Source organism: Salarias fasciatus, chromosome 16 (genome assembly GCF_902148845.1).
Source record: "Salarias fasciatus chromosome 16, fSalaFa1.1, whole genome shotgun sequence".
NCBI classification, from domain to species: Eukaryota; Metazoa; Chordata; class Actinopteri; order Blenniiformes; family Blenniidae; genus Salarias; species Salarias fasciatus.
Genome location: NC_043760.1, coordinates 3,484,244 through 3,556,072, shown reverse-complemented (window position 1 = coordinate 3,556,072; position 71,829 = coordinate 3,484,244). Strand labels below are relative to the sequence as shown.

General features: G+C 45.9%; 1 protein-coding gene across 1 annotated transcript; it reads right to left on the bottom strand.

Annotated features, from left to right (window-relative positions):
- Window positions 1-12,741: 12,741 nt before the first annotated feature.
- On the bottom strand, window positions 12,742-55,942 carry htr2aa (5-hydroxytryptamine (serotonin) receptor 2A, genome duplicate a). The gene is made up of 3 exons (XM_030112664.1): window positions 54,434-55,942; window positions 34,221-34,421; window positions 12,742-17,336 (listed from the first exon to the last, which is right to left on the bottom strand). The coding sequence occupies exons 1-3, from the start codon at window positions 54,834-54,836 to the stop codon at window positions 16,453-16,455; spliced, it is 1,488 nt and encodes a 495-aa protein (XP_029968524.1). The 5' UTR covers window positions 54,837-55,942; the 3' UTR covers window positions 12,742-16,452.
- Between the last annotated feature and the right edge of the window lie 15,887 nt (window positions 55,943-71,829).

The window sequence follows — 71,829 nt, the reverse complement described above, 5'->3', positions numbered from 1 at the left end:
CTTCATTTCCCTCCATCGATCCACCTCAGGTCTGCTTCCTGCTGAACTCTCCTCTCTGACTGAGGAATTAACACTCCGAGCTGCAGGAAGAGGAAACGACGAGCCGCTCAGGGAGTTCAACTTCCTGTGCAGCTTCTGTTCTGGACTCTGCGACTCCTCTTTGCTTTTGAGAAGCGGTTAACACGATGGACGGGTGGAGACGATGAGCGAACGCCTCTGGAGCGATGTGTGGAGAACAGGCCGCCGCCAACAATTAACCCTCACAAACAACATGGCGCTCTGAGAGACGCAGGTCACGAGCGTGTCGGCACAGACCTGGAACAAGAAAGGCTTCTCCTACATGTAATTAAAAAAGCTTTCAATTAAAAGCGAAACCTGACCGACCGTGGCCGGCAGCTGCAGAGACACTGAGCAGGCTGAACACTGTCCCTCTCTACATTGGTCTAATTCCCTTTCCCCACATCCAGCAAGTTATAACAAATCTACGAAGAAAAATGTTATACAGATAAAATGTATAATTCTCTTTATTACTGTTGGTAGATTCACGACAGGTGTGGGAGTCTCGGGCCTGTTCTGGAGACGTGACGCTGCTTCACGGAGCCTCGGCTCATGTTCCTGATGGTTTGTGTGTCTGTTTGGCTGAGAAGAAGATCCAGGATGTGAACCACGAGTTGAGCTGTTGTCACGTGTCTCTCACGCTGGTGTGGAAGTTCATCAACACGTCCAGCAGAGGGCAGAACATTTACAGTGGAGCAGAGAAGAGCAGCAGATGGAGGCAGGATTTCTCTCTCTCAGTCTCAGGGATCTCAGAATATCAGGGAACAATATCAAAGTCCAGCAGGCTCGGAGAGGTAGAGGAACATGACCTCAATCTTCCTGAATATTGATCATATTGTTTGTGCTGTCAACAGTTTTAGACCAGGTCCTGAAGGCTCTGAGTGAAGAAAAGGAAAATGTGAGCTTTAGTGATGAAATTTGGCAGAATTCTACATATTTAAAAATAATTCAGACAGTTTCAGATGATTTCACAGATGATTTTCACCTCTGCTGTTTGAGAAGTTGACCTTCAGCGTCTGCTGCCGACATCTCAGTTGCAGATCCTGCAGATCGCCCTCCGGTCTGATTTAATGTCAGCTGAGTGTGTTTAGTATTATTCTGGCTTCATGAAGGAAGCTTCACGCTTTCTGTCCTTGTTGCAGACATTTTGATTGAACCACAAATCTGTTTACCTCAAAATCAATGACTAAGACTGTCGGTCTGAACTGTTTATCTACTGAATATGACAGAGAGGTGAAAAGAAATGGGAGTTATTTTTACCTGATACATGCTTTTTGCAGTTGGATGAGGTAGGGTGAGGATAGATGAGGGTTGATTAGGTTGGATGAGGATGGATGAGATTGAATAAGGATGGATGGGGTTAGATTGGAATGGGTGAGGGTTGATGAGGTTAAATGAGGATGAATGAGGATGTACGAGGTTGGATGAGGTTCGATGAGGAGAGATGAGGTTGGATTAGGATGGATGAGGATTGTTGAGGTTGGATGAGGTTTAATGAGGATGGTGAGGATGGATGAGGTTAGATTAGGATGGATGAGGTTGGATTAGGATGGATGAGGATTGTTGAGGTTGGATGAGGTTTAATGAGGATGGGTGAGGATGGATGAGGTTAGATTAGGATGGATGAGGTTGGATTAGGATGGATGAGGATTGTTGAGGTTGGATGAGGTTTAATGAGGATGGGTGAGGATGGATGAGGTTAGATTAGGATGGATGAGGTTGGATTAGGATGGATGAGGATTGTTGAGGTTGGATGAGGTTTAATGAGGATGGGTGAGGATGGATGAGGTTAGATTAGGTCATCTTACGATGGATGAGGGTTGATGAGGTTGGATGAGGATGGATGAGGGTTGATGAGGTTGGATGAGGATGGATGAGGTTGGATTTGGATGGATGAGGATTTATTAGGTTGGATGAGGTTTAATGAGGATGGGTGAGGATGGATGAGGTTAGATTAGGATGGATGAGGTTGGATTAGGATGGATGAGGATTTATTAGGTAGGATGAGGTTTAATGAGGATGGGTGAGGATGGATGAGGTTAGATTAGGATGGATGAGGTTGGATTTGGATGGATGAGGATTTATTAGGTAGGATGAGGGTTGATGAGGTTGGATGCGGATGGATGAGGTTAGATTAGGATGGATGAGGTTGGATGAGGATGAGAATCAGCTCCAGCTGCTCTTTACTTGCTTCCCTTTGGCTTCATTCTGGCTCCTCTGCTCACTGTAGTTTTCTCCTTTCTGGCTCCAAACTCTAAACAAAAACCGTTAAATCCATTAAAACACTGCAGCTCCTTCAGATTTCACCATTTCTGGAGACGAGCGACTAAAACTCACATTTCCACCCGTGGATGAGCTGTAATGCAGTCCATCGCTTCGAAACGACGGCCCAGAGAGTCAATATTTCAGGAGCGGAGACCCGACGGGTCGGCGGTAATGGGTCCAGCTGGGGCCGGGCCGGGAGGGACCGCGGGGTGGAAACACGGCGGCGGGAGGTGATTGATCATGATGATCTCATTGATCACTCCCCGCAGCGCCTCGTGGAGCTCCGTCCATTCATCTCTGACACAGTCCCAGTCAAAGGGTTTGTCCCCCGAGGACGTTTCAGGAAACAGAAGCTAAAGTCTTTATGTCCTCATCACTGGCCGACTCTGGCAGCGCCGGGTTAATATTTAAAGAGATACGCACACTTTGACAATGACTCCATGTCACATTAGCACGTTTAAAATAGAAACCAACATCCTGGTTCTAAAGAGATTATTGAGCACAGAAGTGGCTCTGCGGCTCGAACATTCCAGAAAAAGGTCGGAGTTGTCGTCTCCTGCCGTGCAGAAGCTTCTATCTGCTGTTCCCATCACACGCTGTGCTGTCCTGAATGGATACATTTCTAGGGTTTATTTTCATTGTTTGGCTGTAAAGTGGTCGAGAACGTGCAGTTGTGAGTGGTTCTGTCACTTTTTCTTAAAAGCATCTTTCATTTTCTGATGGTTGATTGATTCCTGATGGAGCTGAGGAAGTGACAGCTCGTCTCTGATTGGACGGCTGCGACCACAGTGTAATGTATGTATGTGACGGTTTGAAATTCTCTGTGCTAAAATTATCAGTGGAATTAAAAAAACATTTCCAACATCGCTGGAGCTTCAGATTATTATTTTAAAAACATTTTTCCTGTTATAGAAAGCATAAATACAGATAGATGGTGCTGATAACGAGAACAGAATAAATCATTCAATTCCTCCGAGTCGTCAGAGATGGAAAATCAACGAGACGCGAGAAATACAACATAAACCCAAGTCATTTATGGCTTAACAGCATTGGATGTATTGAGATCGATCAAATCAAGAGTTACCCGTTATTTGTTACTTTTGAAAAAAGTAGTGCCTTACACTACTTGATTACTCCATGGAAATAGTAACGAAGTTACAGTACTCGTTACTGCATAGTGCTCCGCGGAGCTGTGCTCCGGTATATCCTTCCGCGGAGCACTGCGCATGCGCAGGTCTGTGTGTATCAAAACGTTTTTTTAACGGATTGAAAAGAAAACAAGTCTTTTAAAACGTTTTATAACCATTGGGATTTACTTCACGTGCTGATACGCCGTCCCCTGGACCTCTGGGAGGAGGATTTTGTCCACTTTCGTAGTCCGGCTCTGATTGACTTCCAGCTAAGCTTTGAGCTAAGCTACTACAATGCTAACAGCTGGGAACCAGCCACTGGACCAGAGACACAAAAAAGGTATTTATGAGCTTGTCTAACTTTGTCAATGATAGGGAAATGATAAGGAAAGGTCCCTAATCTCCGGAGTATTCATTTAAAAGGGGCATTTACAGTAGGAGGGAGTGCAGTGTTGTCAGTGGGGCACAATTTATATAAGGCAACCAGTTTTACTGTGACGGTTCCATCAGCCCTGACCCGGAGGAGAGAGCCAGCAGCTGCTCGTATGGCCAACGTTCCATCTACTGGTGGTAATAAAAAAACGCCGCTTAAATAATAATATTTTGGTTGCTCTATTTGCAGTCATTGTAAAAGTAACGATCATAGCGTTTCATTTGTAACGCTAGTTTAACTACCAATCTAGGAGGAGTAGTGCCGTTACACTACTCGTTCCCATCAAAAGTAATTGAACTACTTGTAACGTTTATTACTTGTCATTACATACCCAGCTCTGGAAATCAATAAGGCTCAGCCATAATGTCATCACACTGTTGGATCAAACTGGATTACTTTTTGTTGCATCAAAACTGATTAAATCAACAGACGATTCAAAAGTTTGACCTGACAGAACCGGAGAACAGAAATCCTTTTTCATCTTATGAACGGGGCCTTTTTCTTGGCTTATTTGAAGAAAGGAGTGGATAAGAGGGTTTTTCCCACACGGTCGTTTGTTTGCTGAATTCATCAAATGTTTAGAAGCAGCAAAAATCCACAGACTGGAGTCTCATTCCGTTTCACGATGCACAGCTCCATTAAACCCACAATTCACATTAAAATACCACAGCCCTCTGTGTGTGTGTGTGTGTGTGTGTGTGTGTGTGTGTGTGTGTGTGTGTGTGTGTGTGTGTGTGTTTTCCCTGCAGCGGAGTGAGGATCTGATCAGGAAACACTCCTCTGCTCCTCTCTCTGGGCGCAGCTACTTCAACACTTTCCACAAACAAACTTTTTCCTTATTATTCTTAATTAAATGAATCTGTGGCTTTTCATTTAAACTCTGGGTGAACTCCTGAGTTTTCGGCTCTTGGCTCTTTCACTTTCACACAGTGATTTATTCTCGGCGGACGTCGACTGTTTTACAGTATTCCTCTGAGAAGAAGACTCAAAACATGGTCGTCACTGTTAAATTCAGGAGGATGCTCTTTGATATTTAATCTCCCTCTCATCAGCTCCTCTGGCTGTGTTTCCCTCCTGTATCCAGGTGATTCTGTCTTATTTCAGTGCTGTGTTACGGTCCGACAGCGTGTGGCGTGCTGGATTCAACAGGATGTTATTGATCTGGATGGACCTGCAGCGGAGCCGCGGATTGCAGGTAACAGACAGTAAATCTGGGTGGAGTCATGTAATGTGACAATAAATCACCACTGAGAGGAAGAAGAAGCTCGGACTCTGACCATCAGACTAAACCTGAGCAGGACTCTGGAGCTGATCCTCCACCCAGTGAGGCCAGGCTGTGTTTCAGCCTCATGGCGGCTGCTGTGCAGCGCTGAGGACACACAGCAGGTCTATTTCCTTCGCTCTGACGACACACAAGAACGTCAGGAAGACGCTAAAAACACTTTTACAACTGAAACACAGCCTCAGGTTCCACATCATTAACACACTAACTGCAGTCCAGAAACTGTTCTGCACGTCATCAATACACACATCATGATATTCATTTAGTTCTGATGGAGTCAGAACCGCATGAGGCTGGTTATGGCGCTACACCGCGCTGGAGGACGTGACTCATTGGATGTGACTCGACAGATAATGGAACTCGGACGAGGATTCAGTGCGATTGGGGGGAGAGCATCCTATTTATGCTGCAATAACTTCATGGGTCCGTTTATACAGGACCACTAAGATGAAAACCTTTTGAAAAGGGCTCCCCAGGTGGAACTGCTCTAACTTCATCTCCATGTGAACGGGGGAAACCAGAACTTTTCTGAAGCGCTGACCCTGGTCCTTCACACCCCGACCGTCGAAGAAAGTTCTTCTGTGGACGATAAGAACACTGAAAATCATTCACTGTGTTTTAGGTTTCTACACTAGAAGGAGCGCTGAGAGTCACTGAGGAAGCAGCTTTTTGAAAACAGCTCCTGAGGTGGAACTTTTTAAAACTGAACTCTCTGGAAACTCTGAAACTCTGAAACTGCTTCCTCCGAAGTGTCATGATGCCCAGCTCAGATTCTCCTGGTCCTGGTCCTGGTCCCAGACCAGATTCTCCTGACCCTGGTCCTGGTCCCAGACCAGATTCTCCTGGTCCTGGTCCTGGTCCTGGTCCTGGTTCGGGTCCCAGCCCAGATTCTCCTGGTCCTGGTAGTTTTAGAGTTGACAGTCTCCGTAATAACAATCCAAGTTGTGGTGTTCTGTCCATATGGATGTCTGTGTTCTCCATTGTTAATATTCAGAGTGTATTGTTCTCTTCTGTGTGTGTGTGTGTGTGTGTGTGTGTGTGTGTGTGTGTGTGTGTGTGTGTGTGTGTGTGTGGTTTCATGAGAGAAACATTAAACAGCATCAACTAGTGGCCCAACATGAAAACTACATGGTTTAATGCACTGCTGCATTTCCATGGCGACAGACATCTTTTTAAAAATGTCGCTATGTGAAAATAAATGAAAGTGATCTGAAATAAAAAATGTCACCCAGAGCAAAAAAAAAAGACATCACAGACATATCGCATGAGAAAAAAAAAATTATAGAAAGAAATAAAAGTAAAAGTTCTCATAAAGAAAAGGCGCAGCTGTGTTTATGAGTGTATCCAGTGTTTTTGCAGAATAAATGTTCTCAGTCTTCAGCTGCTGATGAGACGTGTTTGATAATGAAGATGCTTCGGTTTGTTGGAGGGCGAGGCTGAAATGAATCTTTCATGTTTGCTTGTGGGTGTGAGTTTAGTGAGGCGAGCGCTTTCTTTTCTCTTTTTCTGTTTGTGTGCAGTTTTTGTAAAAGCACATGTCAGTCTGTCCTCCTCCTCCTCCTCCTCCTCCTCCTCCTACTCCGACTGTGCACTATTAATTCTCTTAGATAATAAAATTCGGGCAGCCTGAAGAGGCGATCTCTCCGGGGAAGATGTGGAGACGTCCACACTTTTCTTTGTGCATAATTTCTCAGTTTTAGTATCAGAAAAGTTGAAATATTGTGTCTAATGTACAGTTCCTTCAGTGGTTTATTAGAACCAACTCACGTCTCTCGACAGAAATGTGAGATTTCCTCACGGGCGCCACGGCTCGTCGTAGATCCCTGGAACTTCCAATGGATACGAAAAGTTTGTGCAACTTTCTTTATCAAAGTCTCACAGTTGCTCATTTAAGTCATTTTAGATGAAAAAGTGATGAAACGACGTCCAGGGACACTCGCACCACGGACAGGCAGCTGTCCTGGCGTCCTGCTGTGTCTTCTTCTGTGGTCGTCCTGACACTCCCAACAGCCAGAACAGTCCCAGCTTCTGAAGCAGGTCTAGAAACATCTCTGTTCTTCGCTCACCGAGATAAAACGTGCAGTCAGCTTGTCCGAGTCAGCGACAGTAACCAAGGGGGCGGGGCTTAGCCAAAGGTCAGGTCAGCTTGAGCATTGGCTGGCGGCTGGTCTGATGCACCGGGGCTTGAAACCCGGTCCTGGATTGTGGGGGTTCATCAACCACTGGACCAACAGGAACACTACATTGTTTTCAGTGTTTCTGCCGTTTCCGTGGAAACGGGCATTGTTTTCAGAATGTTGCCGTATAAACGTGAATCTTTTCTGAAACGAAAACACAAAAACAATGTTTTCCCTTGAAACGTTGTGTGAACGGGGTCTGAACGGCTGCTGCTATCCACTGTTACTTCTCTTTATCACCACGACACCAAGTCCTCAGGCCTGACTGTGACTTCTGGCATTTTAACTCATACTCATTCTTGTAAAGTAAAATTGAACCCAAATTCCTAAACATTGTTCTGAGTTCAACAAATGTATCTGTCTCTTTCATGTAAATAAATATTCATCCATTCAGTAATTCCTGGATCAGGGATCAATCTGCCTCGTTCTGTGATGAACAGCTGCTCAGCAAGAATAACGAGGAAACCGCAGAAGACTGAAGCAGCTGTGTGTGAAGAACGGATGCAGATGATTATCATGAACCTGCAGGGCCTGAAGGCTGAGACAGAGATAAAGAGTAATCCCGCGTCCAGCTCCTCGGGGAGGAGGCAGAGCAGATACGGTCTGGAGACGGCAAATGAGTCAAATGTTAAGGATCAATTCTGCTGCATTTTCTCAAATCTGCCCTTTTCTCACAGCGTTTACTGAAATAAGCCTGAACTCTGGGGACTCAGTCGGTATTCAACCCCAAAAAGCTCCTGATAAAGTCCTAATCCGGGGTGGAATCCGCATTTATCTCCCCCCGCCGTGTTCAGTCAGGTTGGATTCATCAGAGCTTCAGCGCCGCCGCCGGGCGATCGACAGAAACAAAAGCTTTGAGAGGTTCAGGCGCCCCTCATCGACGGGTAAACTGTTTGTTTTGTCTGGAAAACATCAGAGCGAAGAAGCTGCAGGGCCGAGACGTCTGGCTCCGGGCCAGAAACAGAAAATGGAAAAATAAAGAGAACCGCTGTCCAGACGCAGGTGGAGGAGAGTGATGGAGGGTGGTGATGGAGGAGAGGGGTGGAGGATGGTGATGGAGGAGAGGGGTGGAGGATGGTGATGGAGGAGAGGGGTGGAGGAGAGAGATGGAGGAGAGGGGTGGAGGAGAGTGGTGGAGAGTGATGGAGGAGAGTGATGGAGGATGGTGATGGAGGAGAGGGGTGGAGGAGAGTGGTGGAGAGTGATGGAGGAGAGGGGTGGAGGAGAGAGATGGAGGAGAGGGGTGGATGCTCCATGATGCAGACGGCTGAGATTTTGACAGCACTGTGCAAATGAAGGAAAAGTCCTAAATGATTAGTTCACTGTAGAAGTTACTAGAAGTGATGTACCAACATCTTATTGCTGTTTTATAGAAAGCCTTTTAACTTTTTCGTATGTTTGTTGGTTCAATGGCTTGTCTGTGAAAGAGAAAAACAAACTCCAGAACTTTGTCAAAACTTGCTCTGAAATCATTGGAGGTAAACAAAGGGACTTGTATTCTCTGTGGGAGGAGCAGGTGCTAAAGAAGGCTAAATGTATCCTGGGTCAGCCTCTCCATGCTCTGTCCTCAGAGTTCTCGCTGATGCCTTCTGGACGTCATTTTTATGTTCCTTCTCGGAAAACAAATCGCTTCTCCAACTCCTTTGTTCCCTCTGCTCCTAAACTGTTAAACTCTGAAGAGACTGTATTCCTTCGGTAGGGAGGACTATGTGATATATTGATCTCTTTAATATTGTGTAGAACTATTGTTGGTCTTGAGCCTTACATTTTCTGAATTGTTAGTACTGACACACAACAAATGACTTTGGTCTGTTTGTGAAATGCTTCGAGGTTTGCTGCAAATGAATTGCCCTGTGGGATCAATAAAGTTTTCTGAATCTGAATCTGAACATTTGGACGAGAACGAGTTCGACGACTCGCCTTTGGCTCCTTGTTAATACCGAGTACCGGTACCAGGACTGACTGACCCCAGGACTGATTAGATTAGATAACGAAGCCTCATCTATACTGACAGGGAAACGATATGTGAAGGCGATGTGTTGCCAACATGCAGCTCCACTCAGCCTCCACAGCACCAACATGAAAACTACATCCACATTTCAGAAAAGCTTTACATTTGGCATTTTTACTTGAAAGGTTGTGTAAACAGGACCTGAAATGAGCGTATAACCTTCATCCCGTGTCTTCATCAGTTGTTTGTTGAAAAACCCTGCAGGGTGATGAGTCTGTGAACTTCAGAAGAGTCGTTTATTCTGGACCTCGGGGAGATTCGTCCTCTCACCACGCCCATGGTCCCGATGCTTCTGAAAATATCCAGACTTGAATAAATTGGACGGTGACTGATGCAGTTTTTGTGGACTGGAGAGATTAAACTTTTGTTTTTGTGTCCTTGTGCGACGGCGATGGATTTACATTTCTGTAAAAAGCTCCTCTGTCTGTGTGGGACTGCAGCGAACGACACGACGCTCGTTTTCCTCTGATTTCTCTCACCGTGGCGTCATCCTGTGAGAGCGATGGAGGGACGAGCAGAGGCGGAGGGAGGCTCCGTTCAAACCCTCGTTATCGTCCGTCTCCTCACTTCTCCTTCTACATCAGCACCTCATCTTATCCTGTTAACGTCTGCGTCCATCTCCGACTTCGGTCTCCCGTTTGCTCGATTTTTCAGCCCCTGAACGTCTCACATGTTCTCCCCACCTTCCCTCCCCGGTTTGGGACTAATCCCCTCTCCTGCCTCCACCTATCTGGGAGAGGGATTTGGGAGGAATCCGTTAATTAGCTGCAGCTCAGTAAAACGACGGCAGCTCAGCCGTGGCTCCGCGATAACCACGTCTCACATGACGGCTTCCTGCATCCTCTTACGCTCCTCTGTTAGGACCAGATGATGCCTTGCTTCTGGAGTATCCCACGATGTGAAAAAAATAGGCTTTACCCTTGAAAGTGTTTTTTTTTTTGGTCTCTCTCGCTTTCTGCATCGGTTTCATGTTTCAGTGTCGAAGCCTGAAAGAGGAGAGAATAATTTATAACCTCATGAAGAACAAACTGACAAAAGGATATGAGAGCATATTTAGAGAGGATAGTCTTATTTCTCTCTTTCTGTGTATGTGTGTGTGTGTGTGTGTGTGTGTGTGTGTGTGTGTGTGAACTCAGCCCGGTTTGGGACTTGATGTCTTTTTTGGGAGCAAAAATCAAGTTTTCATGAGGAGGGTCATTAGATATTTTCAATAAATCAGGTTTTACCGGATTAGGGAAGTTGTTGTCGTTATTGCCGAGTTTACAGTAGATCTGAGCGACGATGAAAACCTGAAGCCTTCAGTAGAACTCACCTCACGGGATCTGTCCCTCCAAACAGAACAGGTGAAGTGGAGGAGCTGCAGTGTCGAAACCGGGCAGTGACGAGTGTGAGGCTCAGAGTTTATGAACCCGGCAGAGGAGTCGTTCTCCATCAGAACCCAGCTGAGGAGTCGTTGTCCAGAGGAATCGTTTTCCGGAGAAAGATTCCTTTGATCGTTCCCTCCTGGTTTGATTGAGAGTGTAGTTCAGAAAATGGATCCTGGATTGATCATCCTCCACTGTGAAAGCCGGCGGGGTGACGGTGAAAACAGAGTCTCTGACTGAACCTCTGGACTCGTCTCCACATTTGAACGAGAAACTCACAAATTTATCTTTCTTTTTTTTGTCTTTAATCAAAATTTACTGAGTTAAATGGAAATTAATTGTATGGTTCATATGGCCTGGTAAAGGTCCCGACAATAAGCTCCCTGCAATATTTGATTATTTTCTCTGCTGTAGGAGCAGAATGATCCTTACAAAATCAGGACTTCCAGCGATCAGCTCGTCGATGAGTTATCCTGGTGAAGGCGTCACGCTGGCCTCTGGTGTCCAGAGAGCAAACTTTAACCCTCATGTCAGGGCAGACAGGAGCCAATCAGCACAGCTGATGAATTTAAACCTCTACTGGAACACATGAAGACCCAGTCACATTTATTACCTATGACAATATAATAAAAACAAAACCATGAAGGACTTCATTCACTCTGGAAGCTGGTTTTAGCAATTAATTGCTGATCTCTAGGAAAAAAAAAAACTGGCATTGTGTGTACGTGAGTGTGTTTGTAATGTCTGTCCAATTAAACAAACAAACAAAAAAAAAACCTGGTTTCACCTAAAACTGGAAGTTAATGGAAATGTACCCCGAAGACAAACAGGAATGCAGTAAACACACACAAACACACGTTTTATTTTTTCAATATATAATTAAACCAAAATAGAACGTGTGTGTGTGTGTGTGTGTGTGTGTGTGTGATTGTGCTAATTGATGTGTGCTGGTTGTGATGCTAATGTGAGTCCACATCGACTCCCGAGGACTCTCGTCTCGATGGGGACAAAACTTTGACTTCCCATCAAGTAAATGATCACATTTATTCTTAGAGACAAGTTTTATGACGAGGCGAGTGAGAGTCATGGTCGAGTTCAGTCTGAAGGAAATCTGTGTAACGCAGTACAAGGCACCCGCAATCAGTGAAGACGCATGTGTGTGTTTGCGTTCTTGTTTATGGGCATTAATGGGGACAGGATGGAGATGGGACACTAATGAACGAGGACTGGTGTGACCGTCAGCACAGAAATGAAAATCCATGGAAATTAAATCACATTCTTGTATGAAGACATGTGTGGGAAATAAAGTCAATGCAATATCCGCTGAAGGCAGATAACCAGTGAATGTGTGTGTGTGTGTGTGTGTGTGTGTGTGTGTGTGTGTGTGTGTGTGTGAGATGACTCGTGCTATTTTAAACAGCAGAAGACAGATGGGGCAAAGATAAATTCTTTGCAGCAGTGTTTGCCGTGGGTGAATAATCAGATTAGTACAATGAATTTCCCTCAAATAACCTCTTTTCTGCTTCAATTCAGTGGTTTCATTTTCGTGTGTGTGTGTGTGTGTGTGTGTGTGTGTGTGTGTGTGTGTGTTTGTGTGTGTGATGCTTGAAAATGTTGGGAAGACTCGGCTGCAGAGGAAGTGGGTTTCCTCGTCAGGAGGAGCTGTAGATAATGTGAAAAGAGATTCGACACTTCAGTCTGAATGAACTCCACAAATTCAACTTTCACTGCGATTAATGTCAAAACCAAAGAACACAGATCACTGAAATATTTCAGACCCAGAGTCCAGGTCCAGGACTGTGGGTCTGGGTCCAGGTCCAGGTCCAGGACTGTGGGTCTGGGTCCAGGTCCAGGTCTAGGACTGTGGGTCCAGGTCCAGGACTGTGGGTCCAGGTCCAGGACTGTGGAGGATCCATGTATTGATGCGGGGACTCACTGCTCACTCGACTCACCAGCCGTCTCAAACAAATGAAACTGTCACACTTCATCTTCTTTTCTTTTTTCTTTACTTCCAAAAAAACAAAAAAAAAAGAAGGCAAAAAAATGTTTTCATACAACTGACATCCAAAAAAACATCACCATCAAACACCACATTTCAAAATGGATACTGCCCCCTCCCCTCCCCCACGGTGGGTCCAGAGCAGCCCCGGGTTTCCATGGTTTTCACGTCACTGCAACATTACGACACTGAGACCAGCTTCATTAAATCTCAGACGATCCAGATCCTGGAAGAAGCCTCTTAACCAGCCGGACGATTAACAATATCAAACCAAATGAGACCTTCGAACACACGACTCTCTACAGGCACACAGAACACAGAGAAGAAACCCCTGACATCAAGATTCAGCTTTTCCACCGCTTTAGTTTAAGTCTGGGTCAGACTTCTGGAAGGTGCAACATGACAAAATGGTGAAACACGACAGGAGGTGGTGCAGTGTCTCACTGGGAAATGAACTGCCGAGGAATTCAGACATGATGAGGCATAAAAACAAATGTTGAAAACAGGATTCAAACCATCGCATCAAAAAGAATAATCGGGCTGGAGCTTGGCTCAACTGTTTCCATTTTGTTACTGGGTGAAAAAAAACAATGTCAGAACACATTTAGCCCCTTTGACACGTTTCAACTGAATTTTGCATTTTCATTTAAATGGGAATTCTGAAAACATTGTCCGTTTCCCAGAAATGGCAGGAAAACAGGGTCAGATTGGCCAATTTCATTCCCACAAACTCCACCATGGGAGCAAAAAGTCACATTTTCAATGGTTTAAAGCATTATTGTCACGTAAATGGACCCAAAATGCCATGAGAGTCGTCCATGGTGACTTGATAAAGCGCTCGTTTTAATCAGAGACATAACTTTTCTCAGTGCGCCTGTAACAGTACACCTTTTAGTTTCTCACAAACTGATGATGATGATGCAGCAGGCCGCCCAGTGCTGACCCGGAGTCTTTAACAGAAAAGCATGGATAAGCAGGGGAGGTGAAATCACCTGATCAATGATCGTAAAACCCTGTGATGTGAAGTTTTCACCTGGTTTGCTTTGGGCCAAATAGCTTGGGGGAATATCACTGCCGAAATCAAAAATGAAATCCACTGGTGTTGATCATCCACGGTGATGGCTGAGTTTTACACATGATTAATTCTGACGATTGTACTGAGGAGTCTAAACCACACCGTTAGCTACCGACCCCTGCTGCTCCGAACTCACCTGCCGACGAGAAGCTTTGTCTCTCAGGACCCACTTTCTAGACACTTCTAGACCAGGGAAGAGGACAGAAACATTTGCTCTGTTTTGAATTGTGCTGTTTTGTTGTTGCTGTTGTTGTCATTTGTGAAAGTGGGCGTGTCCACAAGCGCTTGGCTTCCCTGTAAAGAAAACCAGGACCTGCAAGAAAGGTGACCAACCCCTTCGCCTGATTGACCCTGTTTAGGAGCGACTTTGCAGTTTGAATCCTGTTTATGAGCCGTAGTTGTTTGTTATATCGTCACCTGTTGACAGTAACAAAAAGTAAAACCCACCTGCTTCATGTACAATATAAAACTTCAGATTCAATGTAACACCACACAATATTATCACACAACTCCTAAACCTTGAGGATACCCTGAGCAATGTTTGGCTTTCTCGTGACACTTCCTCAAAATACAACACTGATGATTTATTGTACAAAAATGTCTCATTGTGTAAAAACAGTACTGGCTTTACAAACTGGACCCTGTGGATGGATATGGAGCTAGCTTAAAGCTAACTTTCCTTTTGATATTGCATTGGCCAAAACCAAGCCGATGTTATTCTTCTACACTCACTTCATCTAACAGAGGTCCCGTTCACACGACAACGTTTCAAGTGAAAAGCATCGTTATTGCGCTTTTGTTTCCGAAAAGTTCCACGTTTCCACCGCAGTGTTTTGAAAATGATGTGGGAAAAAAGCGTCTTTGCCTTCTACAGAAACATTTTATAGAAAATGTTTTTTTTCACCCATTTTCATGCTGAACGAGTTGTTTTCAGTGGCTCCGAGCGCCGTTGTCATGTAAACAGACTCAAAATGCAACCGAAGTTTTGCATTTTCACTTGAAATTGTTGCCGTGTGAGCGTGCTCCTCTGAGCGAACTGAAGGGATCAGTACAGGATCCACACTCACAATTCAAAGTGAAAAGAGGATTTCTCCTCGAGTGCTACAAGCGTGGTCTGTCCCGCATTAGAATCTCTGTTACGCACCAGCTTCGCATATTTTCAAGTGAAATTTAAATCTGGGGCCTCCTGCTGTCTGACAAATCGGCACGTTGTGCAGAGACTCCAGAGGCGGCTTCGTCTTTTTGTCTAAACCGCTCAAAATGTGAAGAGAAAGTTTTGCTTGAACACAAAAAAAACTTCCACGACGAGTGCATCTTCACTTTCTGCTTCCAACTCATGTAATCTCATTTTACACTGCATCATATCAGCCACAATCTCATTCTCTCTTCTAAGTATATAGATATAGTCTCAATGATCAAATACATATATTCACATATCTTTGCACAAAAATACAAATATATATTTATTTGAAGTGTCTCTCCCAGCCTGATTCGGACCAGCTCTGAGACAGAAATCCTCACTTTCCCTTTAGCTGTTGAAAACACAGCAGCGTGAGGTTTTCCTTCTGTTTGGGGCAGGTTTATCGGACCTCTGCCAGTGTCGGGCTCATCCTGGATCTTCTGACGCCATCATCTGATAAGGTGGCAGGAAATCCACTTTAATCCGCGCTCATCCACCCAGAGGTGTGTTGGGAGGTAGAAGCCACCCGACTGCGCCAAGGAGTCGCACAAACACGGGTGGAGGTGAGGTCAAAGCAGCTGAAAAGGAAATTATATGAACAGCCTATTCGTCATTTAGCCTTTTCGTCCAGCCACAGAGGTGAGTCATGTCACTTCAGTTTCACTCCTCCGATCGTAAGGTACAGATGCCCTCCAGATCTGTAAAAACCGATAAGTGAAAAATACAATTTTGTTTTCTGGCAGTGTGCAGAAGGCTTTAAAAAAAAATCAATGAGACCAAAAGCTGCTGCTCTGATCCATGAAAGAAGTTTCTGAGGACATTTAGTGGGTTAAAAACTGGTACGTCAGGCGTCTGTCAAACTTTATCCACTGCACAGATCAGCCTTAACATTATGACCACAGACAGCTGCCAAGGTAAAGAGATCATCAACCTTTCTTCATCTCTCTGAGTAATAAATCTCCCACCTGTAGGAATTAATCTGGATTTGATGGATGAGGATTTCAGCGAATTAGGAAAGGGTGTAATTGACCTATTAGACGTTTGATTCATGTTACTACTCCTCTTGTGACGTGTTACTGCCATCATCAGTATCTGTCAAATAGAAGGAAGAGAAGTTCACAGATGGCTGAATCCTAGCTGATGCCCAGTTGTCGGCTCTATCCGGCAGCTTCCAGGACTGGACGGATCTGCTCCTGTCTGAGTGTCAGGTACCATGACTCGACAGGCCGGGGTTCGTTTGGTCACTATCAGGCAGGTGGTCTTAATGTTATGGCTGCTCAGTGTGTACTGGTACATCGTGTTTTTTCAACAGGTTGGAGGACTCGTATCTGGATAATCCTGACAGGGAGGCACTTTTGTTTTTGGCACTTTAATTTGAAGTCTCCAGCTTGTTGCTGCCCTCAGGTGACCCCTGACCCCAGGTGAGACGTGAAGCCTCATCAGATCCGCTGTGCTGAAGTCCAGCCATGTTTTGTTGACTTACACACAGCTCTCATCTTTGTCTCTGTTCCTTTTTTCTTGGCTACACGTCTCTGTTTTGACCTCTGGGAGACACAGTTTCCTCCCTTCACCACTGGGGTGCGCTGCTCCATTTCGTAGCTGACCCACGTGGCCCAGGGGCAGCTGGGTGGAGCTGTACGCCAGCGGCGGGATGGTGTTCACCAGTATGAGCTGGAGCGGCTTCTTTTCGGGCTGGTACTGGCAGCGAACGTAGCGCAGGAACGCCGCGCGGTACGTTTTGTTAAACAGCGTGTAGACCAGCGGGTTGACGGCGGAGGATAAGTATCCCACCCAGACGAAGACGTTGAGCAGGCCTCCCATGACTCCGGCGTCGCACACCGCCGGGTCGCACGCCACCACCAGCACATTGGTGATGAAGAACGGGCACCACATGACCACGAAGAGGAAGAACACCACCCCGAGGACCTTGGACGCCTTCTGCTCGTTGCTGATCGACTGCATGGTGCGACGCCCGAAGAGCGAGCTGGAGATGCTTCCCCGGGAGCCGCTCAGGCCGCCGGCGCCGGCGCCGCCTCCCGCGCCGCCTCCCGCGCCTCCCGCCTCGCGGCTGATCGAGCGCCTGAAGAGTTTCTCAGAGGACAGAGATGCTTGCGGCAGGAAGCTCAGGCTGAACGTGGTGCTCCATTTGGGCCGAGGGACCAGCTGGTCCAGGCAGAGGGTGGCTTCGTTCTGCAGGGCGCTGATGGTCAGGAAGTAGGTGACGACCATGATGGTGAGGGGAACGAAGAAAGCCACGAAGGAGCCCACCAGCACAAAGTTGTTGTCTGTCAGCAGGCAGCTGCCGTCTTTGAACACCTTGGAGTGGTCTCTGAGTCCCAGAACAGGGATGGGCATGGAGATCCCTGCAGAGAGGAAAGGAAGCAGAGAGACGGGGAGAAATTCACACAGCCTCAGTGATTCATGTAAATATTACTGTTTGTTTGTGTCTGTTTGAAGGGAGATCAGGACCGGCTGCCGAGAGGGAAGCTGTTTGATTCAGCGTGGTGCTGGAGGAAAGATGGGAATTCTGAAAATGAGCAGCCGCATTGATGCCAAAGCAAGAACAATACGAAGGAAGGGAGAACATGGATTGATTAGCAGCCTGTGATGGTGTAAACACACCGGCCTCCAGCAGAACACAGATTACAGAGAGGATAACAATGACTTTACAGCTACCGGCATCAATTACTGAGGAATTCCTCCTAGTGATCCACTTCGAGTTAAAACATGCTGACATTTAATTAATACATTCTTGTTAATTTCCAAGCAGTGTCTCTCAGCAGAGAAATGTCTCCGGTAATGGTCAGCATTTCTCTTCATTATGCAAAGAACAAAAAATAATGTCAAAAAGAAAATATCTCTGAAGAATATATTTGCTGGTTACACCATTAAATGAACTATACACATACTGTTATGTATTCAAATCCATTGATGCTACACAAACCCTATGAATAAATCAAATCCACAACTCTATTGAGCCAATCACAAAGTTTTTTTTAATTTTGATTCTACTATTTTAATGGTATTTGCTTGGAAAAAGTTTCTGAAGTGGCTGACACAGTCTCAACTTTGAAGGTTGAACTGAAGACTTTTCCATTTATTAAAGTTCACAGTTTGAACTGCTCCAGGGCACTGTGGACCATTTTCTAGTGAAACTGCCGTAGGTTTAGATCTTTACTGAACTGGGCTTGTTTCTTTTCTCACTCACCATATTTTACTATTGCATGCAACCAACTGCTTTTCCTGCTGAATCTGTGGCAATTTAACAGGAAATTCATGTTCCGAGCCTCCGTCATGTCTGTATCAAGTGGATTTATGTGTGTCTGCTTCTTCCTCTGTTTCTGTCTGATACCATTGCCTTCCCTACCCATTAACCCCGACTGGAACAGCAGAAAGTCTACTCTGAATTTGTTTCTGCAGATTTGTTTCTGTTAAGGGGAGATTTTCCTTTTTACCATCTCCTCTATTTGCCCTTTGTTTGTTTTTTTCTCTGTAAAAGTGTCATGGGATGACTGTGTGGAATTTGGTGTTCTAGAAATGAAAATGAATTCAGGTCAAACTTTCTGTACAAAATAACAACGCAAAACATCCCAGTCTGAATAGGTTACCAATGACAGCTTGGGCAGATAAAAATAGATACTGTAAATGAAATCTGAAGAAACTATTTTCCTCAAGGAAACTATCCTAAAATCATTGGATTGCATGTTCTCACTTTGTCTGCGCAGGCGTTCCCTTCAGCCACGCTGAAAGATCTTACACCACACTGATTGCTGAAGGCAGAGATTTGACTTTTTTCAATCTAAAATATATGCAGCCTTTGAAAAACAGTAGTTGACAGAACTTCTGATGCTCCCACCGTTCCACGACTGTCTTTCCAGTCCTGGTCAGGTTAAACCAGATGGAGCCAGGCCACTGAGAACTGGACAAATGAAACCTTTTCCAGGTCAACCATATCCAAACAGAACAGAAGATCACAAAATCCTCTACAGTTGTGTAATTGTGTGGAAGCTCTTTCATTATGGCCAATAGGCAGAGACATTACATTTAAATCACCACTGTCAGACTAAAAGGCGGAAAACCAGAAGCTTCAGACTCGGGCAAATGCTTCCTGGAGGCAGCATGAATGGATGAAGGGACTTTTACCTCCATCCAGCAGTGGATGAGGTTCATTATCCAGGCAGAATGAACATGGAACCGGACTTAAACCCATTATTTTTTCTAAATGCTTGAGCTTCGCATTTTCCCAGATAAAAACAAATAATATTTCTTCCTGGAGCTATTCTCCTTTTGTTTTAATAAAAGTTTATTATGAATCTGAAATCTACTCAATATCGCTGGTCTACATAATTCATGCTGCTGGCTTCCAGCGAGAAACTCAGACATGGTCTGTCAAATATTTTTGCAATGCAATTTGACACTATCCCTTCACCATTAAATGTGTCACATTTTCCATTAAGTCTGAGGCTAAAGCTCTATTTTCTCCATTTGTCTGTCTGTCACGCTGTGGGAGGGAAGAGCCTCCACCTCTCCTCTGTGGCCTGAGTCTGAGCCCCGGCGCCGGCGCCATCTCTCTGAAGCCGAGCCTCCGGTCACTGCAGCAGCCCGGCCTCTATCTCTGTCCTCTGTCCTCCAATTTATTACCTACACCTCCATATCTCGCTTTCTTTTTTCTTCCCCAGAAAGAAGCGGGATACCTTGGGTTGTTTGTCATAGCAATGATGGAATACAGACACACATTCCAGTGTCTTCTGCCTCTGCAGTCTCAAATTCAGAAACAAAATTAACAGCCAGACTGCTGGAGAGTTCCCGGATGAGGCTGAGGGGTCTGACTGTGACACCCTCAGGATCACGGCAGCATGAGATAAACCAAGCAATCTTCCTCACCCTGTATTCTCATTACCAGAATGTAATAAATAGAACGGTAGAAGGAGAAAACAGCCGTGATCGACAGCCGTGGTCAGGACAAACTGAAATGGCTGCTCCACCTTGGGAGCATGAGGGGTCAGGAGACGGATAATTCTCATTAAGTGTGGATGGTTTGACAGAAAACCAGCTGGACGGATTCGGCCTGTGGCTGTGCGGGCCTCATGCGCAGATATTCACTTTCCAAAACGGTCTTTCTGACCTGTTTTATCTAACAACTGAAACAACTCAAATCACCAAAAATGAACAAGTTACCTGAAGGTTACTCAAAATGTAAATACTTTATTAAAGATTTTTAAACCAATGGACGAGGCTGCCACATGTGAGCACTCAGTCCATCACTGGGAGAGTCTGGGTTCAGAGTCTTGCTAAAGGAGACTTCAACATGTGGACCAGAGGAGATGGGGAATAAAACCTGCAAGACCACCACTGAGCCATGGGCACCCATATCTATCTATCCATCATCCATCCATCCAACTGTTCATCCATCCATCCACAAATCCATCTGTTCAACCATCCATCTGTCCATCCATCTGTCCATCCATCCTGTGCAGGGTGGCGGGGTACTGCCAATACCAGCTACTTATGACCTTAGTTACTGCATTTTTTTTCTCTTTGTTAGTTTCCATTCCTATTTTTGCTCTTTAATGTGATGTGCCTTACCACAGAGGTTCTCAACCTGAGGTCCAGGACCCTCATTTAAGGGACCCGGCTCCAAATTCCTTGGAAAGGTTCAAGAGTTTATCAAATGTAGTCAAATTAGATTTGCACATCTCAAAAAATGACCTCAATAAACAAACTTTGCAGAATATAAAACAAAGTCCACCACTACTTCACTTCAGAGCAAGTTTTGTCAATTTGAGGATTGAAGAGACCTTTTAAGAAGCAGTCTGTGGAACTGACAGAGAAGAAGGTTGGTTTCCACTCAATATGCACTGATGCCACTTTTTTAAAGCATGAGTTGAAGTGCGAGTATGATCCTTCAGCTGCTTGCCAATGCCAAGTACCAATACGTGTACTTATTAAATGCATAAAGCTTCATTCATACTCAATGCAGAGTGTGTGAAGGCTATGTGTTGCCATGAACCGCTTCTGCACAGTATCAATGCTACATCAACTCGAACAGCCTCAGTCATACTTTAATCATTAGCATGTAGCATCGCTGGAGAGCGAGTGGAACTCTTTCGCATGTAGCATTAGCATGTAGCCTGGCTTGGACCTACAGCTGAGCAGTTGAACTGCGGAGCCTCAGTGTTCTAACTCTGCTGCTGGTTGCTGGCGTTGTATCGATATCGGTGCATCCTGAGTAACCGCTGCTTGAGTGACCTTACCATTTTACGATCTGTGATAAGTGAAACTTTTAATTTGATTCAACTTCAACCTTATGTAACATCTAATGTTCTGACTGTGTCTCAGAGTATTTCGCAGCCTTCTAAAATTAGCAGATGAATTTTGTCAAATTGTCCCCGGTCGAGACACTGAAAGCCAATTTGCTTCCAGTGGTGGTAACATTGCAGGAGGAATGATAAATGGACTTACATAACATATTTTCACTGCTTCAGTAATCTCAAAGTGTTTGTCAGAAACCTGTGAGTCATATCCATCCGTACAAGCTCACACCGGCAACAGGAATGTTGAATTAGGGTCTACGTGAGGGGAGGTCCAACCGCCGGCGAAGAACTGGACCAACTGAGCCACCTTGAGCCCCTCTGAGTGGGAGTGCTGAGATGGGGTGAATATAGCCGAGGATTCAAAGTGTGCTGAAATCACAGAAATAAACTGAAATCTATTCAAAGAGTGAGCAAACCAAAGCTGCACTTAGTCTCAAGAGAAACGACGACTCTGACAGTGTACAGTTCAGGCTTCAGGTGCTGGCTTCAGACAGCCTTTCTAAAATCAATTTTTGTTTACTCCTATGATTATTTTGTCTTTGTGTGTGTGTGTCTGTATGAATCAGCAATAAATTGAACGAAGATGACAGGCGATCAATCAGGCAGGCTCAGATCATTAGTTGAACTGCTGTGGGTTCAGACTGCTGTGGGTCTGAACTGCTCTCTTGACTGAGCTTCTCTCATCTCACGTCCTCTACATACATGCGTAGTTATTTTCAGGGCTGGAGGATCTGTGCCTCTTGCAGGCTGAATTCTGTTTCTTTTTTAGTTTTGCTCCAGGGCATTTGAGGATGCTGGAGTTTGAGGGTGGGTTGGGAAGCTTGATGGACTGTTGGCATGAAATCCTGCAGACTGAATGTTCACATCCAAAATAAAGATGAGGAAAAAAATATGGTCGGAGTGATTGGACAGCGGCATGATTGTTGGTGGCAGATGGGCTGGATTTAGCTTTATTGAGATGCGGCTTTCTTGGATTTTGAAGACAACTGTCTCGACTCAGAACAGGAAAGGAAATGAGTGTGACACCTGTGAGGGGAGACTGTGGTTGATTGGAGAGGTCGGAGGGGAAAATGACCAGATGGGGTCTGAGCTGAGAAACAGGAAATGGTGACGTATGACAGGATAAGATGATGTTCCTCTTCCTCCGGTCCATCATGCTTTGAGTGTCACAGCTTGTATGCTGTCAGCCTGTCCTTAATGAAGAGGGTTGAGGAGGAGTTTTTCACTGCACTGTTTTCTTATTCCAGACTGGAAACCTCCTGCAGTTTGTGTTAGTTCGTCAGAAGCTTTTAATCCCTCGTCCTGTAGCTTCTTGGTTAAACAATTCGACAGTGTGAACTTTTCATTCAGAACTGGATTAACTTATAGAGCACTTTTCCACCCATTCAAGCACTTCACTCATTCATAAACACATTCTAACGCACACTCACATTACATTGGAGGCAGCGGCCATGCAAGATACTCAAGAGGAATCGAACCACTACCTTTCCAGCTGAAAGACGACCACTCTGCTAACTGAGTTAGTTTAAAATCTTCTAATGTGTTTCAGAGCAGCAGTGACTTCTGAATCCACCACTTGTAATTTGAAATCTACAGTTTTTGCTTCGCTCTGGAAAAGACAAAAAGCTCCAACAGCTGGAAATAACCTGATGTGCCATTTACATGGACTTGGATCCAATCAAGACCTTCAGGTCTGCCATCATTTCATTGGATATTGGCAGTTCACACAAAATCCTTCGCTGCATTTTGGAGGTTCACTCACATGACAACCGTGATCATGAACACTGAAAACACAACTTTTTCAAACCAGCTCCCGAGGTGGAACTTTTTGAAGACACTCTGATTCCATCTCCATTTACATCGGGAAGAAAAAACTTTTTGTCTCCGTGGAAAGGGGAAAATGCAGCTTTTCAAATTGCCACAACTCCGTCTCCATGGTAACGTGGTGTAAACAAATCCTGATCAGACAGAAGTGTTTTATCGATGTGATGTTGATCAGATCCTGTTGAGCAGTATTGAAGCCAGGCAACAGTTGCACACTGTCGATTAGCTTCCAGCTGCACAGTTTTCACTCACAGTTCATGTCATTGTCTTCAAGCTGTTTCTGTTTTCAGCTGCTGCAGATTTCATGTGCGGCGGTGAAGTGATTCAGACGAAGGAAATCCAACCTTCTGCTGCCAAAGCTGCAGCAACTGTGGATGAAGTGATTAAAAGTGAAAGCTTCGAGTCATCTGGGAGGCAGTTCAAGCTAAAGCTACAGTACAAGCTTACGACCTGTCATGGGTGAGTCACACACGGCTTCTGGGATTACCGCCGCTGCAGGGACCTTTTCACAAACCGCATTCATCTGATTGTTCAATGGAGACGTCTTCACTTCTTTCAGTCTTTTTCAACTTCACTTTGTCTCAGGTTGATTTTGAAATAGCGTCTTTGACAGCTGGAATGTGTTTCTGCAGGTCACTAGTTAAACAAGACATTACTCCTTTCTTCCTGACTAATCAAGATACCCTTTAGCAAGAATGGCCCGTGAGTCACATCATTTCCGGGTATTTAACTGAATAAAAGGTCATGGATTATTCACAGAATGACAGTTACATATATGTTCTTACAGAAAAATTAACACGGTACAGCAAGGGAATATGCCCGTTGCTATGCTAAAGAATTTTGGTCACAATGTGACACAACTGTCAACTCTGAAACTACTAAGTCCAGGAGAATCTGGACTGGGACTAGACTGGGAGAAAAACCTTGTTCTTACAGTCCTGTCCATCAACTGAGCATGAGCAGAACAGCTGTTTATTACGGACATGGTGTTCATGCCCTCAACAAGGAAACGGAGCCCGAGCGTTTTCAAAAAGTTGCGTTGTCATTTAAAGGGACCTGAAAGTGACGGCGACACTGACCCTGCTGGTTCAAGCCTGCTTCCAAAACTCAGCCGGGTCGACTTTAAAATGGCAGGTGTGAATCAGTCCTGAAGGTCTTCATAAGCTCAGAAATAAATACAAAGACAGACGGAGCCTTCAGTCTGTCTTCTGCGTTCATTCCAGGAACTTTGCAGCAGTTGGCGTTATACCACTGATGACCTGTGGGGCCTTTGTTGGTCAGTGTTGTAGAACCAATAAAAGAAACACAAAGACAATGTAGGATGTCTCTAAGGAAAGATCAGCTACAACATGGTTCTTTTGTAGCGCACCACAGTAAACTGGACTGCCCTCTACTGGAGGTATTGCTGAACAACCACACCAATGGAATAGCCTTGAGACCAGGGGCTTGTTTAGGGCGGCTCAAGGGGGAACGTATCGTTTTTGTGTTTCAGAAAGCTTTCCCATTTATAGCGGGACATTTTGAAAATGATGTCTGTTTATGTGGAAACGGCAGAAACTCTGGAAAGTCGTCCTTCTGTAAGGTCACGACTTGTGCTGCTTCCTGCTTCGTGCTCAGTCGCAGTGCTTCAGAGAATTTTTGTTTTCTCACATTTCCATAGAGACTATGCTATTTTGAAAAGTTGCGTTTTCAGTTGCTCCGAGCATCGTCATGTAAACAGGACCTCGGAGAGGTTTCAAGGTAAAGGTCCTGACAAAACCAGAGATTTCAAAGCCCTGACTCAAAACTTTACCCTCAGCTGACATCCAGATGCCTGTCGAAGCCTCTCTGATGAATTTCACTCATCGTTTTATCTTCACGAGGGAAAGATTGGTTTCTGGGTCATAAAAAGGAGGAGATGAAGAAGAGGAGCAGAGGAGGCGGCATTTAACACCCACATAAACATAAAAACTGCGACGACAAAAGCATAAAAATAAATATCTGAAGACATAAAACGCCCACAACGGGCCTCTCTCCACTAAACGCCAGCCCGAAGCTGTGTGTATCTGCCAGACAGCGTGAGTAATCCCAGGGTTTGTTCTCCTCTGCTCGGATTACAGTCTTAATTCCTGCTGTTCACTCTCACTGCAGAAAGACTCTCGGATCTGGAGACAGATTTATCATTCTGGCACCATCTGAGTTTATTTACTTATTATTAATTCATTTCCTTTACAGTGAAATCCATTTGAGCGCAGCCCTGTGACGCGTTTTCGGTCCCATGTGGAGGATTGTCCTGCCTGGTGAGACAGTCGATATCAGATTATCCCTCAAAGCCCCAGATTAGGTTTCCAGTTTTCAGTTGGGTGTTTAAAAGGATTACGTCTGACATTGTTTCAGCGTGGCAGACAGTGTGTCTGAGGATGAAAGAAGACCACAGCAAAGACACCGGAGAGAGATGGAAAAAACATACATCATATAATCCCACTCGACTGGCTCAGGACTCACCGCACTTTCTGGCTGGTCGTGAAATGTCAAATTGAAAAACAAAAATGTTCAGTTTATACCATCTGTGGCCACTAGATGTCACTGTGTGACAGAAGAAAGTTGCTAAAGCACCACAGAAAAAGACTCCACAACTGCTGGATGTGACTGACGGCAACCAAAACGTCTCCAACAAGAAAGAGTGTCCACGTCAGGATTTAAAGGGAAATCAGAAACCAGAGTTCAGAGTCCAAAAAGAAACTGTTATCGTGATGACGAAAACAAAGAATCCTGGACTAAAAGCTGACCAACAAATGGACAGAAGGTTCCGGATCAGCAGCTGCTGGAGCTGGATTATCAACGCTGACATCTGAACATGGACAAAATAAATGTTCTTTAATTCCAGAATGATTTTTCAATCTGCATCTCAAGAGAAACGATCCTCCAGATCAGAGTCGGATGAGGATTAAAATCAAATTTACAATATTTTACTGAGATTAAAACGGCAAAATCTTTCATTGATGTATAAATAAATACATTCATATAAAACCTAATGATTATATTTCTGTAACTCTTCACCTGATCCACTTGTAAATGGTGAAGCTGATGTTTTCTTTCGCTCAGCAGGATTAATGTTTTTTTCTTTTAGTCAGTTTTTCCTGAAGTGTCCTCCAGACACATTAATCCCCAACGTCTGCAAAGTGAAGCCGTGACTCAAAGCATCTTACGGTGTCCCTGCACCGCTCGTCTCAACCGTCTCCTGACAAACTGGAGCCGAAAAGCGAAGCGGCGGGTAATAAACTCTGATCTCGGAGGACGGTGGGCGTGTTCGTACTGAGGCATCCACGCCTGACGGGAAGAAGAGGTCACTTTGGAACCAAAACATGGCGCTTGCATCCCAAAATCCCTGTCCGTGTGTGTCGTAGTAGACTCTGGTGAAACACTGATGCCCTTCAGCGATGGCGTCCATCACAAGAGGTCTGCGACTGAACGTGGAAGATCGTCTGAGGTTAAAATGTTGAACTTTCACTGCGTTGTGAAAACCAGATGACAGCGGTGGTCGGAGTCAGGCCCCATCCACAAGAAAAGGAATCCAGGGCAAAACTCAGAAATATTTGATCAATTCACCCTGTCATCCACACAAATTCAGCATTCCGTGGATCTGAAACTGAACATTTTAGAAACCAGGTCCCAGGGTGAACAGATCTGAAAACTGTTGAATCCATGGCTCCGTAAGTAGTACTCCTCTTTTGGAGCGTTTCCTGATACGCTTGCGTCGTCGCGCTATGTCGTAACAAATGCGCAGAACACTGTAAACAACAACAACAATGGTGCTGTGCAGTGTAGCAGACGTCCTGCTGAAGACTGCGAGCCTTTTGCCGCTTTTACAGCAAAATATTGCACTCTGTCAGCACCACTGGATGCAACAGATCAACATGGAGAACGCCATGCTTCATGTAATTTTTTTTAATTATAAATATAGACGTACATGGCAAACATTATGCCAGGGGTACACAATAAGCCATCAGTTTCTTTCAAACACTTTAAATTTCTCACAGAGAATCTCTCTCAGAGTCTTAACATTTTTATATAAGAGAGTACAACGTGGGTAAATGACGGCTTCTGCCTGCTATATTTGCATTTATGAATAAAGAATTTAGATTTTAGGATTAGTACATTGATGATAAAAAATCCGTCCTTCTTTTCCTGTTTTCTAAAGAAACAAAAAAAACACATTTTCCCACCTCAAAGTAAAGTCCTTGTATACATTATTAATTACAAAGTGACAGAAATCCATCCAAAAGATCTTGGAGTTGTCACATGTCCAAAAGAGGTGTTGAGTTGTTTCAGGGTGATTTCCGCAGAAAGAACAGTTCACATCAACGTCTCTTTATATTTTGTCATGAAGTGGTCAGCAGGATGCTTCATTTAATGTTGGATCAACCACGAAAAAGATCACGAAGCGCTACTAGGCGGAGGCGCTATGATATTGCCATATATTTCCAGCGGTTGTCAATGAAGCGCCACCTAATGGCCTGCCATGTTATTGCAACGTTTCAGCCGATTTGAAAACAGTCACGTTGACGGTCATAAATATTGAATCAACTCCGTCTTTACGGGCAAAAGATTTTGGAACTATGAGCGTTTTGGCTTTGTGTGGACGGGGCCTCAGTGATGACAAGTTTCTGAAAACGCTCGGGCTCCGTTTCCATGGAAACGGGAGACATGGTGCTAATTGCACATGCATGTTGTCGTGGAAACGCAAAACATTTCCCAAACAAAAACAAGCAAAGTATTTTCACTCGAAACGTTATGTGAACGGGGCCTAAAGCTTTCTCTTAATCCACTCGTGGAATTTGAGGTTGTCAGTCCTCGACCTGCACACGTCAAGAGGAAGTCCAGGGCAGACCTGGAAGGTCAGGCAGCGATGAGTCGTTTGAGATGCTCGTTGTGTTCCTGCTCAAACTCATTCCAGCCACACCTTCCTGGGTTCTCTTTACAAGACGATCACGAATATCCCTGCCTGCATCAGGTAGCTGAGTACATGTGGGGAGGAGTTCTCCGCAGAACCCTCAACAGTCTGCGTCGCTAAAACAAGCTGCAGCGCCTGGAGTCGGTTCATTTACATCCTTGGAGACCGTCTTCCTGAAACAGTGACCAACCAAACCAGGCCAGCAGCCTGTGGGATTCATTCATCCGCAATGATCTCTTTGTTTCCTGCTTCATTAAACATAACTTTTCCCTATTTGTTTTAAAGTTACATTTCTCCATGATTGTCAGTTATCCATGTCGAATTTCTGGAGACACTTCTTTTTAAATGTGGTCGTTCACCTTCTTCTAAGAGACTTTACCTCAGCTGACTTGTTCATAATTGTTACACTTTGATTTCCTCATTAAGTTGAAGTTACTGTTTTCATAGAAATCAAATTAAATTTCATTGATAGGGCACTTTTCAAGCAGCACAAAGTGTTTTACATGCTCAGTCGATAAATATTCAAATTAAAAACAGGAAAGAGACGTAGTAAATTAGAGAAGCTTTCAATTGAAATCTTCTGCTTGGTTAGTTTTCCTTCCGTCGGTCTAATTAACACATTTGCTCCACTTTCACTCCTCACTCCTCACCTGGTGGGATTATTTTGTGTTTGGGTGTTGTGTTTTTTGTTGGTTTTTAGTTATAAAGCATATTATGGATGTTGACCTGAGAAAAAGATATAGATATAGGATGTTGTGTGAACAGGATGAACAGGATGATATATAGGACATAGATGTTGAAAACTGAGAAAACGTCTCAAAGTAAACAGACGTTATTCTGCATGAAAACAAACCACTTCCTCCCTCAGTGCACTGAGGTAAACACTGCTCAGCCGCCTTGTTTTGTTGTTTTCAGTGAACCTGCAGGTTGTTTCCAGTCGAACCTGATCACTTATTCCATCTGGTAAATGTGTTAAGTGAATGTAATGTTGTGAAGAAATTCAACAAACCTCCACAAGAAACAGAGTCGACTCATTTCTCCAGTTGCCATCAGACTGGAAATGATGAGAAATCCTGGCGTTTGCGCGTCGGTCGGGTCTGGATGAGGAAGTAGGTCTGAATGAGCTGTCGGCAGCTCCAGCACGAGCGGGTCGTTAGCGGCCGCTAATGGCCGCGGCGCTAATGAAGTGGAGACAACAGGAAGTGAAGGCAGAGCGGCCCAGGAGCTCACAGACGGCGGGGGGTCGATAAAAGTTCAGAGGAAAAGCAGTCAGGAGCTGCACGGCGGAGCTAACAGCTCTGACTGACTGATTGATTGATTGATTGATTGATTGATTGATTGATTGGTTCGGTTTGTGTCTCACTGGATTTCTGTGCAGAATTCACACATTTTCCAACGTGCATTGTCTTCCTCCCACAGATTGAGAATGTTCCTGTCGGTGGTGAATCTCAGACCTCGTTCACAGGACGACGGTGTGAGAGAGGAATAGAAAACATGTATTCTTGCATTTTTGTTTCAGAAAAGTTTTGCATTCACACGACAACGTTTTGAAAATGATTTCACACACAGACACACTGCAAACCAGGTAGATTCCATGCTGGCCACTAGTGGGTGCTGTGGTTTGTTTTATAATGAAATCACACACACACACACACACACACACACACACACACACACACACACACACACACACACACACACACACACACACACAGGCAGAATGTACACTCTGCAACAGCATGACAGCATACCATGGTTTCAGAAAAGTTGCTTTTTGCTTGTTTCCACTCAGTTGGAGCATTTTCAAAAATGTTAATTTTCTCCCATTTCCATGGAGACACGCTCACAGTGTCAAAAAGTTGTATTTCCTCATTTAAAAAGGATTCCATGGAGACAGAGTCAGACCATTTTCAAAAAGTCACGTGTGTGTGTGTGTGTGTGTGTGTGTGTGTGTGTGTGTGTGTGTGTGTGTGTGTGTGTGTGTGTGTGTGTGTTTGTCCCCAGTTACGAACTGCTCTCTTCTTCAGCCACAGTCATCTGGGATCAGCTCTGCCGGTTGAAGTGATGGAGAAGGTGGGCGGAGTTAAATATCGCCATGATGCGATTCAGACTTTTGGATTTAGACTCAATCTGTGGACGTCAGAGGACTCATCGACTCGTCTGGTCTGGAGTTTAACAGATTAAAGATGGAGCAGAAGCAGTTTGTGTCACAGTGTGCTCCACTCCCCCTCTTCCTCCTCCCCCTCCCCTCCCCCCCCCCCCCCTTCCTTCTACGTTCTCAGAAGCTGCTACACCCGTACCTGCTTATGTTGCACACCCGTGCAGACATATTCAGAATTGTCCAGGAGTGCCGCGGTTCCAAATGTGTGCTCTTTAATCGCGTCTGTAACTGAATACAGGAACACTCTTGAGCATCGCCATGCCTACACACCAGCTCCAGCTACACTGAGCAAGTGCAGCCCAAGGACCCCTGCTGGTGCCTTAGCTGCCTCAAATAGTGCCTGTTCACTTGAACCCACACAACCCGTTTCTTTGTAGAGCTCTCGCCAAGGTGTGTTAAAATCATAATTCAACAATGAGCAATGTAAGAATACAGAAAGTGAAACAACACAATAGAAACGTGTCCACTGTTCCACACAGGCACTGCTGGGGCTCACGTTTTCATAGTCAGTCCGATTGACCCACTGACAGAAAGCAGTTTATGTTCCCAAGATGTGGCCGGGTTCATTTCGGTAGGTAAATCCCATGATGCTTTGCACTGTGACATTTGTGATAGAATCTCACATCTGGCTTTACCTGGAAATCTGATGGGATTGAAGTGTTTATAGGATGGAAAAGTAATGGGATGAATTCTGGTCATGTGACCACAGCTCTTGTTGTGTAACGCAGTGACAGGAACCGGTTGCCGTGTCAACCGGCCCTCCGTGCCTGGCTTCTGTGTGTGTTCGTTCCCGTCGTCAGTCACCGTACTTTAAAGTCATTTTACGTCTTTTCTCCGTATCTTTCATCACTTCCCCGTGTTTCTACTTTCTCCTCTGGTGATTTTGATTCTCTGTTTGATTAGCTTCTTCCGTTTCATCGTCGCCGTAATGAGGTTGTCAGAGCAGCGTTTTGTGTCTCTGATTACTTAATGATTTTTCTTTATTCAGCCGCGAGCGGAGAGGCTGCTGCATGCGCCTCGTTTCAGGCTGTAAGGGAAGACAGACAAAAAGATTTCCAGCGAGTTCTCCTCACATCTCCTGGGGAGCGACGGGAACCTCCGCTGGGTTGTTTCAACAGAACTTCTTTGTCTGTTGTTTTCATTCAGGCTGTTTTAACAACAGAACTCAGAAATGATGGATAATCAACCTAATCTAACGACTGGCTTTGGTACATTGATGTGTTTGGCTCAGAAGAATAAAATACTAACTTATTCATCTTTTTGTGTCAAGAATCAGGTTGAAGTCGAAAGTTTTTTTTGTTTGTTTTTTTTTTTTCCTGCTCGTCAACAGATTTTATGATTGACTGGAGTTGGCCTATTCATCTTTAGCTTCCCTTCATCTAAGGTCCCGTTTACATGACAACTTCAAGTGAAAACAAGACTTTCTGGACGGGTAGGACGATACATAAAAAAAACAAACAAACAATCAAAACTGACAGTTAAATGCAAGAAATAAACGGCAGTGGAAATGAACTGTTTTTCACAATAAAATAGGGTCTGGGTCTAAGTAATGAGTGGGAAACATGCAGAAAACTGGCAAACCCACAAGGTCACACACCTCTCGAATTGTTCACAAACACACTCTCTCTGACACACACACACTCACACACACACACACACCAACCTCACAAAACACCAACATAATTTCCAGTCTGTGTCTCTTGTCTTTTCTCTGCCTCTCTTCATGACACACCTCCATCTCTGCGCACGGCAGCAGGATCTGACTGCAGCCCATCATTCCATTTCCTGCTCATCTGGCCTGGAGAGCAGCAGGACAGGCAGAGGTCATTATCAGGGCCTGATTGTTCCTGGACCTCCGTCCAGATCATTACGAAGAATCTTAACTGCTGCTATCGTGTCGTGGAGCATGGCGCCTCATGCCTCCCACTCTGCGGGGGGGGGGGGTTATTCAACAGTTCCTGGGTGGAGGGAAGTCGGATCTGATCCCAGCTGTCATTCAGTCACTGGTTCGTCACAAAGAAACACATTTTCTCACCTGCAGGTGATTCAGCCACCGAGTATTGACTGAATGAGCCTGAGGAGGAACAGAAAGACACAGCAGCAGGTGGAGGAGAGCTTTCTGGGTGGAAGAGATTTTTCTTCCTGTTTTCCCCTCACTCCGCCTCTTTAGGGCCACAATCAGGGTTTTCTTGCTTTGCATCTTGTTTAGGTGAGAACAAGCAGATGGAAGCAGTGGAGGTTTTAGTATTAACGAGGAGACCATTTGAACGTTCTCGCTCGCCTGCTCAGATCCTGTCTGTGTTGAAGAAAAGTCTCCACATATGCAGATGATGGTGTAGTGAATGTTCTTGAACAGACCGAGGAGCGCAGACACTCTGAACCCTCCTCTCTTCCTGCAGAGCTATCGACATGTGCAGAAAAACTGTGATCGCTGTGTTTTCAAGGTTACTGGAGAGACGGAGGCCGGCGCTTTTCAAAGGCGTTGCTGTCTGGAAGCTCCACTCTAAACATGGCAGCCTGTAGAAGAGTCGTCTCTCAGTCGGAAGGTTGCTGCTTTGAGTCCCCATCTCCCCCCGTCCACATGCTGAGGTGTCCTTGAGCAAGACCCTGAAGCCCAAACTGCTCCCAATGGTTGGACTGAGCGCTCTGCATGGCAGTGAATGGGTAATTGTGATAAACAGTGTAAAGCGCTTTGGGCTGCTCGAGTGGTGGAAAAGCACCAAAAGCACTAAAACACTGTGAAGGTGAAGTGTTTTCACTGGAAATAGAACCTTTCATTGCTCTGTCTTTTGTTTACATGCTATGTAGTTTTGGTTTAAAGAGTCATAATCAGCAGTGCTCAGTTCAGTTCATGTTTGTGTTGTTTTGTTCAAACTTTGGGGTAAATGTTTGCCTTTGTTGTGCCCAGGAAGAACATGCAACCTGCCCAGAGAACCGTCACTGACCTTCGACTGAAGCACCGGGACGTCTAGATAATCTAAAGTACACAGTTTGTTAGTTTCCTTTGGATTCGACTTAAAAAACAAAAAACCTGCTGGTTTATCTGCAATAATGTGCTTTTAAATAAATTAAATATGATTTTCTTCAATTTTCCTCTTCTTTATTGTGGTAAAGAAGAATAGGTCCTGTTGGGAAACCCCCTGCCGAGTCTCACAGAAGCGTCTGGAGCAACCCGGAAAAAGCAAAAACAAACCAAGACATTGCCACGGATTGGTGCGTGCTTGTTGTTTAAGAGAAAACAGTAACGTGTCCATGGTTTTTAATCCCCCCACTGGGCTTTGTGGATAATAGATTTGTGAACCTTTGGACCGCTGCTCATTAAGCTGAATAAAATTACAACAGTTAATCCAATTAGAGGCTTTCTGGTGTGTTTCTGTTGTTTTCTCTTCCAAATCAAAAGCAGTTTTTAGGTTTTGAATTTCCGGAGGTGGTAGAAATTCTCATGTCAACACATATAAGTTTAAAGAGACTGTTCAATCTTTAATGAGACAACTGACGAGTTTTCCAATGTAGTTTTATGAAATGTATCGTTATAGGGACTTCTCTCTGTTTAAACAGCAGCTTTGGGGTTTTACACACACACACACACACACACATACTCTCTCTCAGTTGGACTCTTAATGAGGGTCATGTAAGAGAGCTCTCAAGGTCACCATTTCCACAATAAATAGAAACATGGAATCTTGTTAACACAACCAACCCAAATATCCCTTCAAATTAAAAAGAAACACACGCACACACACACACACACACACACACACACACACACACACACACACACACACACACACACACACACACACACACAAAAGAATACAGAAAAAAAATGTTTAACCTGCCAGTCAAGGACCAGGAGATTGGTTTTCTGTGATTTAACACTCCACTGGTGATATTAATTACAGTTGACTTCATAACATATCACTCAGGATAATTGGATAATTTCCCTTCATACAGCATGTCATCAACTGTGTGTGTGTGTGTGTGTGTGTGTGTGTGTGTGTGTGTGTGTGTGTACCTGCTGAGATGGTCCACACCGCCATGATCTTGACGCGGGCCTTGGTGTGGGAGTTGAAGCGGCTGTGGTGGATGGGGTTGCGTATGGCGATGTATCGGTCCAGGGAGATGGCACAGAGGTGCATGATGGACGCCGTGGAGAACAGCACGTCAAGGTAGATCCAGATGGGGCAAAGGTCAAGGGGCAGAGGCCAGCCGTAATCTGCAGGGAGGGACAGACCACTGGGATTCAGACCAGGACCAGAGACAGGGCCTGGAACGCTTCCAGTAGAAAATGGAAAACAGTGACGAGACGCACTGGAAATACACTTTGTGAAAACGTTCCCTCTCCGTCTCCGTGGAAACGGGGGAGAACGCAGCTACTCCTGGTTCTGTGCTCCACGGTGAATTCTGTGGTGGTTGGTGTGGGAAGGTTATCGGAGGAGACCAACAGGCTGACCGTCAGTGGTGCTCTGCGCTCTCATCCTCTGTGCCTCATGTTCTTCCTGAGCATGTTTCTCCAGACTCTCTTCTTTCATCCCAGTAACTGAGGTGTGAGTGTTTTGGCTCTTGTAGACCGTGAAGAGCAACGCTTTCAACTGGTCATAAAAAGCCACAGCCTAGATAAATATTATGCTTCTCAAATGTAATAAACTAAATTGGTTGAATCCAAGCTACAACATTGCCAAGTGAATTAGTATTAAAATGACCAGCAGATGGAGCCCTAGAGCAAGACATTTTGATGAGTTGGCGCCAATCCATTCAGTGTCTGCCTTTTTGAGCAGAACATTTATGTTTCATTTTCTAATGGAAAATAAAATGGGAGTCCATTGAGACGATGGCCCAAAGGCTGCTTTTATGTCTCAACGTCTTTCTGCAGAAAAAAAACAACAATATGTCCTGCATTGTACTCATGTTCGCCATGCTCAATTAACCAACTGAAAACAGACTATAACCGCATTTATGATCACACCTCAGAGGTCACTGATGGAAGGAGGATGGATGACTGGAAGATGCTGTGATCTGACTGGAGAACCGAAGGACTGTCAACTCTTACATGTTGCCTTTAGTTAGATTCTAGACATCATCTTTGGCTTTTTGGTGCTTTATTTATTCTCTCTGTTTTCTGACATGATTGAAAAACTCCTGAGTTCCATGTGTGCCGTAGAACAACGAGTTGGAGTTCAGTCACGGACCGGCTGCGTGCCGCTCGGCTCTGAAGAGCTCATTACACAACGAATGCACTGTAAGACATGGAGTGAGTCATCAGGGTGGAGGAACACACACACACACACATGCACACACACGGTGTCGCCTCCTGCGTGGCCGCCATGCCATTTCAGTTGCAGCCATCTCGATAATTTGCCCCTGGAACGGCTCCTGAAACCTCTCCGGTTCCAGAGGAAGCGGCGTTACGCAGGAAGACGGAGCTTTTATGTTCTCAGCGTCAAGGTGAGGTTATTTATAGAGCCCTCGTCGCATGAGAGGGAGTTCAAGCTGCATGAAGAAAGACACAAAACTCAAAATCAAAGGGGATTCTGATCCGTTGAGGCAGATAATGAAAACAGAGGAAACTATTATTTAATATAGTGGTTTGAACCTGTTTCCCGGGAGGAATCCGCCCCTGACTCTCAGACGCGCTGCAGACTCTGATCTGATGTCTGGAAACACAGCGGCGCTCGCTGCCGACGGAAAACTTCCTCACCAAGACAGAAAGTCTCGTTCCGGGTTTGACCCGTGCAAAATGTAAAGTCAGCAGCTGGAGAGAAGTGTAACAGCCCCACCCACCTCCACCAACCAGCCCCACCTCCAGCTGCCTCCACCCTGCAGGTCACACACCACATTCCTGTCTGTGAAGATTTCAGCATGCGGGTGAACACATGCAGCTTTTTGGCTTCGTTCACAACGTTTCACAGTCAAAATGCAGCATTTCTGCATTTTCTGGTTCAGAAAAGTTTCACATTTACAAAACATTGTTTTGAAAACGATTGTCGTTTCCAAGGCAACTGCAAAAATACTTTAAATGATGTAGTTAGCATGCCAGGCCACAAGATGGAGCTGTGGAAGCGGTTTTCAAAAAGTTGAGCACCGCTGTCATGTAGACGCAATCCAAAACTCTCCAAAATGTTTCTGCTTCACGTGAGAAGGTTTCTGTGTAAACGGAACGGTGGGAATCGAAGACAACGGTTATTTCAACAGGCTAATGTTCCGTTTCCACGGCTGCTGTGGATCCAGACTGAAGCCACTTCATGTCTGACATCTGTCATGTTGTAAAGGGAAAATGAATCCAGTGTTTGGAGAGTGACGCTGGTCTGGTTATCTGATTCTCTTCTCTGCTAACGACGCTGTAATCACAACCGTCCCGACTGTACGTCACTCCTGCTCCATGCGAGCGGCGAAGGACGAGCGGATGTGAGCTTTTCTCATCGGGGCGGAGATGACTCATCCATGTGTCCTCAGACTCGTCTCTGTCCGTGTTGAATTTTTAATTTTCATATCTGAGGGTGATCCTGCACTCATATTATTCTTCCCCCGCCGGCTCGCTCTCGGACTCCTTCCTCTCATTTTACATCTGTCAGTCATTTAGCTCCGCTCAGCCGGTCCGTTACGGTCAGACTGTTGGCCTCAGCATGCCCCTCCCCTCTCCCCCCCACCCCTCGCTCCACCTTCTGAACTTCTCCGTCACCTGGATGTCTTCAGTCGGTGTTGAGTTAAAGCTCCTGACATTCCGGCCAGCCAGGTCCTGTGCTTTAAAGCTCTGGTTTGGTAGATGAAGTTCAGCAGAGGTCACCAACAGACGGGTCACTTTAGGTCAAAAGGTCTTAAGGAACGTTTTTTTTTTTTTTTTCAAAGACCACATGAAGAACATTGAACAAGGATAAAACCAGGGTTAGCTGCTGGTTAAGTCCTGTGTTCACTTTTTCACCCAAAAGACCAAAATCAGACAGAGGTGAAGCTCTGGTGATGCTCTGAGGCCGACCTTCCGTTCTCACCTCCTTCCAGGAAGCCAGGAGGAAAACAGCCTCGTCCCGGGAGACTGACAAAGTGTCACATTATTATCGGCTCTGGAGCCTCTGATGGCAGCGAGCTGAAGCCACAACGAATCCTCCCTCGTATGAAACAGACCCCCCCGTCCAGAAGGCTCGGGTCCCCGGGGACCGGCAGACATGTGGCTGTTAGCTCCGCCGCCTGCAGCGCCAGCGGCGGCACAGCGGCGGCCCGAAGCTGCTCCAGACCGGTCCAACCACGGGAGACGCCCGCCGGGAGGAGTCCCGGCGCCAATTAACGCCGGTCAGGGCTGCACCGGGCTCCGGGTGGAGCGCCGCTGTTTAAAGCACCATCAGTGGGAAAACATGACCGGAAAGGTGAGACCAGAGAAACCGGGAGCTCAAAGGGAAGTCCTCTTCGCTTTAGCATTCACGTTACTGTGAAGGCTGATGCACCATGGAGGAGTGGTTTGAAAGAGCTTTTCTGTGCAGTTTTCATCCCTGCTGCAGCGATAACACGCAGGAATGATCAATTAGTTCAATTCAGTTTCATCTCTATAGCGCCGAATTTAACACATCATCTGAAGGCGCTTTGCAGAGAAAACCAGGAGGAAACCTGCAGAACCAGACTTAGACGAGACTTTCCCTTCACGGGTCGTTTTGTGGACTGAACAAAAGCTGGATGCTGATTCTGAAGAAGGCTTGTATGTACGGAATGCAGTGAGACGTAGGAGAGGAAGTGCAGAGGAAGGATACGCCGAGACGCTCCTTTGGTTGGGAATGTGTTTTTGTGCAGCTCGTTTGCCGACAGACATGTGGAGCAACACACACGCGTGGAACGTGTTCCGGCGTGAACTGGAGCCGCGTCCAGAGTCCGAGCACAGGTCCAACATGGACGATGCACGGAAGAGCCTTCAGAGGACAGACGAGAGAAACATAGAGGACATACAGATTGTGGGAGGGGATTCAAACCGTGGTTCAGGATGGGGGCAGGGAATCTCTACCCAAAGACACAAATCCACTCGTTGCAGATTCATGGGGACAGGACTCTGACGGGGGACTCTCGGCTGTCAATAGGTGTGTGTGTGTGTGTGTGTGTGTGTGTGTGTGTGTGTGTGTGTGTTGGACGTGGCTCCTGTTCTTCCAGCTCTGGAACATCAGGAGAAGCATCGATTATCTGACGCGGGCGGCGGTGAAGAGCTTCGATCCTCCACCCGTCTCTCGGGGAGGTTAAATCAGGGTGATTGCGCCGACACAACGCCGAACCACAATCAGGCGAGCCGCGCTCGGGCTGTCAGGCCGGACGTCTCCCGGAGGCGGCCGCCCCGGGGGAACGGCGGCCGGAGCGGGACCGGGCCGTTCCTCAGCGCGGCGCGAACCACCGCAGCTCTCCCGGGGCTGCAGGCCTCACAGCAGAACATGTGTCGTCTCTTCACTTATGGATGAGGCCCTCTCGCACAGAAGAACTCAACTCATGCATGTTTAAAGTTGTTAAATTTTCAGAGACAAAACAAAGACAAGTGAGTGGAGCAGGCGCCGACGAGGGATCAAAGTCACCAAGCCAGAAAATCAGAACTGAGAGAGGAATCGCTGCAGATGAACCAGTGAGCGCTGTGTTTCCTGCCTTGTAATAAATATGATGATTCCACACACACACACACACACACACACACCTGGACGGGTGAGCAGTCCACACACACTCTCGATGGCGGTTGAAATGCAGACACGCTGAGAGCAGAGTGTTGAGTGTTGATGCGGACTTGAGCTTGCAGCTCAGGAATCAGGCTCTTTGTGCTGCGACTGCAGGGGTTTCATCTTGAAGGGCTTGAATATTGAACAGTGGTTTAATTTTACCAACATCACTCTGTAAACTTCTCTTTTCACCGCTGTTAAGGAGGGTTGGTTATGGCAACCTCTTATCAAAAAGCTCTTACATATTCACCTCCAGCAGCCTGACAGTGTTCAGTACCACATGACTTCCTGTTGCTCTGTCCAGGCTGTATTGGGGACTTTCAGCAGTGTTCAGTATCAGATACTGGTATTGGTGTCAGTATCAGTGCATCTTTAGCTTTTACACTGATGTACATCTGTACTGATGTTTTCTCTTGTTTTATTTGACTAAACAGGAATCCATCTAAAAAATTCAGCCGCAGATGCTCGGAGATTTGTCACTTAGCTACACGATCTGTGCAGAACAGCAGCGCGGAACACGTCAGGCAGCGGAAACACCAGGAGCGACTGCTGATGGACGACGGTTCTCTTCACGGCTGCTAATTTGAGATATTTCTGCGAAGAGAATCAGGAATCCCAGTTCAGAGGAACAACAAGCATTTGGTGAACAGACACGTTTACTTTCTCTCACTGCGAGACTCGATGCAGAAACTCTCATTCATGCTTGTTTCTGAAGCTGTTGGTATCAATAAAGTCTCTCAGCCGGTTTCTCATCATTCGCAGCCTCTTGCGTTCAGGCTGCTGACTCAGCACTTCATTCTTCTGGTTGAAATCTCTTTCCCACAGTTTGGTCTCCTCGGAGCCCCGGCGCCTCGGCAGCCTCCGCTGGGCGGAGAGAGCCGGTAATTATTCCACCGTTCCTTCCAAAGTGTGTTTGTGGTGATAAGATAAGCCGGTTGTGTCGGTTTTTGAAAGGTGGAGAGAGTAAAGAGTGAAGCTGAGCGGAGCAGAGAGAGAGAGAGAAGAAAGTGAAAAACTTCTTCAATTATTTAACAAGTCGCAGCGGCGATTGGGGCAAAATATGAAGGAAAAAATGCATAAATGGAATCTGAAATGGGGAAAAAGAAATCGGTTTTTATCATTTTTCCTGTGTTTTCCAGACTCCAGGCCATTCCTGAAAATACTTCGCTGATGTGAAAAAAAAACACATCCAGCCAGCAGCTGCTCTTCCAGAACCATTTACATGAATCTTAGCAGTAAATCAGGGTTTCATGTGACGCTGTAGCAACATTCTGTTGTCATACAGAGACATCTAGAGGTCACAGCTGGTACACATTAATATATTTTAATATATAACTCTTTAATGATTTTTAATTATAATTTCAACGAGTGTGAGTACCAGAAAAATTAAATAGTGACATATAGTCCACAAAAAGCAGCATATTTGGGAATCTGAAGTTATATTTTGGACATTTGATGGTTGGATGAGTGTGAAAATATTGATCTATACTGAAGTAAATGTGTCTTTAATGATCAGCTCTAATATTAAAGTCTGATCTCCATTAAGCTTTGTGTTTTAATTTACTTTTCATCAATCAGAAACTGAAAGGTTCCTGAATTTTCCATTAGATGAATCAGAGAAGTATGGCTGCTGGTTCCCCGCTCGCTGTCTCCATGGTTCTCGACTGTCTCGCCGTGCTTGTTAACGTGCACGTCTCTGAAAGTGCTTCACAAATAAACTGCTCCGCTCTGACAACGAGGCTGAAACACGGCAGTGAGCTGCAGGTTTGGCCGGATGTTCAGGGGTGGAAACGTGTCTGCCAGCTTCCTACACAAAACTGAAGAGGTGAAGAAAGCTCCAGAAGAGGAAACCATGGCAGGGTGGCGACTGAGCAAAAGGTCATCTGTGATTTGTGTCGCCATGTTGTTTGTTACATTTAGTTAGAAGAAAGTCCAGAAGCTTTGATGCTCTTAGAAAGAAAATAAAGTTTTGTATGATCCGAATGAATCAACGATTGACGCCAAAAGTGTCAACTTAAAACACGAGAGAGGAAACAACTGCTATGCTAACATCCAGACTATAGAGCATCTTCCTCCTCTGACATCCAGGTGTTGAGCTGATTGCTTGAAGGTAGTTTTAATCCAGCTGATTTGTAAACACACACACACACACACACACACAAAACAGCTGAGTTGCTTCTTTTGTCACCTTCCTGAGTGTGTGTGAACTAAAACTGCTGTGTGACTGTTGATCTTCCAGCTCTGATGACTGTAATCAGCACAAAGCGAGTTACGGCTGTAGCAGCGAGACGAGGAAACGACGGCAGGAGTCGAGCCGGCAGCACCTCTGGCTCACGTCCACCGCCTCCTCCGACCAGCCAGAGCCTCCCGTCAGCAGGGAGAACGGCACATCCTCCAACCACGCAGCCGAGCTGCACCACCTGCAGTAACAGGTCCATGAGCGGCACGGCCTCACAGCAGACCACCGCTGAGCCTCCACCTGTGGCTGAATAACCATGTGACGCCCGCATATAGCCGACCCACATTTATAATGAACACGTGTGTGTGTGTGTGTTCCTGAGCTGCAGTACTTTTCCTTTTCTTGCAGTTTTACCCGGTTAAATAATGAAAGCCGTACTGGAAAGAATCAAATCAATAATTAAAGTCGTCCTGAGCTGCACAGCTGTCGCAACCTTTTTTTTTTTCTCAAGACTCAGTTTTAGATTTAAAGACGCGTCGTCATCAATGATTTATGCTTCACGTCACATACGTTACAGTTTTCTTCTTTTAAACTTTCAGGCCACACTTCATTTTCAGAAAGTTGTGTTTTCAGTGGCTCCGTTGTCGTGTAAACAGACAACAGTTTGTCTTCAGGTGTCATGCTCCGGTGGTTTGAAAGATTTTGACAGTATATTTCCTCTTACTGTATTTGGTCTAATGGTATTATTTTCATCGGTTTGTATTTATTTTTAGTTTACATTTTTCAAAATCTCTATAAAAGTTTGTATCACCTTACAGATATTTTTTTTTCTTGCGGAGAGAATAATATATGATCAGTCTTTTTCTTTTATAACTCCAATTCAATTCAATCCGTCTTTATTTATATAGTGCCAAATACAACATGGCTATTTCTAAGCTGATTTTACAGAGAAGACCCAACAGATCCACTAACTTTCTCAGAATAAAATAATATTTTGAGGCTCGTTTGAGTCTTACTGGTAAAATTGTTCTTGTTTTTAGCGTAAACTCCTAATTTTTGTTGACTTTGCTGCCTTTCTGAGGTTTTTCTCACATCTTCGTCAGCTCTTTCTAATCATCGTCCATATTTATCTCTTTCTTGTCAGTCTGATTGGACTGAAACAGAAAATTGTGCCCAGTTGTGCAGCTGCTCATTCTATTAAAAACTGCATGGTTAATCTCTGGGAGACGGCATTGCCTGTTTGCTGTCAGCGTATCGGCGCTGATCCTGCTCGGATCCTGACAATCAGACGAGCTGAAGCCTGAATCAAGCAGCAGGACCTCCTGCAGTGTGGGGGTGTGTCGAATGCTCGGGGAAAATCTCGCTCTGTGTGTGTGTGTGTGAGTCTGAGTGCATGTGTGTGTGCAGAACATGACCAGGAGCAGTGCTTCTGCCGGTTTCAGGAAGTTGCATTTTCACCTCTTTCCACGGAGACGGAGCGAGGCCGTTTTGAGGAGTTCCACCTTCCGAAGCCTGTTATTGAAAAGTTTGATTTCCAGTGACTCCGAACGCCGTCGTCACTGTAAACGAAGCCAAAACTCTGTGGAAGCTCAGTATTTTCACTTCAGGCCGGGCTCCCTGGTTACTCCTTCAAAGCGTCACTGAGTTACTGGTCTTTTCTGGTGAGATCCTGCAGATGGATCACTGCATCAACACGATCACCAGAGAAAACATGGGAAAGTGACAGTGCTGGATATTGACACAGGCGCTCATTTTATTTGGTAAAACCAAGTTTCCACTCAGCGCCTGTGACTGCTGAAACAGTTCTGCCTTTGGTGGATTGGATAGAAGAGGTGAGGAAGAGGAGGAGGAGGAGGAGGAGGAGGAGGAGGAGGAGGAGAGGAATTTCACCTCCTGCAGCCTCTGATTTTTCTTCTTTCTCAGCAACCAAGAAAAACTAAATCTCCATCTCATCTCAACCTTTTTCTAATGTAACCAGAGCCCCAAACTGCAGTCATCAAATGACGCTGACTGGTTTAATTTTATGTCCTTCATTTAAAATCCTTTAATATGTCCTTAATTCTTAGATTGTTAACCAGTTATTGGTGGAATCGTTACAAAAACTCGCCTCCTCAGGGAGATTTCTGCAGCCCCAAGCTGTTAACCTGCTCTTCTATCAGATCATTTATAGAAAATGAAGAACATACTGTACATTGTTAGTCTATTATAATCTATTTTTAGAGTTTATGTATTTTTTTCTGCTTCTGAGTTGCAGAAGGGCAGAGCAGAGCGCCCTCTGCTGGCCAGCCGCCACTGTGTTCGACAGCACCAACTAGTGGACCAACTACATGGTTTTTAGTGTTTTAATTAATGTCATAGTTTTCAAGCAAACAAAAAAATGTGTTTTCACTTGAATCCTTGTCCTGTAAACGTGGCCCTAAACTTCTGAGATGAGTTCCTGGAGTGTTGAAGCAGGCAGAGGAGATCTTTACATAAGACTGACTGAGTAATCTCACATGCACAGGATTTAACTCCGGCCCGGTGCTACAACTGGAACGATGTGGATTTGGGTTTGGAGTGAGTCACAAGAGAGTCTCCAGAAGAAACTGAGCCTAATCTTTGAAATAAATCTCATCCTGCACAGCTGTCCATCCAGAAACAGAGGGAGGAGTGTTTCCTGTCCTCGGTGTCAGAAACCCTTTCATCAGCGGAAACAGAAGAAAGAAAGAACGGAGACAGAAACGGGCTCAAGTGACGGACAAATGGTGGGTTCGCGTCTGAGAGGTAGCAGAACGAGACGACGTTTACGGGTTGACAGCCCATGAGGGAGAGAGATGAGAGAGAAAACCAGCATTTAAAGCTGAAATTCAGAGGAATCCATCTGACTTTAACCGGGTTTGGTGGCTTTTGAAGAGCCGAGCAGCGACTGAAGCGGTGAAGTGCGGGATGGTAACGATCCTCTGAGCTCTCATCCCACAGAGCCGCCGGTTTCCACCGCTGCCTCCAGACACCCAAGAAAAGAAGCAGGCGCAGACTTTAGCGGGAGAAGCATTGATTATCGAGCTGTTACGAAGCGATGGCCGTGAGTGGCGAGCCGGGGAGCCTTTCAGCAGGTTATCTGAGCGTGTGAAGAGATTTGAGAGCACTTCAAACAGGACACTCTTCACCGTCCCTCCCTACTGGCTCGCAGAGACGGATTGAAGCCACGTGGATTGTCTTCTTCACCGCTTCGTCCAAACAGAGGCTCAGAAAGAAGCGTGTGCTTCAGGCAGTGTGAACGTCACCATGCCTCTGTGTGTCCGGTGTGTTGAGAGTTTGGCCTTCAGCCCACCAGATGTCACTGCTCCAAACCAAAATACTGACCGAAACTAAGAGAAAAAACACATGAAAGACTGTACTGAACCCGACACATGCTGTGAGAGGAGTGAACCTGCGATCACACGCTGCTGCTCTGTCCTGGAGGTCGACTGTCTCCGGCAGGAACTCATAACTGCGATGGAAGGAGGCTCCACTGCTGTGGTTCCTCCTTCACGAAGCTGCAGTCGAGTCCGTCTGGAAGCTTCAGAACTGAGATCAGTGTGAAGGCTGGTCTGCTCCGAGTGCTGCAGAGTAATGACGGAGATAGGAGAGAAGATGATGTCTTTCAAAACAGCTGCTTCTGTAAGATCTGAAACATCTACGGTGAGGAGGATCAGTAAAGGAAGGCGGTTAGTCGGATGGTCCTGAGGATACCCGGTGACAGGACACCATGAGATGGACTCCAACTGGAAGGAGGAACATCCACCAGGAGGACAGCGGAAAATGTTATCATGCAGCAGACGCATCAAGCATAGATATATGGCCATAGATATGTGTTTATGGCTGCTAGTATTGTAATAAACAGCTGTATTTCCACTGGATCTGAGTGGATCCGGAGCTTCGCACCGGAGGTTTGTCATTTCCACCAGATGGATATGCACTGCAGAGCATAAGGGGGAATTTTTAGAATAGAGCCCCCCCTGTCCACATGTCAAACGGGAAAACATGAACCCCTAATGACCCCTAATAGAGAAGAAGACTGACGAAAAACACTATGAGGCTAATGAAATGAGCCCATTTGATATTTCACATAGTCAGTGATCGCCTAAGAATCCCTGATGAGGACAAAGTTGGCAGGGACAAGAGATGGACGGACAGACAGACGAACCTTGATTTAGCTTCTGAATAGTAAGTTCCCAGCTGGACTAGCTACTAGTCACTCAGAGATGATATCTTGGCTTTTAAAGGAGCTTTGAATCAAGTAATTCTAAACTCAACTGAAGATGCAGGAGCAGATACAGACTGAAAAACTGCTCATACAGCTCGATTCAAAGAAATCCCTTCGTTCCAAACTGACCAGCCACAGTGTGGCGCTCTGGGGGCCTGGTTCGGGTCCAGGGTCTTGCTCAGGGACCCACGTTGGGGGGCCTTTTTCACTCTTTGGCTGGAACCCATGAGCTCCCGGTCTCATGTCTACTTTTGTAGGTTGTTCTAGGCCTCCATCCAACACCCCCCACCCCCCCGCCTCCTGGCCCCACCACCACCACCACCAAAAAGGGAAAACCATAATACGTTAACGGTGTGTTTACTTGCAGCCCCAAACTCAGCTGGCAAGAAACCAGAATCAATGAGATGTTCTGTATGTGTTCAGTGATGTTCAGAGAGGAGATGTGATCTGACTGACTCCAGTTCTCATCAGAAGATTAAAAACCCTGGGATTTGAAAAGAAACTGAATCGACCTGCAGTTTCGCTCCACTCAGAAACATTGCCTGCTCCCACTCTTTTCTCAACATAAAGTCACTCCCAGGTGGGAAAACAAACTGTGTGCTCGCTCAGTAGCCCACAAGGGTTTGGAGGAATCACACTTTTCGGCTGTGGATTGACTCAACTGGACTCCACAAACAACGACTGAAGAATAAAATCACGTCTATTTACAAGTTTTTCTGTTTAGTATTCAAGTTTGCTAATTAGTCAAGTTTGCTCTGGAGGATTGTGCCAGAGACATAGCTGCAACAACTTTTCCCACTGAGATTATTTTTGTTTCTAAAGCCACCGACACAGTGAACAATTTACAGCGACAAATATAACAGAGTGGACGGAGCATCGAAGGGCTCAGATCGAAATCTGCTGGCTTCCATTCTCAGCTTCCTTCAGCTTTAAATGAACAAATACTCCACGTACAATCGATTTCTTTGGGGAGAATCAAACACAGTTGCTGACTTTGTGCAAACACATTTCCAAAATGTGGAGGAAGCATCTGTTCCTGTAGCCTTCGACAATTATCCGCTATCCAACGTGCTCCGTTAAAGGCACAGCCACAACTGTCATGGGTGCAAATCCCATTCAAGTGAAGTGAAGTTACTGAAGCTTCATAAAGCACGGGAGGAAGGAGCACCAGAAGCAGCACATCAGTCTGTCAGCTTCATTCTGACAGCCCGTCCCCGGAGAGCGCACAACAAAGACGCAGCGGGGATGAAAAGAAACAAACCGCCACCCCACACAAGGGAAAATATCTGCCTGGCGCCATTTCATACACAAAAAAATGAAGAAAACAAGCTACCCAATAATAACAACGCAACTACTGCCCGCAGGGGGCGCCACAGCCACATCGCGCCTTGACCCACAAACTTGGACAAGTTTCATGTGAAACTTTTAATGAGTCAGATTTCAGCGCCTGTCACTGTCCGCGGAAAATGCTAAAGAAAGTCAGTCACCAGTTAACAAGGAAGCCAGTCATTTCAAAACACCCAACACGAAAACAACACACACACACACACACACACACACACACACACACACACACACACACACACACACACACACACACACACACACACACACAAAATACTCTGCATTTGGATACACTTTTCTGGGGCTGACGCGATGCAGCATGTGCCAGAAAAACATCTCTTAGAAATCCAGGTCAACAAACAGCAGATGAAACCTCAGAACCGAGAGTAACAGTGTAACGTCAGAAACTCACAGGCTGACTCCGGCATCATGAGGGCGACGTCTTCATCAGTCCCTCTAACAGGGATCATGTGACGTTCTTCAAGGATCCGAGTCTTTTGAACGGCTCTGTAAAGGGAACCACTCCCCAAGATCTGCCTCCCCTGAATGAGCCATGAATCCATCGCTTGCCGAGACTTAATCCAACAAATTATAATGGAATTGTATTGATGTGTGTGTCTTTATAGCAGTTTTTTTTTAGTTTCTTTTTTCCTTTCATTCCATCCTCCTCCCTTCCTTCATAGCCATTTTCAGAGGTATAGAAGTGAGAACTTGAGCCACTTTTGTGCACTGGGTGGCAGTAGTGAGTCAAAGTTTGCAGACTGTAGGAAGAGTGAAGTGACTCCCTACACCCTCTTGTGGTATAAAGTAGTATTGCAAGGCTAGTCGGGCTTTGGTTAGCTCATTTGATGATATCCTGTATTTGAGGTCTCAGCTGACAATAGGTGAAGGACGGGAGGACTCTGGACAGATCACCAGTCCATCACAGGACAGACACAAGGGTGTCACCTGCACATCTTAAGACTATGGATGGAAATCACAGTATCTGGAAAAGTCCTTGCATTCACACAGGCAAACATGCAAACTTCACACAGAGAAAAGCATCTGCAATCAAGGATCGAGTTTCTATCGGGCACAGAAAGAAAGAACAGGAGGACCTTAAGCTTTCAAATTAATTCTTAAACTTTCAGTGGAGACATGTAGTTTGGGAGTGGTGGGATAATGGCTTGACAAGCGTTCACAAGTTTGATTCCCTAACTCTTAATTTGGCTGCAGTCTAGAAATAGGATGGGAAGACGGTAAAATACAGAAAAAGGAATCTCACCAAAGTGATTTTCACAGTATGATTTTTTTTAAGAGAAATAAAAGCGGTTTGATGTGGTCGACACGACTTGTTTTTTAAGTGCGTGATATCAGAAGTGTTTTAACCTGAATGATAGAAGCATGTGACCGTCCTTTGCCAAGTGAAACGATGAAGAAATGTCCCAGTGGTCTGGATGACTTTCAGTAGCGTGAAACGAGCCACCGTGTCAACTCACCAGGTTAAGCCTAAATTTCCCAGGAGAACTGAACTGTTGTTTGGTCCAAATAGGTCTGCAGGACTGGACTTAATCTGCGACCCCTCCGCCGCTCTCCGACACGCGTCAGCGTTCGGACATTGTACATGCGTCTGATGCTGAGTATTCCTGCAACTCTTCAGTGGCTAAAATAACAGTGACTCAGAAGAGCAAAACCCTGAAAGCCTGAAGAAAAAGAGATGTCAAGGCAACTTTCTGGAAACAGCTCTTAAAGTGGAACTTTTTGGAAGCGCTGGGAAAACGCCACATTTTAGAATAACATGAGTTCTGGAGCAAAACACTGCTTCAGCGCATGCGCTCCGCGGCTGTAGTAAATAGTTCTTCTGCACATGCTCAGCAGGTAGGCTGGCTTGGATTGGTTTTTGTGAGGCAGAGCCAAAGAGGATTAATCGAGGTTTCAACGCTACGCAAAGGAAAACGACACAAACCAGCTGACAGAGAACAAGCAGGGAACCCAACCTAACGCTCCATTTTCAGTCAAGCCAGTTTATATTTGAGAGAATGAGTGTGTGTGTGTGTGTGTGTGTGTGTGTGTGTGTGTGTGTGTGTGTGTGTGTGTTTTCTTTACTAAAATAACCAACAGCACCAACTGCTGGCCTGACTCGGTAACTCCACCGGTTGCTCTTTGACCTGTTGATGTGAAACTCTTCAACAATTAAACTGAAGAATGGATTTGAGTGGAAGCGCCGTGTGAACCGGACCTCCGTCTGCTCCTCCTGCAGGCTCCTTCCTGTTAAGAGTCAGTTATTTTTTTCTTCCTCTGCCTCCTGTAGAGATGATTGTGTTTTGATTGGCGCTTTATAAACCAGCCGGAGTCAGACTGAATATGTTTCTGCAGGTTTGACTGGGAAACTCTTTTCAGCGTCGGATGTGAGACCGTCTGACGGAGTGGAGGCCGGGAGCGAACAGGCCCGCTGGTCACCCAGCTATCGATGGCAACGCGCTCACAGTGACGGCGCCGACATGTTTCAGCCGGCGCGAATGGATAATGAGACGCTGACGACTTGTCAGCACTGTGGAAAAAGACTCCGGCTCACTTCACCCGGACAGGAACAGGACATGTAAAGACATCTCACCCTCCATGCGGCTGTTTGTCTCTGTCGTCAATACATCAGGTGGTTTGTTACTTCAGCAGGTTTGACACGTGGCGTGTTGAAGGTGATGAGATGTGTGTCTCTGCTCAGCCTGTTAACCTTTTGCTAATACCCTGATACAATCTCAAGGCTATTTTTAGGTTGTTTGTCACTGAAATATCAATTAGGCTTGTGTGACGCACGACAAACTGTCCAAACCTTCATGAAAGGTCAGTAAAAATAAAGTTTGACTGAATCGGTGGAGGCTGGAAGGAATTGCTTTCTGAAAGTGAAAATAATTGTTATGATTGATTCATTTCTGTTATCTTTTAATCACTTGAACTGCTAAATAAATGTCTCAGTGCCGAGATAGTCTAAATATGTATGTTTAAATTATTGTCCACTCACATCTAAATAAAATGTGCTGAAAAGAGTTAAATTGACCATAATTACATCATTTTCATCTCAGAAAACTCAAAACTGAACCAAGTAAATTAGTGGATTTCTTTGAGAAGGAGCTTTATGTGCACTGTGCATGCAATGCAATAGTGGACCTCACTTAATCAGACTTATTCAATTAATTAATTCCCTCTTTTGTGCACATGGTGGCAGCAGTGAGTCATTCCTACCAGAATTCACCAGGAGAAGAGTTCCTTATTCTTACATGTGTTAAAATCTGCTTCTTTTTCTTCTTCTGGTCTGATGATAAAATGAGGATAGAGGTAACATTGCTCAAAGCACCATCCGGTGGTATAACGTGGTATTGCACGTTGGATCAGGAAGTGACTACTAGACAAACTTTGGCTGATTTCCTGACCCTCCCCCCTGCTGTGTGTGTGTCCTGGGGCAGACACACAGCAGTCCTGGCTAACCAGCAGTTTCTGTTGAGGTACCCATAATCCCCAACGAAACAATATAACAAAATAAAAACCCCATTAAAGCCAAAGACTACGTTTGTTGGTCTCATTCTGACCTTGTTAAAGCCCTGCACATGTTGACGCAGCCGCTCGGGCGTGAGTCCTTGCAGTGTGAAGCCCCACTTACACGACGGTTCGAGTGAAGAAGCATTTGAGAAAAGTTTCACATTTACACACTGACGTTTTGACATTGTTGTGTTTCCATGGAAACAGCAGAAACACTGAAAATTGTGTGTTTTTTATAAAGTCCCACCCTTGGAGCCTTTTTTCAGTGGCTCCCAGCACCGTCGTCATGGAAACGGACCCCAAAACGCTGAGAAGGCTCCCTGTTGTCCCTTGAATGTGTTGCTGTGTGAACTGGACCTCAGCTGAACTAACCCGCTGTGCAGATGTTTGATAGAGTGGAGACTGAGAAAATCCTCCTTTACGTTTCCGTCGCCTCCAGGATGAACCCATTAATAATCCCATTTCTGGATGAGCTCGGCGGCGCGGTCTAATCTGCCATCTCATTAGTCGTCTCTCCCACCCTCGTCTTTTGATTTCACCCATGATCTTCCCTGTGACACCAATCATCACCTCCCACAGCCCGGCTCGTGGCGGCTTCCTGCGATCTCTCGCGGCCCTCGCGCCCCGACGCCGCGCGGCGTTCGCTCTTCGGATCGGTAAATGAATCTGAAGCACTTCGGCCGTGTAACAACACGGGAGAATAATTGTGCGGTGCATGTTTGTGTTTGGTGTCGGCGCAGCTAATGACTTCTTTTGTCTTCTCATTAAAGAGCGGGAAGGGCGAGTAATAAGCACCGCAGGTCGGTCGTCCCTCTGAATAATTTCCCGCGCTCCTTTTCATGCTAATGAATTAGCGACTTAGGGCTTAAAGCTCCTTCTGCGAGCAGCGGCTCGTGACATTTAGCGAGCAGACAGAGGCGCTGCGACGGGAGCGGGCGGTAATGAAGCGCCGTGCCTGACAGAGGTTATGTGAGTTCATGAGGAGGGACAGCGACAAACAGATTAACGGACTGAAGGAGGCAGAGGGCAGGAAATAACGGTTAGCTTCCTGAGCGTAATCAGCAGCAACCTGACTGCAGAGCGCCGAGAGGAGACGAGTCGGAGGCTGTCAGACGGGAGGGATGTCAGGAACAACATGAGAGCAAATGATCAATACCATAAGATCAAAGACGACGGAGACGCTGAAGCTTCAGTCAGATTTTCAGTTCCGTCCTCTTCAATGAACCAGTTAGCTAAACTGTTTACCAGCAACATCTGATTCATCCTGAACCGACGCACATTATGGAACATCTTCCTCCTCTAAAATCCAGATTATAGAACATCTTCCTCCTAATTTTAAGATTAAAAACCATCTTCTCCCAGAAAACTTGCACATGTTAGTGTTCTCATGTTCATGTGTTTTCATTAATGTGAATCCTGAATGTTCAGTTACAACATTTTTTTTGTCTGTTTCTTTCAGATATACAAAATCTGAAAAAGTAAAAGAAACTCTGTAAAAATATGAGGAGAAATAACAATAAGTGTGCTTTATCAACAGTTTCTGTGTTTCGATTCGACCCAACGGCCGTCGGAGTTGATCAAGGCCACTTTATTCAGCGTCTGTGAGAGTAAACAGATCGTTAAAGAAGTGCTGCGCCCTTTCCAAAAATAAACACACAGGATGTATTTTTGTCAAACGCTGCACGGGGAGACGGAGCACACAGGAAGTCGGACGTGTGAGCGGCCACAAAGTTTTGGAGGACGAGAATAAATCCGTGTCTGCGTGAGGACATTATGTGGAGGTGAAGAGATCTGGTTTGCTGTCCTTTACAGTCTTTCTCTCCTCTCAGGTTGAGTCTGGTTTCGAGGGTCTCCCCTGCAGCGTTTCCACCTGTGTCTCATCGTCTCAGCCTCCCGATGTGGATTCAAGCCCTCAGTCGGTCCTGAGCCCTGCTGGTTCATCTGTGTACATTTTGGATCCCTGTATGTTTTTCTCCAGTAACCATGATTGTGTTTTGACGTTCTCTGACAGCAACACCAAGAGAGACTGATGCAGAACAACATTAACTCTGCAAAATCATCCCAAAATCTGTTTCCGATAAGAAAGAATTTTTTTCATTGAGCAAAACGGAACTCAGCTCTGGCTTCACAGTAATCTGAGTTATTCATGTGGCCCCTTGGGAAGATTAGCTGCCCACGCCTGGTTTAGACAAAATGCAACCTGACAAGTGAGCCGACTAGTCTAAACTGAGGGCAAAAACACAAAACAAACAAAACCCTGTGGTAACAGCTTTCTGTAGTATAGCAAAAACCACCAAAAAAAGAAAGAAAGTAGAGGCAGAGGCCTCTTTAGACGCATGCAGATCTTATTGCACACACACACACACACACACACACACACACACACACACACACACACACACGCAGGAGATGAATCTCTAATGAACTCACAGCTGTCAGCAGAACAGGACTCACAGTGCACTAATTTGCTACCTGCTGTTTGTATTTGTGTTGTGAATGAACGAGGTGAGCAAACTGCAGGAGAACGACAGGCTGCGAGCTGAACGGCCTGGAAGCGAGCGCTCGAGGAGGAGCGTCTCTACAGCTGCAGTCCCATCAGATGAAGAGGCACAGCCAAAGTATCTTTGTAGTCTGCTGCAGCCTCGGTGCGTACAGAAACCTTGAAAGGGGAATGCTGGGTGATTGAGGGTTTAAAAGGCGTTTGACACCTCAGATCATCTACTAGCTAACTTTTCCATTGATGTTTTATTTGCAGTATTTGTAGAGTCTGAGTGAGTGTAAAACGCTGGCGAGCCTTCAGTTCCAAAGTCCTGTGAACCTTTCATCCAACTTTGTGGATTTTTGCCAGTGTCTTATGGAACTGAAATAAACTCACTGCAGAGACCACAAACGCCTCCAGTGCCTTTGATTTCCAGCTGTTAACCTAACCTGAACTCTGTGTAGAGGGTTAGACAGTGCCTTTCAATGTGAGGTCGAAAACGTCTCAGAATGTCTCTGACTGAGTCTCTGTTGTACCAACTTTTGATATTTGGGCAGAACATCGTTTACAGTTTGTCTACAGCATTCCACAGACAGAGCGGACAGGGACTGATATGTTTTGTCTCTTAACAGGGAATTCTTCCCGATCTGCTTCGGTTTTGATGCCAGCAGAATGTATTGGTCCCGGATCAGGTCCAGAGCGACCCTGGCCACATAAAAAAAAACAAACAAAAAAATGATATTTCAGGGCTTGTTGGTGCCGGAATAAAACATATTGATCCTGTGAGTTTTCTGGGGTCCAGGACTACTCCAGACGGATTCATAGCTCAATGACCAGTATTCACATAACGATGGAAGCTGACAAGGGACAAATGATCAAAGAGGACAGTTTTCCAGAATGGTGAAGAAGCACTGCTTTAAAACGTACTAACTGATGAGAGAGGTAATCTGTTTAGGTATTTACGAGACACATGACTGATCAAGAGGATTTAAGGAGTCATGATGGAAGGGGATCAATAACTGTGGTTCACAGTTCAGTGCACTAGGTGGCAGTAATGTAAAGCTGCTGGCAGCTGCCATTAAACTGACTGAAGAAGAAGAAGAAGCAGCGCTGGACTATGCAGGACAGTTTGTCCTGTCCTACAGAACCCATTCTGTCTTTCTCATTGATATGAAACAATTTCCAAACCAGGGACCTGGCTGATCCTCTCTTGTCTTCCTGCTGCGCTGCCGTCACGTAATACCCGTCCGGTTGTATTGGGACTGCCGTATCGGATCGATATCTGACACCAGAATCCATGCATCCCCGAAAAATGTCTTCTCAAAGGACGTCTTTAAGGAGAGTAAACTGCCAACAATTCATCACTACTTAATATTCCTGAACGTTCTGAGCATCTGCAGAGTTTGGAGAAACTAGTTTGAAAGCGAAACACGTGCTGTGGCTTTGTCCTGTGGGCGTCTCCATGAGTCTGCATGCAACGTGCCTCCCAGGGTGTTTCTGTACTGAAGCTGTACTCCAAATAAACACAGCAGCAAACAACACAGCCTTCATCTGAGCTCCACTAAGAGCACCGAGCTGTGCAAACTTTCTGATGACGCTTTTACAACTTCGGTTCCATCAAAGCTCAATCAAAGTAGAGAATAACAGCTGTAGTTCATGCTGACACAAATGTTTGAGGTGTGGTGTGATTAAGGACTGAGACACACAGGCAGAAGCAGTCTGTTCGGTCAAGAAATGATTTTTCTATCTGAGAAAGAAACTCGGTACCGGCTGGATTCAAACAAACAGCTCATGCAGAGTATCCCTCTTTTCTTACCGTAGAGAATCGTCACCATCGACACCGGCATGACCAGAATGCCCAGCAGCATGTCGGCCACGGCCAGCGACATCAGGAAATAGTTTGTGGCGTTCTGCAGCTTCTTCTCCAGAGACACGGCCAGGATGACCAGGATGTTCCCCATCACGGTGACGGCGATGACGGCTAAGATCAGCAGCGCCGCCCAGTTCTTGTCCCCCAGCGGCTCTGGAGGACACGGAGCTGCGAACGCTCCTTCGCCGCCGATGCGGTGCGTCCTGTTCCCCAGCCCTGCGTCGATGGCGCCGCCGTCCCCGGGACACGTCGGGGTCGAGGCGTTGGCGAAGCCCCGAGGAGCCCAGGGCTCGGGCTCCAGAGGGACCACGGCTCCCACCGTCTTGGAGATCAGCTCGGACAGGTTCATGGCGTCGGCGCGATGCGGCCTCAGGACGGCTGCCTGGAAAATGGGTCAGCGCCGCCGGAGGGGGAGGTAATTCTGGCCATCATCGACTCGCTCGCCGTGCCCAGGTGAATACCATAAATACCGCACCATTTATCACCGGACTAATGAGCCGTCACTTATTTACTCCGTCATCTCAGAGGGAAACTCAAGCCTGGAGCTGGATGGAGACCAACAGATCATCTCCCCACAAGAGGACCGTGAACGAACATCCAGCGAAAATCCAACTCATACAAATGAAAAATCACAGAAAGAGTCGCTCGAAAAAACCTCAAACCGAATGTTGGCCCGTTCCTGACTCTTCAAACAAATCCCCCAGAATCCATCTGAAGAGCGAGCGGGACGTCAGTTCCAGGTTTCTCCACCTCAAAGCTCCTCTCATGGTGAAAACATGACGTCCATGTGAAGTCTGGAGTGTTTCAGTCCAAGTTTAATCTGAAGAAGTTTCCCAGCAGGATGTTTCGCTGTCAGACCCGCTGATCCGGGCTCAGTGATCTTTCAGGGAATTTGAGGAAAGGTGTGAAGCTTTCTGGGTTTCATACCTGTGGATCCGACGCTGCCTGTATGTGTGTGTGTGTGTGTGTGAGACAATCCTCCGGCATCCTCTCCGAGTCGGATCAACTCATCCCTGCACCTGTGAGAGTGAGACGGCGGCGGCTGACAGAGACGGATCATCAACATGATCAATCCTGACGTGCGTCTCACTAACTTTCCCGTCTCCTTCACACGCTCACGCTGATAAAGTCTGATTCAGAGACATTTAAACCCGAAGATAAAACAGCGCAGAAATGTGAGCCATCCCCGTGGTTTCTCCTCCCCCCGCTGGAAAACGTCAGTCACTCTTCAGACCCATCAGGACGCGGCACACATGCACACCTCCTGGTCCTTTCTTGCTAATATTTCCATGTCTTCTTACTTTCCAAAAAGGAAAACTCCAATAAGAGATGCAGAAGGGGAAGAAGAGAGGCTGAGTGTTCTCCGCAGGCTTCCTGGGGTTCGGAGCTTTCCAGAGAGTTGAGCGGTGCTCGGATGGCGATCAGGAGCTGAAAGCGTCGTCTCCTCACGCTGCCTCTCTCTCTCCCTCTGCCACGCTCTGCTGGGATCTCCTGCTGTGTCTCTCCTCCACTCCCCCCTCTCTCACATCTCTCTCTCTCTCTCTCTCTCACATCTCTCTCTCTCTCTCTCGCTCCTGCTCTGTTTTTCTCGGTTCCTTCACTTTAATGTTGAATCTGCGTTGTTTTTTCTTCCTCTCTCTCTTCCTGTCATTCTGTCTGTCAAGGTAAACGTTAACTCTTTTTTTCTTCCAATTCTCTTGAAATAGTTCTAAATTGACAGAACTGCGTTCGAATCCAGCATGAATACAGAAAAATAAGAGCAGAATGTGACTTCACATCGCATTGCACGGCGCCTTTTTCCTTATGTGTTTTTATCAAATAGTATAATTTGATAATAATATAATTTCTCTCTTTGTTTCATTGTTCTTTTACCTTTTATTTGCCTTAGTTTGAATTCTTGTTGAAACATAAAACAAACCTTGTTGCATATCTCACTTTAGCTTTTTAATAGTCCTCATGCACTCACATTTAAAACCACCTTGTCCAAGAAAACATTGATCAAACAAAATGTAATTATACATTCTATCAGCTATTGTTATCCATATAAGTTGTCTGGCCTAAGTAATACCTCACATCTCAGACTCTGTTTTCAGGAAATGATCGACTGGAGCAAGCAGCGTTTCCATGTGTTGATTTCAGAAGACAGATGACATTTAGATCGTAGCACATGGTTCAAGACTGAAACGACGAGTCAGGACTGGGTCTTTGTGATACAACCATGAGTGCAGAAACAGTACGAGCCTCTTCTCTGTCCTCCCTCCAGGATTCAGGTCCACTCAGTGTCTGGAGGGAGGAAATGTTCTCCGCATATGCAGATGATGCTGTCATAAATGTCCCCAAGCTTTCAGAAAGGTTGTAACTTCATGGATTCGTAACGCCGTCCTCGTGTAAACAAACAGCCCAAAAAGAACCAAAGTCCATCCTTTTCACGAGAAAACATGGAGGAGTCACATCAGGGGCTGGAAGCACCCGGCGTGACTCAGACCGAGGGCTCCTCTCTCCCGCATGCTGCCTCTTAGTCAGAGAGGTAATTACTGTCTCCCTCCTTCACTCAGCCAGCCTCCGAGTGTCTCTTACGCTCTCCATCATCTGCTCTGTTTGCTTCCCTTTCAGCCTCTCCGCAGCACCTTCCTTCTGCTTTTCCACTTACTCATTTGTTTACAGCCTGTCGGAGTTCTGCTGCGACAGCAGGGAGAGCGCCGCTAAAGAGCAGAGCCACAAAACTCCACTCACGGTTAAATTGGCCGAAGCCTCGACCCCTCGTGTGATATCCGACTCTGAGTGTGTGTGTGTGTGTGTGTGTGTGTGTTATTGTGGGGGTACACACTGAATTTCATGGTCAGTTTTCATCCTCACGTAAGAGGGTGAGATGAAGATGAGAGTGACTTTATTATAACATAAAGACAAATTGTAAGTCTGCGTATAAATGAAGGTAAACTGAATGAAAACCTTTAAAAACACGACCTCGATGTGTGTTTGGCTACTCATGTCACAGCGGAGACACGAACTGCAGCCTCAATAATGACGATCATTAAATTTAGGTAAAGAGGGCAGGAAATTAGTGTAATAACCTTACTGTCCAGAATGTGAGTCACATGTGTCAAATATATCATGAAGATTAGTGAAAACATTTCAGTCACACTGATTCGTCCATGTCTGGATGTAACAGTTGATTTTCCTGCTCCTGCGGATTTTTTTCCAGCACCTTCTGTTAATTTGAGAAGATTATTCTAACATGAATGGATATGTTTTTACTTTGGCTTTTTTTTTTCCCCCAGCAGAATGGTATTTCATGGAGGTTCATATTTGGAGCTAATCTGAAGGATTACAGGATCATGTTTTTGAAGGAATACTTCAGCCCTCAGGCACATGGAGTTATTTCACAGCCTCAGTGGATAAAGTGAGAAATGCAAACTGAAAGTTTGGCTTCTCTCGAGCCCTGAAACCGTGCCATGTTGCAGAAATGAGGGTTTGGTTTTCTTTTTTTAATCGGCTGTACCCTCCTCATGCAGGCTGAGGCTGAATCTTTTTCCATTCTCACTCTGGTTTCTGTAGCTTCAGCAGCATCCATGTAATAATAATTATTATTATTATTTGGTAGAGTGGCTTTGGACATTGGTTGTTTGGTTGGCTCAAGATAGTTTAATGTTCATGTGGATGCAGAATTAAAACTCATTTTAGAACCATACTTTTACTGTACATTTCAACCACGTCAGGTTACATGTGTTGCAGGTTTACGGATTTTTGGAGTGTCTCTTGGTTTTCCTGACAATATTTCCTCATTGTGAAACAGCAGCACCAAACCACTGCGACTCAACAACAACCTGCTCCAGACTCACCCGTTCAAAAGCAACTTTAGTGACTGAAAGCAGAACAGACACAGATCCCAGAACAGGCACGTGCAGCGAAATTTACTTTTTATCCTTTCAAAATTAGACTTTAAATTTAGTGATGAGACCCTTTCTTGAAGGTAACAATGGATCCGGTCTTGACTTCTTATTTTGTTCTGTAGCTTATAGGCTGGATTCCTCTCATCAGAAAAAAACACCAGAATCAGAATAAGAAAGTCATTAAAGTGCCATGAAACTTTTTTCATTATGAGCTGTTTATTTCCTGAACAACACGCTGATCGTCTGCGGAGGAAGATTGCCTTTAGCCTCATAAAACCTGCTGGATTACGTGACACAATCTGAATTTAAATCATTTTTTTGGGGCATAAAAAGCATCACCAATCAGCTCCTGAGTGAGAAGCCTTTCATACTGTGGCTTCCTCAGAGACAGAGAGATGGGGAATAAAAATCACTTCTGCATGTGTGAATATTGATTTCTCAAAGACGGAGATGCATGAAGGGAACGTTTTCACACCAGCTCTGACTTCTACATCTACAGCATGACAGATTTAACCCTTTTCTGTCAGTCCAATCACTCAATAACTTCTGCAAATTATCCTCAGGATGTGACACTGAATACTTTCTGTATACAGTCTTAATAATAAAGTTTGCACAAAAAAGCCAGTTTGTAATTTACAATAGTGAATGCATCCATCAAATCAGATTTTGAGTGGACTTTGTGTCGTTAACTTATTGCAAGACTTTACCTGCAGCCTTCAAATTAATATTAATGACTATAAATGAAACTGAAGACAAGCAAACCCGAGACCAAGACGTTAAAAGGGCTGTGTCATAAAAAAATATTGAATTTTATGATCTTTTACCATTGTTAGTGTGTGACTAGCTCATGTAAACTTCAGTTCAGTAGGCATTGCTCTTCATTCATGCACATTTGACTGATCTATGTGATTATTCAGTCTGAGCTCTTTCCCGCTCCTCCCTCCTCAAACAACCGGCTTACCACTGATCTACGGAGATGGGTGGAACTATTCATGAACATGCGCAACATCTTAGCGTACTTTAGAAAACTTCTGCTGCTTCACCGGCAACTTCCGAAAGGCAGCAGCATGTAGGCACTATAGATATACACAATATAGATTTGATTATAGATTGTCTAGCTCGTTATGGCCGTGCTGTTATGCCGGTTCTGGGGTAATGTGAAGTCGAGCTGTTTGGATTTAGGTGTTGAAAACCTAATTCATGTAGAATTCCTAACACTTGGTAATGTAGGAGTCCTCCGTCGTGCTCGGGGTGATAAGAGCTGATAATTGACTGTAGATGACTTTGGCAGGTTTTAAAAAGCATGATAAGGCTCCTTTAAGGGGCTGAGACCGAGTCAAGACCAAGACCAGAGCATACCAAGACCGAGACTTTAAGGGACCGAAACAAGAAGACCGAGTGTTTTCAAAACGATGCACTTTCGGTGATCTCGAGTGCCGTTGAACACACTCCTGACATGCAACACAAATTAAAAATTTTTCACTTGATAATACTGTTGTGTAAACAGGACCAATGTCTTAACCTGAAAGTTTCATATCAGGGAGAAACTGTCCTTACAGACGCGCACGCACACACACACACACACACACACACACACACACACACACACACACACACACACACACACACTTTACCTGGCGTTCCTCTGACTGGATGATCTCTTTGTCGGTTTAAATTTTCTCCAACATTAACTTGACTGGATTTGCCTCGCTCTGTTCACCTAAACTCTGAAATGCTCTGCGGATAAAAATACACTGCAGGGGGAAAACAGCCTGTTTTCTCACTCCTGCAGACGCGAACGTGTGAACACACTCAGTCAGAGTGAGAAAACACACAGGTCTGTCATCGTGACGTCTGCAGTCAGGATTCATTCAGTCCAAACTTTTCCTTCAACTCCTGATACAAAGAAAAGTATTGATCATCGTCGCCGTCACTCCACTGACTCTCCTGCTGCTCTGTTGTTAGAAACTCACATTAAATCTGAAGTTAATGAGACAAAAAAGGACTTTCAGTGTGAGAGGAGATGAGCTTGACTTTATTGTTTCTATTCAGGGAAGCAAAAAGTTCATCTTGAACTCCTTTTCCTCCTTGAAACTTCCTCATATTTCATAATTATGCTCGTGCCTGGCTGCTTTCATCGAGCGCTATAATTAGGCCGCTGTCTGAAGGAGTGTTGTGGAATTAAAATGAATATTTAATGAAACGTAATGAGAAATCGATGAGCAACAAATCCGAATCTGGTAGATAAGGATGGAAATTAGAGGTCGTGTTGTTTACCGGTGATTTGTGTCTCTGGAGTTACCGAAGTTTGAGGAGCCAGTGTGAAAACAGAGGAAGGTGAAAATGCCCACAATTCAGTCCTTTAACTGCGTGATGATGAACTTTATTAAGGCCACAGGCAAGATGCAAGGATTTGATCAGATTATGATGCATTGCTTGGGCAAATCAAACATGTATGAATAATCCGTTTCTGAGTGAGCATCTGGACTGTGAGATAAAACTGTTTCTAACCCCGGTCGCCGGATCGGCGGTCTGCAGCCGAGCCGATGGAGAAGGGAAAACTTCCCCGTCTGAGAAACAGGCAGCGTCTCAGCTCCAAACTGTCAGAGACGTTCAGGATCTTTAGAAGAGTAAAAAGAACTTGAGGGAGGGAAGAAAAAAGACCAACATTTAGAAATCTAAATTCAACACTGGATGGATAAAGAAGGATCAGCAGACATGGCTGCTTCTGAAGTCTCAGTTGGACCTTCAGAGTTTCTTAGAGAAAATCTTCTGACAGTTTCTGGTGGTAAAAATCCAATCAGCATTCCAGTAATCCTCCTCTGTAGCGGTGGTTCTTCTCTCTATGAAATCCTCCAGAATACCAAATAACAGCAGTTTGAACCTTCTTTTATACGTATACGCATATCCCTAAAGTTTAGACTGCCATCACTCATCTATTCCTCGTGAAACCTTCATGATTGTCTGAATGTTTCGGAACTTTACAATGTGATTTTGTGTTTTTCCACTGTCCCTCCAGCCTGCATGTCTGGCAAACTTTCTGTGATTCAGTCATATTGAAACGATTTTCAGTGAATTTCATCTGTTTTTCTTGAAACTCTTTCAAAATTCTCATCACAAAATCATCTTTCTCCATTCCGTAGTTCCTTACGGACCATCGGTCCTCATTACGTCCAACACCGTCAATATTTTACATCTCAGTCAAACAAACACCATCAAAAACGCACCAGGACCAGGATCAGGAGAAGGATCACGACCTGGACTGGGACCAGGATCAGCATTTTCATTGTTTAGATGAGCATTTTCAAAAAGTTGTGTTTTCAGGATCTCTGGGCACCGTTGTCATGGAAACAGATTCCCAAAATGTTTAAACGCAGCTTCTCATGTCGATTTTCCGGAGCTTCAGCAGCTCTTCAGTGATTTACACTGCTAATCACATTCACTCGTTCACACTCACACACCAGTGGAGGCGGCCGTCATGCCACGAGCAGCAGTTTGCTTCAGTGCCTTGCTCAAAGACTCCTTCCCATTTCTGGATATTTGGAATCAAACCTCCAACCTGACAATGTATTTACCATAGTAAGGCTTGATATGTTTGATGATTTCCAACTCCATCAGGTCATGTTTGGCTTGTTGGGCCTCGTCCCTCCAGTCCCGTCACTCCATGGTCAACACAAACAAACAAACAAACAAACAAACAAACAAACAAACAAACAAACAAACAGCTTCCCTTCCAGCAGATCGTCCTCGTTTAAACTCCCCTGATTCCTGCCAAACCCTCCTTTGAGGGGCTGAACGTGCTTCGTGCATCAGCATGAGCAGACGGAGAGCAGGCGCTGAGTGAATCCTTCCCGTCTGGAGTCCAGAGTGCTGAGAGAAACCTGTTCCAGATGAAGCCTGTCCTCCGGGTTCCGGGTGCTGCTTTACTCACAGATAAATTCAGGCCTGAGACTGTTTAACCGTGAAGCGGCGCTTCAGGCGCCTTTGGTCTCCTGATGCAGATGGACGTGAGCGGCTGCAGACGGGAGCAGGAGCGGCTCCGGTGCGTCTGTCCAGGACAGAGTGAAGGACGTTGATGTACGAGGACGACGGCGTCCAGATTCAAACCGACTCAGTCAGCCGTCCACTCCGCACCGACGCCGCCTCACTTCAAATGTCAGTCGGACTTCAGGGGTGGTCTGAAGAGGTAGAGTAGGAGTCCCAGGAGAAGGACTCGAGTGAAATCCGTCCAATGTCTTTGCTCATTGTCATATTTTACTGGTAATAACCTGCCCTGCCCTGCTCTGCTAAGAGATTTCACTTCCAGCTGTTTCCAGCCTCCCGTCAGTCCCTGAAGCGCTCTACTCTCTTATTCACATTCACCCATTCATTCATCCATCCACTGGTTTGGGACACTTTGGGAATTGAACCTGCAACAGTGTGACTGGGACATGAGCCACAGCTGTCTTGACTTTTTACATGAACCAATCAAATCAGTGACTGCAGCTTGGACCAGCCAATCAGAGGCAGAGTAGGGCGGGACGTGGGTTCATCATGCTAGGGAAAAAAATAGGCAATGTGGCCCATAGATGGGAGTGATGCATCATGGGGGATTTGGAAGTGGGTGTAGAAGTGGCTGTATACGTCCATTTCTGGACTGCTGGATCAGAGGACGAACATCTCAGAGTGAAAACGGCCGAAGAACCGGTTGATCGTTCGGATGAAGCTTCGACCGTCTCACAGGTCAAACCGTTCAGTCTGCAGGGTTTTCACAGCAGGTCTCCGATCTCAACACATCACAAGACGCAAACATGTCCAGCTGTCCCTCAAGTGTCCCATAGAGAAAGAAAAAGACAATAGAGAGAGTCGAGAAGCACGTTTCCAAACCCTGAAACATCAAAGATGAAGCCTCACACAAAGGAAAACGCCACTTTCTGATGTTTTCTATTTTGTAGCCCAAATGTTGACTTTGTGACCAAACTTCTCCGTCAGACGTTGTGTCTCCGTCCAATCACTGCATCGTGGACCGAACACCAGCAGATCTCGTCCATGACAGGAGATCATTCTGGTGGAAGCAGGATCGGATGTGCAGCTTCTGAATAAAACACAAACCGAAAGCCCCGTTTACAAAACGACGGTTTTGACAACGCTCCAATTCGGTCTCCATGGAAACGGGAGAAAACGCAACTTTTCTGAAACACTGCTGTACATGTGCTTCATGTAGATGGATATCGTTGTCAAAACGTCACCGTGGAGATGCAAAATTTTATTGAAACGAAAACGCAAAAACGAGGCTTTTTCACTGGAGATGTTGCCGTGGAAACGAGTCGTTACATAACGAGCGATGCCACAGCAAACCCTCAGGACTGCAGCGGAGTCGGACAGGAGGAGCTGCACAGCCGTAATGTGACGACTGGCGGCGGATTGTTATTTAACACACACAACGCGACGCTGTAAGAACCGGGTCGAGTCTGAGGAAGCTTTCATCCTCCAGAATGTTTTAACTGCCGCCAAACCAGATATAAATAACTTCACTTAATGAGGTTTAAAAAGTCTCCCTTCAACATTATCAGTGGAATATTTTTATTTTTTTTAATTTTGTGATTTTGTTTTTTCATACAGCAGAATGCTGAGGGTCTGGTTTGTTTGTGTTCACTAAATTTTTCCCTGATGTGACGACATCGTCTTCCAACGGCTCGTTTTGGACCCTTGAATCTTTGATGAGCAGCTGCTTCACAAAGCGCTCCTCTTGGGGGGTGGGGTGGGGGGGGGGGGGGGGGGGGGGGGGGGGTGGCAACCCGTTTGAAGCGAAGACCAAGTCGTTTGAACTGCAGGGAATCTCCGCATCTTTTTAATCAACATCACACTCTTAAATGTTCGTCAGTGGGCCAGAAAATGAGTGGATGAGCGTCTCCCTGAGATCCTGAAGTCATTAAAACTCACCAAAGATCTCACACCGAGCGGCACGAGAGGCTTTTCATTAAAACCCTCCATAATTGATTTGATTTCCTGAAGGATTTTCATCAAACGCACAAACGCAACACTCAGCTTTTGACTCACACTCATCTTCTGCAGACTCACTTCTTCTCTAACAGAACTGATAATAACTGTGTGTTCAACTTAAAGCTACATCAGTCCAGTTTTTAGCTTTGAAAAAAAAAAACACGATTAAGCAGTTTGATTGTCCTGGGCTCAGTAAACGAAGTGATCAGTTCATCAGTCGGACGCCATTTTGAGCCACCTGAGCGTCTTCCTGTCATCAGGTCAACAGAGAAGAAGAAACGGGAAGATTCAAAGGTCTCAGGGACCACAAGCTGCGTCGCTGATGGAGGTTCAGGTCCCGTTTCCACCACACCGTTTCAAAACTCATCACCTCCAGAAAAGCTTCAGGTTTCCACGGAAACCATGTGCTTAGACTTTAGACTTTCCCTTCATGTGTTTTTCTGTTCAGATGTTCAAACCGTTTTTCACGTTTTACGAGCTGAAAACATAAAGGAGCTGATTTAACTGAGGATAAAAAAGAAACTTCTGTTTTATTTTAAGAAAATCCTAAATATTCTAGTGTTTTCTTTATTCCACCAGTATTGATTTAGAAGGAAAGAAAAGCACCAGTCAATAACCAGCTGTTACCATCACTTTCATTTGAACTCACCTTAAACTGTATGAACTGAGTTTTAATGTTTCTTTTACTCAGGATTCGATTTTTGTTGCGACAAAGTGCACAAGTCACCTTCACACACACACACACACACACGCTCAGTCTTGTATTTCTATCCTTGTGGGGACCGTCCATTGACTCCCATTCATGTCTAGCCCCTAACCCTGACCCTTACCCTAACCCTAACCCACACCACAACACAGCCTAACCCTAAAGAAATGTTTTTGCACTTTTACTTTTTTCAGTAACAACAACATGGTCAAGAAAACACTGTTTCTCCTACTTAGGACCGGAAAAAGGTCCCCACAAGGCACGTCGTTTCACGTTTTGCTATCCTTGTGGGGACATTTGGCCCCAACAAGGATAGAAATACGAGAACGCACACACACACACACACACACACACACACGGAGCTGTGATGCAGAAATCCTCGTGTCCCTTATGCAATGCCTCGGCGAGGCGTCTTTGTGGGAACCATCCGTCCTCACTTCCCTGCAGGAGGAATAAAAAGCTGACACACATCTGTTTGCTCGCCGTCCTCCGACCCCGTCCCTGTGCTCTCCCCCGTCCCTCTGTGTTCGCTGTCCTCCGTCCCCTCTCCGTCCAGTTCACCTGATTGCCTTCCAGCTGCGTTCCGGCGTGGCGGACCGAGCGCCTGATGTGACTCATCGCAGCGTCTCTGTAAACCCCCCCCCCCCCCCCCCCCCCCCCCCCCCCGTCCTCGCTGTTTTTTGTCGCTCTGCGTTGCAGAGCAGCAGATCTGAACACATCCTGATGGCCGGGTTGTCAGGCCGGATCATTCTCAGGCCCAGACCGGTTGCGGCGGACCTGCTGGGCCCTGTTGGCGCCGGCCGCGGCGCTGAGTCAGCACATCGCACCGGCGCTCGTCAATGAGCGGCGGGTTCACGTGTGGAGACCGCCGTGACTCACGGCTCCTCAACAACAGGCTTCATTACTCCGACTCCACGATCGATACGGAGCGGAACATGTGCCGACTTCCTCCTCATGTATCCGAGTATTTTAGATAAAGACGCCTTGAAAAAGAAACACAGGAGAGGCTGATAGTTTGATTTGATTCAGTTTTCTTTATATGGAAAGTAGAGCACAGCCATCTGAAGGAACTTCTCCGAAAAATAATAATTCACTACGAGCAAGACGAAAGGGAAAAACTACTTTAACAGGAAGAAGCCTGCAGAACCGGACTCGGAGGACACTTTCTGAGACTCAGCAGCAGATCTGGAAGCGTGACGGGATGGACCTGGGTTCATCATCTCCTCACTGTCACACCGGAGGCGAGAAAAGTCTCAGCTAGACTCACTGAAGTGTAAAAGAAAATGAGGTAAAGCTTCAGGTTTATTGGATCCAGCGTGTTGTTCCTGTTCTTCCATCTCAGCAGACAGGCTGACGGTGCTGAGCTTCTGATTGGGTGATTAGAATTATGAAGTTTTATTGTCAACCAGACTCCGTTATGTCTTACAGAGCTGTCAGTCCCTTATGACCCAGGAGAAGACTCGGTCCTCCGGTTCCTCGGTTCTGATGGAGGCAGAGCTTTCAGCTGTCAGGCTCCTCTCATGTGGATCCAGATCCGGTTCCAGAGGGAGGCCGACCGTCTCTGACACTGCTGTAGACGGCTGGAGGACCAGAACAGTGGACCGTCTCCAGAGTCTTTCTGTTTGTCCCCGTCTGTCCAGGTGAAACCTGCCCTCCTCTGCAGTCAGATCCTCATGATCCCGACGTGGATGGAGCCGCTCAGAGAAGGCTTCCTGCTGAGGAGCCGCCCTGCTGAGCAGTTTATGAGTCTCTTCATGCGCGACGTGTTTTGACCTGGAACTCTCTCCACGGACCGACCACCGCTGCAGAACATCTGGAGCATGCAGCCCCGACATGTGCAGACTTCCCGTCACAGCGGCTGCAGATGTCTGCGGAGGAAACCTCGGCCAGCGTTCCTCTTTCCGCTCTGGAGGAAACCGAGGATAATCTGAAAAATGCACCAGTAATGCAAAACAACGGAGAGGGCCTTTTAAAGTCCTTCCAGTCGGCGTTCTGTGACTCAGCCTGCCGTTTCCCGGAGGGGTCGCGTCGTCTTGAAGGCGGCGTGTGACTGGACCAGCTGCAGGTGGAGGACGGAGGCTGCAGTTAAAGGTGGAGACGGACGAGCTGTGGAAGGAGGATGAGCAGGATTTACAAGCCAGCGAAAACCGTGACAGGCGGTCGCATCAGGAAGCATCAGGCACAGAAGATGTGTTGCAGACGGCAGCCACACGTGGCGAATACAGGAAATAACGTGAAGACGTGAGAACTCCTGTGATGTTCCTCCAGTTCCCCTGGTTCCCCTGGTTCCTCTGGTTCCTCTGGTTCCTCTGGACCAGGTTCAGCTCAGATTTACACCTGATTCCACACCGTCAGGGTCTCTGCAGTGTGGGGTGAGTCTCCCCTCCCCTCGGTCCTCTGCTCACTGGCTGACAGCGTCTGGAACCAGACCCTGATCAGACCCTGATCAGACCCTGATCAGACCCAGCAGACCCTGATCAGACCCTGATGGTTCCTGATGGTTCCTGGATTTCAGCGTTTCAGGCCGTTTCTGCTTCACCTCGGGGTGATAGAGGAGGGCAGAAAGACTCTAAACCTCCGTCTTCCAGGAGGTCTGCCCCCCCACCCCCCCACCCCGTGCACACCACCTTCACATCTGTCTGCTGCTCTCTCCTTTTCATGTTTCCCCCTCAGTCTGCACCTTTCTGCCTCCTCTTTGATCTCAGACGTCATCTGTTCTGACTCGTTACACACACACACACACACACACACACACACACACACACACACACACACACACACACACACACACACACACACACACACACACACACTTGAAGCCCACTACCCCGCCTGCTTTCCTGATTGAGCTGAATTTGTTCGTTGAATCGTGTTTTCTTTGTTTCTCGTTTTTCACCAACAAGTGATTTTGTCCTGTTTTGTTCTGTTGTCATTAAAGAAACTAAAAACTGAATCATCAGTGTTGTGATTCAGAACCAAAGTGGAAGGACGCCATACACTCAGAGTATTTCCTGGCGTATAAGTCGAATATGGATTTTATTTTGTTGTTTAAGTTTTTGTCACATCTTCCTGCTTGTGATCCAGACTTCTGGCTATCATTGTGTGTCCTTTAATGTTTCCTGTATTTGTCGAGGATCTTCAACCCTCAGTATCCGTCCCTCGACCTCTCGGACTCTCTTTAACACTTTCTCCATCGTGATTTCTCACAGGACGCAGGAAACACTTGCAGATGAAGCTGTGTTGATACTGAACATGAACAATACTGATTGTTATAAAGACTTGACTCTGACCTGTTCAAGCAGCGTTTCAAGTGAAAACATGTTTTGACGTTTTCGTTTCAGAGATGTTTTGCGTTTTGAAAATGATGTAGTTAGCATATTGAGCCACGGGATGGTGCTGTAGGTTGTGTTTGTAATGAAAGCAGAGAACAATACACTGCAAACATTAACAATGGGAGGATGTGGACTTTAGCATGGCGACTGGCAGAGTTTCCACAGACAGAGGCCGAGCGTTTTCATAAAGTTCTGTACGAACAGCTATGAAAGTTCTGGTTTTCACTTGAAAATGTTGGAGAGTTTTATTTCTGTGATTTTATGTATTTCTTTGTCTTTGTGCTGCACTCTGAGTTGTTTTGTGGCACAAGGTTTGCATGAATGGTACTAAAGAGGTAAATGGGTTCTAACACCGATGAGGGTGAAGGGACCCATTTATAATCAGCCATACACACACACACACACACACACACACTAGAAGCAGCGTTAGGCTCAGTGTCTTCTGAACAAACTGAGTTTACTGAGGAGCAGCTCAGTAAATATGTATTGAACTGTCTAAAACCTTTAAAGGGAGTTTCAATATGTGTGATAAGATGTGAAAACATTCCCGGTAGAATCCGCTGGAGCTCTGAGAGTCCACACTCTGTTTCCGAGACGTTTCATTTATATGTAAATACGCCGCGTTATTGCTCTCATATAAAAACTACCTGAAATGTCAGAGTGGGCTTTGATTCAATCTGAGAGGAGCCCGTAAAGCTGGAGGCATCCTGCAAGAGCGCGTGTGTGTGTGTGTGTGTGTGTGTGTCCTGAATATTGACGGTTGGCCCTCGCTCTGTCAGTCAAAGTGGGCGGAGCCAGCGGCCTTCAGGCAGCAGGAAGTGTCGCTGGTGTTTGTGTAAGCTAACAGTTATGGGAGAGAAATTAACCTCTCTGCTTCGGCTTTTTCTCTTTGTTTTTTTTTTTTTTTAACCTGAGACCCGGGGTTTGTGGGTAATGAGCCTGCAGGACACAAACAGGGAAACGACCTGGAGACGGAGACGAGGTCGGCCAGATCAGGCGCCGGCTTAAAATACTCGCCGAGCGCCGCGTTCGCCATCTGGCGCCTCGCGAAATGTCAGCGGGGGTCGCTTCATTTTCCGTCTTCACTCAGGTGACACTTCACCGCGAAGGCAAGACAAAGAAATGTCAGAGTTATGGAGGAAAACCGGAGCCTTAAATGACCCCCGGATGTTTTCAGCTGGGACGTTTTCACCCGAAATTCAGATGAATCAGCTGAGAAACTCTGGATGTTGGAGAACTTCCTCCACCGCCACTGTCCTTACACCACAGACGTCAAAGCATTTTCACAAAGTTCCACCATATCAGCTGTTTCCCAGAAGCTGTGTCTCCAGTGACTCCGAGCGCCGCCGTCACGTAAACATTCCTCCCAGCATGCTCCACTTTGACTCTCAGCATCAGCAGGAGTTTGTTCCTGCCGGCCGAGCTGAGTCAGGATCATCCGGCGAGCGGAGAACGAGAGGGTGAAGAATGAGAAGGTGAAAAATGAGAGGGTGAAGAATGAGAAGGTGAGGATCCAGGTGAGCGGAGGAGCCAGAGTGGAGTATTCTCGGAGAGCAGCTCTGCAGGGTGAGCCGGCAGATGAGTGATGGTAAACAGCCGAGAGGATAACGAGATGGAGGGGAGAGCAGCTCCGCCTGAACAAGAGATGACGGGCCGCCCGAGTCTGCGTGTGTGTGTGTGTGTGTGTGTGTGTGTGTGTGTGTGTGTGTGTGTGTGTTTCACACAACCAATTACAGTCGAGAGCGAGGAGGTCGGCTCTAGAGGACGTTTCTTGCATTAGAAGAGGAAAACACAGCGGGGGGGACGATGCTTTAGTCTGTCGCTCCTCGTCGCTATCAGGAGATCAGAGCTGTGACTGCAAGTTTACACAAAGTGTAAAATCAGTTTATCCTTCAGATTTTGGACAAAATGTCCTCCTTATCGCTCTTTTATTCCCAAAACAAACAGACTGGTTCATTTTCCTTCGCTTCTTTATGTAACGTCACCTCTGCCAGAGAAATGAAACCCGGTGTAAAATAGCATTTCCTCTCCTTCCACTGTTTCCTGCACCCAACCCGAGCCCGAGTTTGAATCCCTGCTCAGGGTCTGTCCGTCTGTCCGACCTGTGTCTCTCCTTCTGTCTCCTAACCTCCACCGAAGCATCACCGGGTCAACGCCGTCTGCTTCCTGCCTCATGATCACTGCACAGCTTCCGTTTTATTAGACCGTCTCACATCTTAAGTAGATTTGAAAGGACTCTTGACCGTGTGGGCCGTTTGGACTCCGATGGCTTCTTGATGAGGTCCAAAGGTCCTGGAACAGGAAACCCATCAAGAAGCTGGAGCTGAGAGAACCCAGAGAGGCTTATGGGACGTCAGGGCGTAAACAGAACCAGAGGGAGCTATTTGACCCAGATTCTTCCAGCGTGAGCTTCATAGGATAATCTGGGTCAAAACCCCCAGATTAAATACATTAGAATGAACCTGTTTTCCATGTAAACCTTAATTTAGATTTACTCTTCTCATGAAGGAGAATTCTTTAATTCTGAATAGTTAATTCTGACTGGATGAAGATCATGTAACCGAGGCGCTGGGTTTGGAGGAACTGCTCATGGAACTGTTCAGGAAGTCTGGAGTCTCAGCAGGAAAGCTCAGAGTGCAGTGTGTGACGTGTGTGTTGAGCTGAAACACTGACGAAGGAAGGGAGACGTTCTGATCTCACTCTTCTTCTGTGGTGGGAAACGCAGGGCGTCAACCTGCATTAGGGGGAAGGATCTCCATCTATCTGTCAAGAGAAGTACAGCACTGGTTTATTTTCTTAACCCATGTTTCCCCCCTGACAGAGAACCGTGAGCCACTCAAAACGGGTCCGCGACCCACCGGTTGGGAAACCCTGGCCCGGACGACCTGCCCAGGAGATCTGTGGTACCGGTGACCTGCAGCTGGCAGTCTGGGCCGTTTAGCAGACTAAACACAGTGGAGACAACTCTTGGCCTGTTTTTGTGGTCAAACCACACCTGGAGCAGAGAGGAAGAACAGGGACCACAGCGCCCCTAGTGGCAGGATATCAACACCACGTTTTCAGCGATCGGGCCTCTTCCGGAGCTGTGTGAGACCAAAACGGAGCATTTTCAGCTGAAACCATGTCAAACCACTGAACCTTACATGACGATGCGTCTGCTGCCTGGCTAAAAGGCTTCCAGACAGAAGCGGCCGACTTTTCCAGAGCAAACTTAAGAGCTACCTGTCGTCGTCCGTCTGTAGGGATGAGTCACACGGCAGGAAGAGAATCAGTCGGAGCTTTTCTGGCCAACAGGTCGTTGCGTTTTAACGGTTCTCAAAAAAAAAAAAAAAGTAAAAACCCGTCTGCACATTCAGAGTTTGAATTAAAGAGCAAGCGAAGAGAGAAGCTGATCTTCAGTGAGCTTCGTGTCGTCAGCGGCTGAGGGACTCA

Excerpts from the sequence above, each read along its gene's own strand:
- htr2aa (XM_030112664.1), bottom strand. The coding sequence starts at position 54,836 with ATGAACCTGTCCGAGCTGATCTCCAAGACGGTGGGAGCCGTGGTCCCT. Across the intron at positions 34,422-54,433 it reads GATGGTGACGATTCTCTACG|ATTACGGCTGGCCTCTGCCC; the intron begins GTAAGAAAAGAG and ends CCCTCCCTGCAG. Across the intron at positions 17,337-34,220 it reads GGTGTGGACCATCTCAGCAG|GGATCTCCATGCCCATCCCT; the intron begins GTACACACACAC and ends TCCTCTCTGCAG.